This window comes from Ursus arctos, unplaced genomic scaffold (assembly GCF_023065955.2).
Source record: "Ursus arctos isolate Adak ecotype North America unplaced genomic scaffold, UrsArc2.0 scaffold_24, whole genome shotgun sequence".
In the NCBI taxonomy this organism is placed as follows: Eukaryota; Metazoa; Chordata; class Mammalia; order Carnivora; family Ursidae; genus Ursus; species Ursus arctos.
Window position 1 is genome coordinate 9,791,904 of NW_026622919.1, and position 72,089 is coordinate 9,863,992.

A 72,089-nucleotide genomic window follows, 5' to 3' on the forward strand; every position below is an offset into this window, starting at 1 on the left:
TTTATAAGTTGATAATAGGAAGAACCAACCTATCACCTTGCATATAAATATGCAAGAAATGCATGAAAGATTCCAAGATTTAGCAACTATAATCTTTAGAATTGCTTCTCTAATCACTTTTGAAATACTAGACAAAGTGGTAAAGCTCTCTGGGCAAAGTAACCATATACCGACCATGGCAAATCTAACTCTTGGTAAGCAGGCAGAAAAGCAGCCTTGTTTTATGAGGAAATAAAGTCTAGACAAATGAAATCGGGTTTAGGATATCTTTAATTCTGAAAGAAAAGTGAATCACAGTCATCTGTCTAAGCCTGGGGGTGCCTGATCAATCCTTTGCAATCCTGAAGGAGTAGAAGAAGCTCACTAAGTGATATTGGTGTGGGTGACGGAGGGCTCTAGGGAAGCAGGAGTTCATGAAAGAGAGGAAGAACTATCTCTTCATGCTCGAAAATGGTTAGGAATTATAATTTCGTTACTTTCAAGGCGTATGATAGCTAAAAAACTATCTAACAGTCTCAGATAAAGTCTTTATGGGATGTATTTCAATTAATATAAATATTTTATTTGTATCATTATTCATAGCATCATATTGTTGAAGTCTTAAAAATATGATTTCTCAAAACGTGACCCATAGAACCTCTGGTTTAGAATTGCCTGGCACTGGCTGATTAAAATGAAAAGTCAGAGAACTTGTCCCAGATCTATAGAATAAGAATCTCTGGAAGTGATTGCAAATGTGGTCTTTAGTAAGTTCCTTCTGCACACTGAAGTTTAAGGACCCTCTTAGAATGAATGAAAAGAGAGCTTATTGTCTTTTCTCACACCCGCTTATTGTCTTATCTATCTAACCCCCACAAGCACATACAAATACATGTACATATGTCACATCTCATCTATGTTATTACAGTGTCATTCGAATAATTCATTTTTGAAATAAATCGGAATGCCTGGATTTGAATCGTGGCTTTGCTAGTAAATAACAGAATTTAAGGTAACGTAACTGGATATAGTGAAAAAAGAACTTTGCTAGTGTCAGATCAATTTCTCACATAATGTGTACAACTGTAAATATGTATATGAGAAAAAAGAGACAACTCCTATAGTCAACCAGTTTAAACACAAATCTTTGATATGCATTCAGCACCATCCACAATTGGCACACCCTGCCTAGGTACAAGCTTCTTCCCTATTATCTGAACCATATCAAGCTATTTTCTATTCCATGAACATGCCATGGGATTTCAAGCTCTTCCTTCTCTTAAAATATCCGAGAATGTATTTTGGATTCTCATTCATGCTGTATGGTTTCATTCATATATCCCCTCTCCTGAGGCTCTCCCTAATACTCCTGGTAAGTATTAGTTGCACACCATTCTTCTTTCAAGGCATTTTGTTTTTATAACTATAATATGACATGTATTGCATTATGAGTGGGAGTATATATGGTTCCAGTCTCCAGTAGACTATGTATTCCTAGAAGTCAGGAAATACATACATACATATATGTGCGTGTGTGTATAAAATATACATATACTTATATATCTATATAAGTTCTTAGTATGAGAACATATTCTCACCTGTGAGCTGCCCATTAGACTCTCATTCAGTATTGATGAAATTGAATTGGAAATCATTTTTAGTAAGCTACATCACTGAAACATGCTATTTTGCAACAAACCTTTGCAAGCAGAAGGTTGAATGTGTTGTGAAATCTAAGACAAATAAATCACCTTCCTTACCATAAATCGAAGAGACCGCTGAAATAGCTCTGAAGGAAAACTTAGACTTGTTTTGCAAAGGTAGGTTTTGCAGGTCTGAGCTAAATGTTTTTCTTCCTTATGGAGTAAAACTCTTAGAGAGTTTAGAGCAGCTTAGAGCAGTTTTAGAGTAGAAATGGTATCACATCGCACTTAAAATAGATGCCAGACACAGAGGTCTAAATATCTTCCTTCTTATTCGTTCCCATATACTCTTGCCCACCAGTTTCCTTTTAAATTTGTCTGCTGAAAGTAGGAAGTGTTGTGTAAGGGAAAAGGGGACATGGGCACATCATCTCTTAGAGAGTCCTACCGTTGCCAACTGTCATGCCTGAATTACCACTTTGTTCAAATGGATTTTATAATATCTGCCTTAGATAGCATAATAACAATGCATTATTCTGATACTGAAGACCACACTCAGTACACGTTAGATGGCATGAAAAAATTGGAGTGAAAAATCATTGGGAAGATGGCATTGTTCTTTGCATTTGGGGGGGGACAGATACACGTCTGTGTAGTTGGAAGAGCTGCAAGGTATAAATACTACAATTTCTACAGTGAACTTCAAGAGCAACAGGACCCATCCTGTTCTCCAAAGGCCAAGGAGAGTTGTCATGGAGAATAAAGAGCAAATAAAAGCAGTAAGAAATTCAGAAGCGTTTACGCAGGGCCAGTGGGGAAACTTCCGTTTGGGGAAAAAAGAAATAGAGAAATGTCTTCTTCTAAACCATTGGGTAGGGCATTAAAAGTGATGTATCTTTAATTTTTTTCAATGTATGAAAAAATTGGTAATTAGCATTCTCTTAGACATGCTTGGCAGCAGCTGGGTTTTTAAGAACAGCCCAGCCATTTGTACACATTTGTCCACAAAAGCATGCAATTTTTTGAACACACTTGTTATTAGGACCAAGGTCTACTACTAAAATCTCACAGAATATTGTTTTTCCCCATTATGTCATTTAACAGGACTTAAATATTTCATCACAGGAAATGTGTTCGAAAAGAATCTTACAATATTCTGCTTTCCTTCCCTTCTTATAAATTAAACCTGAAGTGTGAACTGTGTTAATCAATTACCAAGAGGGGGCGCACTTGGTACTAGGCTTGAGTCGTAGGCTATGGATGGTGGGTGGGGCTTCAAAATCTTAGCAAAACTAAAATAATATCAGTGTAAATGAGTAAATCAGAAAATGCACACCCATTTTAAATGGGAAAATTACTATTTGCTTCATAAAACGAGTAGTTCCTTCCTTTCATATAAAATTATCTTGATGCTACCCAGTAAAATGCTGTTAATTTGATGATGGTTCCAACAAGTGCCTCTATCTGTCCACAGACTAGATACACTCCCTATCTTTAAAATACCTCTTACTTAAATTTCTATTAATTGAAAGACATTTCCCAGAAATTTGATCTTTAATCAAATGTGTACTCATTGAACTGGGTGCACACAGACATCCAAGAAAAGTGGTTCCATTGAAAACTTCTCTGTCTTTTCGCAGACCGAGTCTACAATGTATTTTCTCCCACTCACATTCAAACTGTGTGAGAATGTCTGTGGGAACATAGGGTGAGAATGGCTGAAGAGTAGCACCTGTGGAAGCAATTAATTCACCCTACAATATTCAGTCGATCGATAGGGCATAAGGACAGTTTTTAAACACCATTATGGTGTCTTTGATTTATGGTGTTTACTGCAAGATCTGAGTTGCTGCCCTGGAAAATGTTTCCTCTATAAAGTATAACTAATAATATATATCAATCTCTCTCTTTTGTACCTTTCATGCTTGTACGCTGTTTAAGTAGACAAAGTGCCTTAATGCGGAATAGTGAAAGATCTCTGAAAAAATCTGTATCAGACTTCACCAGCCAATTTCACTGGATTTGGTAGTTTCTGAATTTGTTGACTTGGCTTCTTACTAAAACATAGACCACAAAGATGATGGCTTAGCGGTGATTAATGAGATGAAAATCACAGATGCTTTTTGTCTGTTTCTTTCTACACCATTTCAAGCCCAGGCCCTTTAAACATGTTTCTGCTTTAAAGGACAAGATATCTTAACCAGGGTGAAGTATGCACAGTTTTTAAATTATTCTTCCTCTGATTCTTAACATGGGAGTTTTCCCCAGTAGAAAGTTAGAGAGGAAGTGAAAGAAGCCGATTATTGTCATCTTTTGATGGGGCCCAATTTAGTATCAACACACACGCACACACACACACACACACACACACACACACCCCGATACCTTGAGAATTATCTCAACACAAAAAGCAATTTAGTTATATTTGAAGACAGCTTATTAGTCTTTACCTCTGAGTTTTTTTCTCTAACACCCAGAACATGTCTCCAAATGATCATAAATAGATTATCTGAAGGGGTCTTGAAAGCATATTAATTAAATGACATATTCCTACATCTTTATTTTTTAAATGGGAAAAATCAGACTTAGCAAATTGAAGTGACTTGCCCTTACATGTTCAGCATAAAAAGATCGTAAATCCAGATCCCCTGAGTACTTCCTTTTATCCAATGGATCTCTCATCATTCAAACAATTTTTAGAATAATTCTTCTGGATTAGTCTCTAGAGCCGTTTCAGAAGACAAATAAGAATTCTGGTTTCATAAGTATGATCTGTAGGCTCTTTTGTTTTGTTCTTCTGCCACAATTGTACTGCTTAACTTTATCCCCTGCTTAGTCATCAAACTTGGCTGTACTCTGACCTCTTTGGAGGCAAGTATCGTATTATATTCCCACAATATTTAGGATAATATCTGTTTCATTATTGAATTGATTATCTATTGATAAAATAGATGCAAAATATATGTAATTTTTTACACATAACCATAAAAGCATAGACTCCGAAATATTCTTGACTGACCTATTTTGAAGTCTCCTCTTGCCAAAACCTTGAAATTCGATCTATATATATTTGTCTTTAGGATATCATTACTATTATTATTGTTATTCATAGATTAATTTTGAGACTCTAAAAACAGCCCATGTTAATGGTATGCTAATCCAACTGTCTAAACAATTAAAAATGTTAATGACTGGACTGGAGTAATTTTTTTCTATTATTGTTATTTCATGCCTGAACTATTCAGTGCTTGGGTTTCTGTTTCTATAAATGGCACAAAAAAGAGTCTTTCTAGCAGACCCTAAAATGACTGTGTGGCTTTCAAAGAATGTTTTCCAATGGAAAGAAAGTGTAAATCTTTCCTGTAGTTGAGTGCTAAAACAGCTTCTTGATCAATGTCAACAGGTGCAGCCAAGACAAATGGTCCTAATCTGTGCCTTTGTAAATATGTGCACCACGAGGGGACAATTTTTCCAATGAATCGAGAAAATGAATATGAATATTTGGTTCAACCATTCAGAGTCCCAGCGTGTAAGCCAGAAAGTCCAAGGGGATCTTCTAGGATACATTTGAAAAATCTAGGTTATATATTCTGGCGGGAAGTACTTATAGAGAACTATGATACCCATTTTTAGAAAATCACTGTGGTTACTTGGGCCAGTGTCAAGGTAACACTTTCCAAAATACTACGACCAGGAAGATTTGCACGTCTCAAAGATATTTGAAGTTGATGGAGTCTGTGGTTACTTAAAGATCAGCTGCTCTTATTGGATTAAGTAGAATTGGCTTATGATTTGGACACTGATTGTAAATGTTCTGAACACACCCTTTCTCTTCACATGATCTACCGTGCCATGATTTCTGACCTTCCCCATCCGAATAATTCTTCCTTGGTATGTTGTTCAGCCTTTTAAAACTGTCACCTACTATTGTATATTATTCTCTGGAGGTTGGTTCACAAGCACAAGATATATTGACAATATGACTATCTATTATTTTTTTTAAAAGATTACTTATTTATTTGACAGAGAGACAGCCAGCGAGAGAGGGAACACAGCAGGGGGAGTGGGAGAGGAAGAAGCAGGTTCCTAGCAGAGGAGCCTGATGTGGGGCTTGATCCCAGAACGCCGGGATCACGCCCTGAGCCGAAGGCAGACGCTCAACGATTGTGCCACCCAGGCGCCCCGACTATCTATTATTAAATGGGGAAACATGTAATTGACATAGAATATGTCAAGCCCTTACTAAAATGTCAGTAAATCTTAGTCATTACTATCATTATTATTATGTGCTCTCCAAAGCTTTTGCTTAGCCTTTGAATCAACCTTGAATAGCCTTGAACAAATGTTTGTTGTCAAATAAAACCTCTAGTGAGTTTTTAGTTTTATTTATTTTTTTTAAAGATTATATTAATTTATTTGTCAGAGAGAGAGCCCAAGCAGGGGCAGTGGCTGGCAGAGGGAGAAGCAGACTCCCCGCTGAGCAGGGAGCCTGATGCGAGACTCAATCCCAGGACCCTGGGATCATGACCTGAGGCCTAAGGCAGACCATTAACTGACTGAGCCACCCAGACATCGCTTTAGCTTTATTTTTGTGCTTGTCTTTTTGTTTTTTGGGTTTTTTCACTTGTTTGTTTTGTTTTCTTTATTTGGTGGTGAGAGGGCAGGATTATTTGTCTTTTTTTTTTTTTAATTTTTTTTTTATTATATTATGTTAGTCACCATACAGTACATCCCTGGTTTTTGATGTAAAGTTCGATGACTCATTAGTTGCATATAACACCCAGTGCACCATGCAATACGTGCCCTCCTTACTACCCATCACCAGCCTATCCCATTCCCCCACCCCCCTCCCCTCTGAAGCCCTCAGTTTGTTTCTCAGAGTCCATAGTCTCTCATGCTTCACTCCCCCCTCTGATTACCCCCCCCTTTCTTTATCCCTTTCTTCTCCTACCGATCTTCCTAGTCTTATGTCTTCTTGAACTATTTTGAAATCAAACTTCTCCTTAATCTGCATTTCAGCAGGTGATTCTTTGGACACGAAATGCAGAATTTTTCATTTGTCATTCCTAACTTGTAAATACAGAGCAAGCAATTCAAATTTTTAAAATTATTTACCATCTTGATTTTACAAAGTACTACATAGGCTTTACTGTAGAGAGTCGTGACATCTTCCAAATGGATAAGCATTTTTTGTGTGTTTTCTTACGGATTCCTCTATAATACTTACCACATAAGTTATATAGTGTACTTTTATGGGCATGTAAGTGATGGGTGGAATAGAAAGGTATAGTGAAAAAATGAACAAAGAGAATGAAGAGAGTTCCCTACAATGAAGTCCTTCGGGTAAGTAACAGTTTCTCAGAACCCTGGATAAAATTTTGAGCAGAGATTTACCATATGAGAAACTGAGATGGCCACATTGTTTTCAAGATACAGGGAGATTTTTTGGTTCTCTTAAAATCAGAGCAAAAGTGTTCAAGACATTCTCCTCTTTGATTTCCCTATGTGCCTTCAAAAGTCTTTTCTTCTTGTCTTTTTCATGAATTTATTATTGAATGCATTCTCTGGGGTAAACTGGATTATTAAGAAATGTTTTCTCCCTATAACAGAGGATGGAGTGCAGCTAGAGCAAATATGAATACTGATCCCCACAAGCAGAAAAATAAAGGAAACACGTTTCAGGGAGTTCAAGGCAAGAGGTCTTGTGCTGTCTGTCAGAAATCACTTTCAGCTGATAGAAACAGAAAACTGAAAAACAGTGGCTTATATAACTTAGGAATTTATTTTTCCCTTACATAGAAGTCTAGAAGAGGCTACCCAGGGATGGTCTGGCAAGCATGTAATGCCATTAAAAATTCGGGGTCCTTCTACCTTCTGCTGTATCATTTCTTGTCCTTTCAAATTGGAGTCCATACCCCAAAAAGGGAAGAGCAAAGGGAAAAAGCAAAAAGAATTTGTCATGGAGTAAGCCCTGTTACAGAGCTTGCTGGAAGCCCTCATTCAAGGGAAGACTTATACTTCAATGGCTAAAGCTTAATCACATGGCCATGTTCATCTGTAAGTGAGGCCTGGAAATGTAGTTTTTAAGATAAGTCATCATCACCTCCAACAAAATGAAGAGATGTAAATAAAAATGTCAGAGGAAAATGGGAGAGAATGTGTCTCTTACACATTACCTGTTTTTAATATTTATCTTAATCATCCCCCTTTATTTTTCCTAGGAACTGCAATTTCCATGAACATGAGAGCTATCGGGGAATCTGCCTGTTGACTTACTTAGTCCTATGCAGCCATATGGGTTAACCTGCTACTGAGTACTGGCCTTTGTCGGACTGTCAAACATTTTCTTTTCTTTCTTCTTCTTCTTCTTCTTTTTTTTTTTCTTGATTTTATTTATTTATTTATTTGAGAGAGAGTATGAGGAGGGGAAGGGGCAGAGGAGGAGGGAGAGGGACAAGCAGACTTGCCCTGAGCAAGGAGCCCACCGAGGGGCTCCATCTCAGGACCCCAAGATCATGACCTGACCTGAAACCAAGAGTTGGACACTTAACTTACTGAGCCACCCAGGCACCCCAAACATTCTTTTAAATTACACTCTAAACTACTTTTCATTTCACAAATATTTGAATCACAAAATAAAAAACAAAAGTCACAAGCACTAGAAGATAATTCCGTAATATGCTGTTCAAGTTTTCCAATCTCTTTCCTCCTGTCCCCAATTTATTCACTAAATTGTCAACTGTATAGGACTACATTTTTTTTCAATTAAAAAATATGCCGAGTAGTAAATTAGCAGATTTTCTCAGTGACAAACAGACAAAGAGAACTCTGCTTGACTTTCATGAACCTATTTTGCCCATATAACACAAATGTCTATAGTTCACTAATTTCGAGTTACGATTTGTTCAACACTTTGGAATCACAAAGGCCAGAGAGTCAAGTTCCACACCCAAAGTACATCTCTCATTTAGAGAGTCCCAGGCTCCTTTTCTAATACTTCCAGATTAGATTTGATTTGCTTGCTACTTGAAGCAGCAGAAAAATCCCATTTGGGGATGTTTCATGATTGGAAATTCTTCCTATATTATAACCAACTGCTGCTCTGTAACTTTTAATCCCTCACCTGGCTTCTATTCTTATACTGGGGTTTTGACTGAACTAACTCACATATTTCCATGATATGAGATCACATAAAAAAATTACCTTTTCGGAGCAAGGGCTATAGCCTATAATATCTGTATTGTTTATATATAGTGGAAGGGTTGTGTATCCTGCACAGAGTTTTAACTTCTCCTCCACTAGCCTTAAACAAAACCAGAAGTCTTTGTTCATGTGGTCAAGTTTCTTGAAACAACATTAAAAGTACTTCCTTATTTGGAATGTCTCAGGCCACAAATACAGTGGAAAATAATAATTAAAATCTAAGTGAGTATTTTCACTTAATAAAAACATCTTCACATCCACTCTCTCAATATTTCAGGCCTACCTATTTCATGACATTTATGATGTGTAAATTGTTCCCTTTATCTGACCTTTTAGACTTAAGATGCCTCCACACAATGGAAAATATGTCTCAGGAAAGTAGACGAATCAAGCTACTTGGCTTTCCTCATCCACCGTATCTCATTTCTATCAACAACTTAACATGAGCCGTAAATTTGGAAACAAGTTGATTCATGTATTGCCTATGTATTTAGGGAAATGTCTTATTTTTTCCAATGATAGTCACTTTTGCTAAATCAAATGACAACAAAAATAGTCTCTCCAGAGTCTCTGAATTCTGTTTTTCGGTGACACGGTGTCCTAACACGTCCCCTGATGGAACCCACCCTCTTTTACTAAGTGAACCGCAGTCACTTAGGTAATGTTCTTAAAGTCTGAATACTAGAACAGATGGTCCAGGCAAGTATGAAGTTCAGCTGCCCATTCCATAACAACTGTACTGCTTTAAATGATTAGGCAGCCAGGAAATGTTTATTGTTTTGGAAAGAGGGTGGGTCAGGATGGGATTTCACTTTCACTCTTTCCTAGAGGAAAATATTCATCCAACAGGTCTTCGTGACATATCAGACCTGCAGTCTCCATTTGCCAACTGTCAAGATATCCGATGGTTAAGGCAACTGGGAAGGGTAGCAAGAAAATAAACGAACTCCCAGCCAAGCAAATGCCAATTATAGTTTGTTTTAAGTGTGCTAGAAAGGATGGCAGGAGGCCAACAGCATGGTGGATGGACAGGGGTTGCTTAAAGGGCACATAGCAAAGGCTATAGCCTGTGGAATTCCAAAATGACATGACTGGCATGGTGACAGATGGAAGGGGGTGGCCAGGCTCTTTTAAAGATGACTTATACTCTGTGCCAATCAAACTATTCTTTCACATATAGTTCAAAGCCTCTGTGTATGATGGGAATTTTGAGACAAGGAGGACGATCTAGTGAAAGTTTTAACATGATTAACATGATCTTAATCAGGAAAGTCACCACGTACTGGTGACTGGCGAGGCTTTGTCAATAGGCAATCCAAACCCATTTGGAGAAGACAAAGAAAAGAGGGGTTTTCTTCAGTGTGACCAATTTCCTGGATCAGAGTGTAGCCGGGGTATAGGGGTGCAGGAGCGTCTGGCTCTGAGGGTCCCAAACAGATGAGGTTTGGCCACTCCTCACTGGCAAAATCCAAAGACAGAGAAATGAGTGGTGGTGAAACAGGAAACGAATTTATTTCAGTGAGGCCAATGCTGGTAGGAAGACAGCAGAATAACATCTCAAAGATGGTCTCCAAAGTGCTGAAAATACTTCCGAGGTTTATCTAAGAAAAATGTGGGGCAAAGGTGGGTGAGTACACACAGGCAGGCGTGAAGGTCAAATCGATCATTGTCTTGGAGTCGATCATGGGGTTTCTTGCTGGCTCAGGGCAATCCTTATGCTTAAGGATACATTAAGTTCAGTTGCGCTCAGGGTCTTCCTCCTGAGCCTAGAGACAAGCTGGAAAGAAGAACCCAACTAGAAAGCTTGAGGTCAAAATGGAGACAGCCAAAGCCCTCTTTTAAGAATAAAATGAACTTACTTCTCACTTCAAATAGCACTTGTATCTGGTTACTCAAGCAATTAAATTTAAGTAGTAAAGATCCAAAGGTTCATACCTGGATAGTCAAAACCTTTTCTTCACTAAAGCGAATGTCAGTGTATTTGGTTATGCGGGGGAGAAAAAATAATTTTTCCTCTATTCTTCTAGTTTCTTGGCTGAGACCCCTTTATAATAAAACAGAGCTTAACAGGGGAAAAACAGATGTTTAATAACATGTATACCTCCTGTATACATGGGAGGTACCCAGAAAAAAATGAGTAACTCAAGAAATGGCCCAAGCCATCACCCGCAGTAACCATCTCCAGGTAAAGACAAAAAAAGATGTTGGTGTGGGAGGTCATGGGGAGACAGGTTTTCAGGCAAAGCACAGTCAACAAGGGTATGGGTGTTATTCAGATTGAAGTCCTTGCCTTCCCCATTGGTAAGAGTTTCTATAGATGTAATCATTCTCCTCTTCCCTGTACAGAGAGGGAGGCACCCTTACGAATGGAGATTTTCCTCATAAATGTAAATTGCTTTTGCAAAAGAAGAACTTCTACTTGGTTTCAGAGCTTCTCTGGTGTTTACTGTTTTTTAAAAATAATCAGCCTAAATAATCCTTATGCTAAAAAGGCATATTTTGGGGTGACAAATTCTGCCCCCTCTTTAGTCAGCATGCTGGAATTATGTGGCTTAAATTGACTCATATATTTGTCTGGATGCACTCCATCAAATGATTTCATTGAAGAATAAAATCCACTTCCTTGGGGGAAGGCAGTTATAGTGTGGGCATGACAGGTAGAGAAATTTGCATTTAGAAATATAAAAAAGAAACAGTCTTTAACTTAATAGCTTTTTAGGTGAATTGTTATGTGGTCAATGTTAGCAGACTTAAAAGGTGGAAGGCTAGCATTAAAGTAGAAATCCAATCATGTGTAGCAGAAATGCACTTTATCAAGCACATTTTATCAAAGTAAATTCTAATGGAATATCCTAGCAAGTTTTCCCCAAAAAGTGAATTTCACTTTCTAAAATATACGCATTCCTGAAATGTGAGTCTTCTAAAATACACTTTCATTAATTAAGCCATTGCACGGTAGCACGGTAGAAAAGTTCATCATGTATTTCTTTATTTTACGTTTTATTGTTTTGAAAAGTTAATCATTTTAAGGTATGTTATAATGTTGTCAGGAAAGCTGAAATGACATGCCTTTAACCTGCTTCCAAGGAAGGAGATCTTTATCTGGCAGCTACTTCAGATTCTATTTCTTTGGTTTCTCAACAATATTCATGTTGATTCATGGATAAAATTAGGATGTGAGATGATGTAAAAATTAATAAAGGGAAACCTCCCAAAAATGGAGTCAGGAGGCCAGCAGGTGGAGCTCTTATGCCCTACCACTCTACATCCATTGCAGACCCAACAGCAAGAGATGGACATTGCAGGTGCATACTACTTTTCTATTCCCACAGGAGGAAGAAAGCCTTTCCTCCTTCCCTGACAACAATCAGCCAATGAGAAACAGTCACACCTGGGTCAATGAGAAGCCATCATGCTTTGAATTCCAAGTTTACACTATAGACTTTTTGCTTATAACAGCCTTCTCAATTCCCCCTTTTCATTTATAGAGGTCCTCTCCTTTGTTCTGTGAACTCGCCTTTTGTTGTGGCTTACTTGTCCTGGCCCGCAATTCTCTGCTATTCCTGAATAAGCCCACTTTTGCTGGTAAAAGAACTGGCAGTTTTATTTTAAGGGTTAACGAGGACTACCTAGATGACTTTACATTGTTAAAAGATAAACTGAGGAATATTTGAAATCCAAAGTGTTCATTTGAGCAAAAATCAGTTTGAATCTGGCACATTCAACCTAGCAGATAGAAAGAAGCTCCAAGGAGCTGTACGAAATTAAAGATTTGATGAGGCAGAAGGAAGTAGGAACAAGGAAGTTATATTAAACAAAAAGCGGGTTGGATATTGCAAAGTTATTTTCCTTTAGGGGATGGTAGGGGCCCATCAGGTAAGATTACCTAACTAGTGCTGATCAGGTGATTCCTAACTGACTGGAGTAAGATTCCATTTCTGGGAGAATCAAAATGATAATTATGTGAAACCTGTTTGTTGACAGGGGGTTTCACATTAGTGACTCCATTTTGGGTCTGTTGTCTTGTTGTTAACAATATACATATTATTTTATTAGGTCAATGCAATATGATTCAATTTTGCCATTCAAAGTATAGATTAACTTCTAAAGAGGTGTGGTTTTTCCCAATGAAATAAGATTAGGGCGCACAAGTATAACCACTCCCCTGAGGAGTTATGCCCACTCAACATTTCTACCCGCGTCTTCTCCAGAATCCTCAGGTCGATGTAGCTGTACAACAGCCAGAGATGCAGGTAGTGGGGCTCTCAACTGGGGTAAACGTGACATAGAATAGATCAGGAGTTTCTCATCCCTGACTACTCAGTGCTCACCATAACCCTCTGGAGAGTTTTAAAGAGTCCGGATGCCTGATGTCTATGCCCAGGCATTTTGACTTAGTTGGTCTTAGATGTGTGGTGGGTATGGTGATTTTGAAAGCTTTCCAGGAGATTCTAATGTGCAATCAGAGTTGGGTATCACTGCTCTAGATTGATCCAGTGATTCTTAAATTTCTCTGGTGATAAGGGTCCCCAAGATGCTTGTTAAAAAGTGTGTCTAATCAGCTACTCGGGTGATTTGATTCGGGTGGTCCTTGAGCCACACTCTGGAAAAAAAAAATCAAAAAACAAAAAGCAAAACTCTTGTTTTACCTTATTTGTGTAAGCCCTGGGCTTGTCATCTGGTAACACCAACTTCAGCTATGTGAGGGTTCACTCAGAGTACATAATTCTTAATTTTGGCAGTTCTCAACATTCATGGAAACAAAAACTTTCACAGAAGCTTCTATACAATTGTGTTGCCACACGCAATGCCAGGGGCAATTCCAAATTCCCATAAGTCAGACACGTCTCCAGCCAAGAAAAAAAAAATCTAAGTAATGCAGTAGATGGCACTCAAAATAGACTAAAGCTCACGCAGCTCCAGGAGGTTTTTTTTTTTTTTTAGATTCTTTTTGTTTTAACGCACAAAATTTTATTTTAAGTATTTATTTGTCTATGACCCCACAATTCTTTCTTCAGGTGTTTATCTAGAGAAATGAAAACATGTATCCCTAAAAAAGACTTGCACAAGAATGTTTACAGCAGTTTTATTTATAATAACTAAATGCTGGAAATAATCTAAATATCTCTCAACAGGTGAATGAACAAATAACATGGAAGGGCACATGGGGACATCTAAGGTCTACACTGCTTATCCACCTTGTACGTTTATTTAGGGAGATTGAGTTAGTACCTGAAATATTACTTTAAGCACTTTGAAATGTAGTATCTTCTGCCCTCATGACATGTACTGAGAGACAAGTAGATATGAGTACACATGGATATTGTGTGTGCGAAGATAAATATTATGTCAGTTTTCGCCTGTGCATACCTTCCATGATAAATCATAATTTCCTCACCAAATACATGTCCTGAGTGAATTCCAATGAAAAATCTTATAAGTAGCAAGACAAAAGAGAAAGAAATAACATTAAGAATTTCAAAAACCTCATTCATGATATAAATTAATTCAATGAGTTGTACAACAAACACATATCCAGACCTTGTTATATTCCAGGCTCAAGATCTGACAGGGCACATAAACAAGGTCCTTGTCCTCAGGGTTTGGGTTCTGGAGGAAGATACATAGAAGTTGACAAGCATTTACAGAGTAGTGTGGTAACTGCTACATTAAAGGAAATACATGAGACTTTGAGAGGTCTGTAATCAGTCTAGGGAGAGGTCAGACATCTAAGGAGGTGACCAAGAAGAGAATTGAATAAAAAAAAAAAAAAAAGGAAACCAAAGAGTTGTGAGGAATCAAAGTCAGCTGAACATGCATGAATATAGAGAAGGTTGGGAAAGGAAAGAAGGGGAGGTGTTCAGAGTAGAGAAAGATGAGGCAAGAGAAGTCAGAAGAGTCAACAATGAAAGGCTGGGTTAGGGATGTTAAAGATTTGGAGGGACGCCATCTTGTCAAAAACAGGAAGCCTTCAGGTACAAGACTTTCACACCTGCTATTTTTATGATCATGTTTGTGTTTAAGAAGGAGCACTCTAGATGCCACCTTTAAGAATATTTCAAGAAACTTAACTAGCTGCAAAGAAGCCTCTCCTGACGCCTGTCACCCTTGTCCCATTTAAGAGCAGTGTTGCAGGATCGTGTACCTTGTACAAGGAGTTTCATGCACCTTGTATGCTCTTGGGTCTGGCTTCTATCACTCAACAATATGTTTTGAGATTCATCCGTGTTGTTGCATGCATGAAAATCCTTCAGTTCTTTTTCTGTATATTATTCTAGTGTGTGTATAGACCACAACTTATCCATTCTATTGTTAATGCATATTTGAGTAGTTTTTCATTTCATAGTTGATTTTCAAAGTTATTCATTTTAGTTCTTGAAATAAAAATTAACCTTGTACCTCATAGCGTCCATAAATCCAAAAGTTTCCTGAAATAATCATGTTAGATTTGGAACAAATCAAGTGTATAATTCTATTTAATCTGAATGAGATATCATAATATTTCTGGCTACAAGTGACCCATATAACTTAATTAAAATTAATAAATTAACTTGGAAATTCTTTGGTGTTCGTGTATAATAAAAATGATATTGAAATGCCTCTTAGGTGCTTAGTAAAACCACCATGATTAATATTACTCACCATATCAAATAATGCTTTCTTCACCATAATTAATGTGGCTACAGTAAATTTTAAATGAGTTATATATAATTTTACACAGAATGATTCATAGATATAATATGTGTCTGTGTGTGTGAGAGAGAGGGAGATTATTGATAATTACTTATGGACACGAAAAAGGTGGTGACACTTCAGTTTTTAAGTTGCCATAGACTTGTCCTGATCATTAAATTTTGATGCTCAAAATACTAACTCCAGTGTGTGAACCTGGTGAGGCTTTTGGTTTTATTTCATGGACATGTTTATTTTCTGCACTGGGAATAGGAGTTCAATTCAAAATTATTTAATGTGAACCTGTTATATGCCAGGATCTGTGGATCTATGCTGGGCAAATGTATGAAAGTAAGGTGTATGTTTTGCTTTTTTACCCATATTCTCCGATCTTCTAAACCCTTCTTCCTTCCTTCCCTCCCTCCTTCCTTTCTTTCTTCCTTCCTCCCTCCCTCCCTCTTTCTTTCTCCCATCCTCTTTCTCCCTGCCTTCCCCTCCTCTTCCCCTTCTTTTCTTTTTTCTTTTCTTCTCCCTCTTTTTTTAAACACAAGAGGAAGATCAGTGTCCCTGAGTGCATATGAAGCTATTGGGGGCTGAAGTTGTTTTATTATGATAATGCCATCATTATCATTTTAAACCTAGAGATTCTTTCATGCCTGAAAGCCAAGGAGAATGGGCAAGTTAAATTGAAGTCTAACTTAAATCAAGTATAACTAACCCCAAAAGATTGCGACCAAAGGTTTTCCTCGTGACTGGGAAATCATGGGCACATCCCTTCCTGTAAGAGAGTCAATCGTGCTGAGTAAATAGAAGGGCCTCCCAACAACACAGAAAATGACACTCACAGGGAAAGACATTTTTCTTTAGAATTTGGTTTTAGAGTTGCCCACTTTAAACTGGAAAATGGCAGGGCTTTCAAGTCACTTTTCAAAGTCATTTTAGAATATTGAAGTGGGGGCAGGAAGGTTCCACTACTTGTATTTATTTCATAGGAGCGTTTACCTGTGTAGTGGCCATTAAAATGAACACAAACCCCAGGATTTGCACAATATAAAATTTTTAATGAAAAGCGTTTGAAATACCTTTTAGTTTGCCTTGAATCTAAATGTGGTCCGATTCAACAATATTGCAGAGTTTGTCAAGAAGTTTCTTTTTGAAACAATCCAGGCACAAATTATAAAACTTTTTCAGATTCCTCATTCTTTAATTCATTCATAAATATTTATAAAATATTAGATTGCTTGTATTATATGGAGATATATAGCTATACATATAATATGCCCCCCAAAACATATTCTTGTAACAAGGTCGCTGGTTTTCTCCTTATATGTCAATTTTAATATTTTTTTTGCAAAAGAGAAAGATATTAGCCAATATCTTCTTAGTAATATATACTTCTTGGTTTTATATATATATATGTATATATATATATACACACATATATACACACATATATATATTAGAGCTGTGACAAAATCTTATATATATAGTAGAAATGTATATAAATATATATTATGTACTTTATAGACACATATAAGTAATACATTATATTATTACATTATATACATTATTATTTATATATTTGTGTATATATTATATATATATATATATATATAATTCTATATAATTCTAATTCTATGGCACCAGGGCCCTTAAAAATCTCTTGCTGAAAGACCCCTAATCTTCATTAAAGTGCCGTTTTATTCCTGGACTCCCGTTTTTGTTTGCTGGTGTTAGTCACAACTATTTGCATTTGATGTAATTTAATGACAGTTTGTCCTGATAATGGTCAGGCTCTTTTTCTGTCTCCCAGAAACAGCACAGAGGGAAAGAGACAAGTTGGTTAAATCCCGGCCAAGCATCATTCAATGTATTACTGTATAATCACCCTTTGAAAGTCTTTGTTTGGTTTAAAGTTTCTTTTAGAAATGCCCCTTCAAGTCACAAAAGGCTTTTCTTTCTTTCTTTTTTCAAGATTGTATTTATTTATTTGAGAGAGAAAGGGAGAGGGAGGGGGTGCAGAGGAAGAGGGAGAAACAGACTCCCCGCTGACCAGGGAGCCCAACTCAGGAGACTTGATCCCAGGACTCTGGGATCATGACCTGAGCCCAAGGCTTAATAAACTGAGCCACCCAAGCGCCTTATAAAAGGCTTTTCTCTCAAAATATCGAGAAGCAGCCGGACTTCAGAGCCATTTCAAGTGAAGTCAGAATTTTAGGACTCTCTGGAGCATTCCCACAATGGAAGGATAAAGGAAACATTCCTGGAGAAAGGTAGAGAAAAACCTGGGAGAAAGTAGACTTTCCAGCCATCTGCGAAGCCGAGGCATGTCTCCTTTCTTGTTCAAGGGCCAGCGCTCTCAACGAAGGAGCAGGGCATCATCAGGGCAGCTCTGGCGAGGGAACCTGCGACCCCGTTTACTCCCGTATTGGGCCCTCGGTGATTTCCCCATTCCATTTTCTTACTTAAACACGAAAAAAAATGTAACCACCAGAGGGCGGAAGACATTACATTTCAAAGCGCTGAAAGTACTAGGCCAGCCGCTAACTCCATCTCCCTGAGCAAACTTGCAAGGGGGATAGACAGTGTGGCCTTTCGATGTCCCCCGTGTGTCCTTCCATGTCGATCACAGATCCTTCCTCTTGTCTCTGAGCCTCCATCAGCCGTATTATTCCCGCCGCTTGCCAAATAGATGACACCATTTTTAACCTTCTATTTTCATCAAATTAAGCCATCCCTTGTCCCTCGGGTCCAGGAAATGGTGAATTATTCAAAAGAACTTTAGGCTGTGTCCCTATGCCTGAGGGCATTTTTCTACCTAAAATGCAGAAACAAACATTGGAAAAGACGCTTTTACCTGCTTATCAGCCCAGTGAATTCCTCCGTGTCTCCCTTTCCTGTTCCTTTATGAACACTCTCACCTCGGGTCCTGTGACTTCACTTTTTTTTCTCTTTACATTGGCTCCTCGCGGCTCTATTGACCTTTTGCCCTTAGTGATGTGCAGGCTCACCAGCCCGCACTGTGACCAGATAAGGATCCATCCTCATCTGTGGTGCCCTGATGCTCAAAAGTGACTCACTTCCCACTTCCACGTGACCTCCTCTAGTCTTTAGCACCTGTGTCTAGGAGATCCGTGTCTTATCTAATGCTTGGCACCACCCTTACTAGGCACGGGACTCTAAATTAAACTTGAACGTGGCATGCAGGGGGCTGTTGGTAGCCTGTCGAACTTGAAACCCTTTGGGTAATGTTGCTATGGCAACTGTGTTTAGGCGGAGGACAAGCCTGAGTCGACCCAAGGCTTCTTGCTCCCCTTCTCCACTACACTTCCGATTCATGAGACCATCCAGGCGGAGGTAAACAGCATCTCCTACATCTCCCATCACCATCATCAAGATTCTGCTCTCACACTGCTTTTCAAGGTGGTTTCTGCCTCTAATACCTTCTTCTGTTTCTAATACATCAGTGCTCTGGAGGAACGTCGTAAAGAAGCTGTTCCCAAATTTGGCAACGTTAGAATCATTTAGAACGCTGTTAGGAAGTAGACACCTGAGCCTAATTCAGGAATCCTGGGAAAGTATTCGGGGCTTGCTATTTTCAATAGATATCCCCAAACTGTTCTCATTTGGTGGGGTAGACACATTCCATTGTTGTTATAATAGCTATACCTGATTATTCCCTGTTCACAGAGGCTCGATTAATGAATCAAAAGCAGGGAGACACCTACAGCTCAAAGAAAGTAGTCCCTGATGCTCTCCACTTAGATGAGTCATGATTGGCCTAAACCAATGTATCAGTTAGGGTAGGGCTAGCTCTGTAACAAGTAGACCCAGAAAACTTCATAAATAAACAAAATCATTTCTCATTGACATAGGAGTCAAAGTGGGTGTGTGTCAGGGGATGTTCTGTGTGGTAATTCATGGACATCTTGCAGCTCTACCATCTCTCCTGGCCTTGGAGTACTTAGCTTCCATCCAGGAGGGACACACACAGGCACACAGAGTGAGAGACAGAGAGAGAGAACAGGGAGGGAAGGGACACCTACACTTACTCCTTCTCATTTCCTTACGGAAGAGACAAGATTACTACCGTGCACATTGTATGGTCAGAATCTGGCCACATGGCTCTGCCTACATTCCAGAGAGGCTTGGAAATGCTGCTTGCTCCTATGGAGGAAGTACTTTCTCAGCAACCATTTTTTTTTTTAAAGATTTTATTTATTTATTTGACAGAGAGACAGCCAGCGAGAGAGGGAACACAAGCAGGGCGAGTGAGAGAGGAAGAAGCAGGATCCCATCAAGCCCGATGTGGGGCTCGATCCCAGGACCCCGGGATCACGCCCTGAGCCGAAGGCAGACGCTTAATGACTGAGCTACCCAGGCGCCCATCTCAGCAACCATTCTAAACTACAAAAGGGAAGCAAAACTCTTTGATACACAGCAGGTCACCGTGGCCATGGCTGGTCACCATAATCTTATTCTCCTTTGCCAAGGGTGTATTGATGGTAGCCATGTGATGAATCCTGCCTAGTGACATATAAGAGGACAGCTTCTGGAAATGCTTTTGTTTTCCTCATAAAGGTTAACATGACTTTTAATCTCTTCTGAACTTCTTCTTTTCTCCTCTCTGGAAGGAAGATGCAATGATAGTGGCACAGCAGTCATCTGGTAACCATGAGGAAATATGGACAAAAGCCAACATGTAAAGGATGTTGAGTAGAAAAAGGGAAAGAGCTTGGTTTTTTACTGTGTTCTTCAACCACTTATTCAGTCTTAAATGTTTTGTTCTAGATGTATTACTACTTTAAAAAGCATATAACCCCAATATCTTCAAGCTACTTGAGTTTTCTAACCCTGGCTGATAGCGGTGCGCAGATCACAATTTGAGAAACACTGATCTAAAGTGTGCCCAACCCCCCAAGCCTTACATGGGAGACACTGTGTGGAAAATGCTACCTGCCTATTCTTCTAATAAACACACAGCACCTGTTCATGTAGATAGCTTACGTGACCTCAGTGACCTAAAAGGACCATCACAGGGATAACAGTTATAAACATCAGTTCTGGGTTCTCGACTAACCTGTCCTGTGTGCTATCCTTTATTTTAGTAATCTACTCTGAAAATCTTGGAAGGGGAAGCTGAATACATTGTCAAGTAATGGCAAGGCTCATGGAAACATCATGAAGTACTTGGTTTGTTGGGAGGGACTCAGGCACAAAATGTTAGCAGTCATGGGGAAAATATTTTCATCACAGAAAATATTTGCCGGTGTTTCTGTCCATTGAGATAACTCTCTCTGGGAGGGGAGTTTTGAGGGGAGAGATAATGCCCGTCTAGTGTGAACTGAATGTGTGTTCCAGTTTCCCCGGGATGGACCAGATCTGGCATTTCCCAGCTTTGCTAACTGCACCCAAATTACACTGTCACCCTGTTTATAACCTTAGAATATGCCATAGGCGTGTAGGGAGGACTCTATCTGTATTTACAGAACCTACTTTCTTTTTTTTATTTTTACTTTTATTTATTTATTTTTTTTATAATGATTTTTTATTATATTATGTTAGTCACCATACAGTACATCCCCGGTTTTCGATGTAAGGCTCGATGATTCATTAGTTGCGTATAACACCCAGTGCACCATGCAATACGTGCCCTCCTTACTACCCATCACCGGTCTATCCCATTCCCCCACCCCCCTCCCCTCTGTAGCCCTCAGTTTGTTTCTCATAGTCCATAGTCTCTCATGTTTCATTCCCCCTTCTGATTACCCCCCCTTTCTTTATCCCTTTCTTCCCCTACTAATCATTCTAGTTCTTATGTTCCATAGATGAGAGAAATCATATGATAGTTGTCTTTCTCTGCTTGACTTATTTCACTTAGCATTATCTCCTCCAGTGCCGTCCATGTTGTAGCAAATGTTGAGAACTCATTCTTTCTGATGGCTGAGTAATATTCCATTGTATATATGGACCACAACTTCTTAATCCAGTCATCTGTTGAAGGGCATCTCGGCTCCTTCCACGATTTAGCTATTGTGGACATTGCTGCTATGAACATTGGGGTGCATATGGCCCTTCTCTTCACTACATTGTTGGTGGAAATGCAAGTTGGTACAGCCACTCTGGAAAACAGTGTGGAGGTCCCTTAAAAAGTTAAAAATTGAGCTACCCTATGATCCAGCCATTGCACTACTGGGTGTTTACCCCAAAGATACAGAACCTACTTTCAAAGATATCACAGTCACATGTTCTTCAGCTCGGAGAATTCTTCCAGCCTCCCACTCACTTAGTGAGGCTAGGGCTTCCCATAATGTCAAAGGGTACCGAGCAAACCATCCGAAGTGCATGGTACACTATACATGGGGCAATTCAAGCTCCAGCCAAAGGGCAAAGAGGCTCATCATTTCAGCACGTCCGAAACCCAATATGTGTCAGCCTAGGCACCACACATGTGGGTAGCCCTACTGCAGGCTTCACATCTTGGTTTCCCCCTCGTCATGTTTTCAGTCAGCCGTCTTGCTCCCAAAAGCTTAATGCATAGTTAGAAATACCTCAGGATCCCATTACTAGGGTCACACAGAGACTTCGAATCACTCAGAGGACCATCTTGTCTGTAATCCCTGGGGCCTCCAGCTCTGAAGGCAACACTTTGAAAGAAGGATTCCCTCAAAGGTGGTTATTTCAGTTGCCTTGCTTAGGGAAACTGAAAGTGGCTAGCACCATTTACATAAAACTAAATAAAGAGTTGTTTTCCTTCCCACCCATAGGGACAGTTTTATAGTTAAAGTTCCCAGAAGGCCAGAATCCCATTGGCTGGCTCTAAGGAAGCAAACTTCCTTGTTTCTTGTTTATCTCGCCAGCCTCCATTTCTCAGTTCCTCATCTACGGACCTTAGGTTCGAGTTCAGCTTTGCCCTTTCGTCAGAAGCTACGTAACCATGGAAAGTCACTGAAACTTAAGGCTCATTTTTCTCTCCAGTAAAACTGGGATCATCCAAGCACTTGTCCCATGAGTGCATAAGGATCGTGTAAATATAATAAATTGGCTGAACTCAGTAGAACACAATTGGGAAAAAACCCTTTTAACACTGTATAGTAGACCTTCCTCATTTCTCTTATATTTATCATTACATCTAGCTTGAAGAACAATATTATAGTTTTAGTTGTTAGAAATTCCCACCCAGGGCAGAAAAAAAAAGCAAGTGACTATATAAATACCCCCCCCAAAAAAAACCACACATACATGCTAAGTCAGGCCTAGCCTGTGATGTGTCGTTATTAAGCAAAACTGTAACCATTCCAATCCTGTTTAACCCAGAGTAACTCCATTTTTAGCTGTTTTACATTTAAACTCCTAGGAAAAATGTCATTTCCATAAATGTTTCTGCAGCTAGAAATATTTGGAATCTAGAGGATTATGTAGCATCACCATAAAACACACCATCTATGCCAGATATTTTTAAGATTGATGAGCCGTTGTAGGAATGTTACAACGAGACCCACTGTAATCCGGGACTGTCCTAGGTGAGCTGAAAATCTGCACCTTTTAGGTTTAAATGAAGATATCAGAGTAATATTCAGCTGTGAATGCTAACAACCCACCCAACCATGGTTAAAAAAAGAAAAAGAAAAATAAAAATTCGTCTGCTTTTCTTTATTAATTTTTAATACCCCCTTGCTTAAATGTTACCTACCCATGGCTGATAATTTGCATACATGATAGTAGGTCCCCAGGCTCCTTCCTGGTCCAAAATGGTTGCTCGTGCTTCATCTGTCAGGTCAATGTTGGAAAGAATAAAGAGGATCTTGCCTTCTCCTTTTAAAGACGTATCGCAGGAATTGCACACAACACTTCTCCTCATATCCCATTAGCCAGATCTAGTTCCTGTTACCACATCTAAGCTATGTGGGAGTGGTTCTCTGGCTATAAAAGAAGGAAAGAAAATGACAGTGGGGGCCAGCATTTTCTGCCATTGCAACATTTAGTATTAGGTATGTGAATGGACCAGATGTCTATCCAACATCACACAATAACGGTTATACCAGAAACTTCAATTTGATTCTGTCATCACTTGCTTTGCAATGTTTGCGCCAACATATTTTGCTACTTTCATGTAATGAGCACTCAGTGGATGGTAACTACTATTGAAATATGCTCCTTTTTGTTGAAGAAGCTTAAAATACTTGCAATGGCGAAACTAAAACAAAAAGTAGAGTGAGGAAGCGCGCGCACACGCACACACACACACACACACACACTATGTACAGAGTGTATGGTGCATCCTAAATGCTCCAGGGATGAGACAACATGTATCCAGACAAGGAAGGCTATTGGAAGACCTTGATCTTTATCTGAAACATACAGATGGTATGCTTTGGTTACAAGGAGGGAAAGGAGCAGGTAATCCAAATGGGGGCAACGACATGAGCAGAGACATAAAAGCAAAGTGAGACCAACGAGAGAAAATAACCAACTCAGAGCACAGTGCTTGTTAAAGAGGAGCAGAGGGGGAGGTGCAAGGATTATGTGGAGACAGCAGATTTTGATTCTCCCACACGTACCTGTTGGCAGAGCTTTTGCATATATCTACATAAATCATGCAACCATTTGTGCTCATTCTGGGCACAGAGATGGAGAAAAATAATTTATCAAACATTGAAATATATGAGAAGATTCTTAATATTTTTGACCAAGGGAACTCTGTGCCCATTATTTCTTTTTGAAGATTTATTTATTTATTTATTTGAGAGAAAGAGAGCGAGCTCATGCAAGTGGGGAAAGGGGCAGAGGAAGAGAGAGAGAGAGAACCCTCAAGCAATCTCCCTGCTGAGCATGGAGCCCCACATAGAGATCAAGGGGCTTGATCTCATGACCCTGAGATCATGACCTGAGACACAATCACCAGTTGACCGCTTAACCAACTGAGCCACCCAGGCACCCCCGTGCCCATTATTACACAAATATGCCCTTGTGTGCAGTAATCTTACACAAATTCTTCAGACAAAACATTCCTAGCTCTTCTTTGGGGAGACTTAAGTCTTCAAAGAAGTGTTCTGAGGTGAGGGAAGAGATGGATAGTGTTTCTGAGATTGAGCTCAGACTCTTCTAGGTCTTTTCCCAGCAGTTTGTCAGATTAAACATGTTTTGTAAAGAAGAACTCAGAATGCGGTTGGAGCTACTGGTTTTGTAGAGGAAGCAAACAGGAATAACTCCCACATTGAATGATAAGAATAGTTCCTTCCATTCTCTCGGTTTCTTCTTGCTCATCTTGCCAAAATCAGGAAGCTCCAAGAAATAAAGACATTTAAAAAACACAAATAGAGATCTCTTTCTTTTTTCTCCCCCCTGCTTCTTTACATTCGAAGTGCAATTGCATCTTTTCTTTACCAAGTAATTGAAATGTTATGCCCATACATGGATAAATCTCAGTTTTTATTTTTTGGTCACTAAAATCCCAAAGCAGAGAATTGAACCCAAATGCTTACAAATTTTGAGGTCATGCTTGTGTCCTCTGTGAATATTTGTCTATATTTGCTCTTGGTTTGTTCAATTCACAAAAGGTGGTCAAGTTCTTTCCTCAATGAATCATACAGTTTCTCAGTTACTTGCCACCAACAAACACAAAAATGAAATGTCAGAGAATCTCAAATAAGAAATTATAATTCTCTGCTGCAGATCAAATGACAGTAGATCATTTGACACATTGCATTCTTCCTGCCATTTAGATCAGCATGGATGATGGCCCAAACTCTCAGTCCTGGCTTAATGAGAATTTTATTAAGAAATATTTTCATTCTTATGTACCTATTTGTTGTACAAGAGGCAATTATAGCAGTTTGCTCCTAAATGCAAAATGGGTAAAGTACAGAATAGTTAAGCATATTACCACTCAGTTTCAAAATCAAGACATTACTTTGACTCCTCTATTCAAAGACAATTATTTTTGCACAAACGTCCTTAACAGGGAGGGATTTAGTAACCAAAATATTATGCACATAGAGGCGGTAAACCCTCAGCATTTTCTTTTACATATTAGGTCAAGATATTTCACTTCCTCCTATTGAGTTGTCACCTAAACCAGCAGTACAGTTTTCTGTTTTAGAAACTAAAAATACGTACGTTTCAAAAAGTGGACCCAGATTTTGTCTTGCATAAGGGGTTCTGAGGCCTTTACTCCAAATAAGCAAACTAAGATGCAAATAATTAATGAATCTTAGCCTGGTGCCAAGCACAATACGTAGGAAATGCTAGGGTGTAATGACCTCCCTAGCAGAGCTTGGCTACCTTCTCACACAGCCATGTTATATGGTAGACTTCCATGAAATGGCAATGCACATCGACTTTGCATATTATTTTGGATCACCCCCCACAAAGCAGCTTCCACGTGATCCTCTGGGGCAATTGCACCACACAGCCTAAAACTGACATTTTTCACTGGATTTGAAAGCACTCAAATTTGGATTGACAGACAAATAGAAAGAGCAGAGCTTGCAAAAGAAAGTGAGATACAAGCATGGAAAGAAAACTGAAGGGGCCACCTGTGTCTTTGGCTTCTAACAGAAAAGTGGGATCTAGGAAGGAGCACTGCCAACAAAAGAGGTGTCTACAAGAATCTGGAGGATGTTACCTACATATGTCTATGTTGGCCACAACTATGGTGTGGTGATAAATATTCCAGCTGATTCCAAACACTAGAGTTCTGACTTCCCTTTGGCTCTGTCTTCACGTCCTTCTGACTTGACTTAATTGATGAGAAAAAAATGATGATTTACCTGGCCTTGACTGTTCGACAAATGAAGACCCTGACAAAGACAGGAGGAGAAGACGTTCTTCTTGGTTGACAGGGGCAGTCAAGTCCTCCACAGAGGAGAAAGAGGCTTACGAACTTCACATTTTTTTCTTGAGTATAATTCCCAGAACACATTCTTGACCATGGCCATTTGCCAGTTCAACAGCTATGTTTGCCACCCAGTTTCTTTTGAATTTACCATAATGTGTTCTGTCAGAGCCAATGCATAAGCTCATTTCTCCCCAATTCTCTTTTGTTTCACAGGAAACTCCCACCAAATACAAATATACTCACAGGATATTAAACATCACTCTTACTTAGCCCAAGATTTCAGAGTCTGAGAGAAACATGGAAAAGGTTGTTTGACTCACTGAATCCAGTGTAGTCAAAGAGCCCTGTGATAGAGGCGGACAAACAGGATGCATACTGAGGATTCTGTTTTTATTTTTTCTCTAACTGAGAATGTATCAATCTGCTGAGGCATTTTAAGGATTTGAATTGCTTTGCCAATATTTATTTGAGATGTGACTAGAAGCTACAAGTTGATTATGAAGCCAGGAAGAGGAGAACAGGAACGTTTATTGAGCTAAATACATTGGCAGCAACTCAACCCACAAGAGGCGGATAAAAATAAGTGAAAATAAACAATTAGTAATGTGTGTCATTTAGCTCACAAAGACAGTATATGCTTTTTTGAGTTGAATATGAAACATGCTATACCTGACTATACACATACCAGCTTAGAAAGGCGAGAGGGCTGAATAGTAGGCACGCTAACAATAATTGTATCGTGGAAAGAAATGACCTTTCAAGCATTCTTTGGGTACAAAGGACCCTGAGATGTCTTCTAGGCATAAGGTCCTATTCTTCCATAAATGATGAGACTGGTATGACTTTAGACATCTTTTGTTTTCATTTTCTGATTTTATTTTATATTATTTATTTTATTTTTTTGTTTCAAGTTTTTATTTAAATTCTAGTTAGTTAACATATAGTGCAATCTTGGTTTCAGGAGTATAATTCAGTGACTCATCACTTACATATAACACCCAGCGCTCATCACAACAAGTGCCCTCCTTAATACACATCACCCTAATTTAGGCCATCCCATGCCCACCTCCCTCCATCAACCCTCAGTTCATTCTTCATAGTTAAGAGTCTCTCATGGTTTGCCTCCCTCTTTTCTTCTCCCTATCCCCACGTTCAGCTGTTTTGTTTCTTAAATCCCATATAGCGGTGAAATCATATAGTATTTGTCTTTCTTCTGACTGACTTGATTTGCTTAGCGTAATACATTCTAGTCCATCCACATCATTGCAAATGGCAAAATTTCATTCTTTTTGATAGCTGAGTAATATTCCACTGTATGTATGTATATATATATATATATATATATATATATATACACACACACACACCACATCTTCTTTGGCCATTTATCAGTCAATGGTTATTTGGGCTCTTTCCATAATTTGGCTATTGTTGCTAATACTACTTTAGACATTTTAAAAACAATAAGCATAAAAGACTCTTCTTTCTATTGTTGTTGTATTTCAAGCTTTATATTACCTTAATAGAATAACAATTTAACAGTAGACCCCAAAGGCACCATGGAAATCTAACTTTGCTGAAAGAAATAGAAGGAGCCCTGAGGAAGGAGACAGAGCTCAAGAGTGATTGGCTAGGTAAATCTCACGCCTTCTGGGAAAAAAGGAGGTCATGATCTTCCTATGTCTGGAATAGGAAGTTGCAGGCAAAAAATGACTCTAGAAGAAATAGCTTCTGCCTTAACCTGATATGTAGATGTCGTTATCCTGATTATTCCCTACTGGGAGTGGCCAGCAATCCCTGTACCAGTGGATGGAAGATTACTCTGGACTTCCGCTGCGAAAGAGAGGAGAAGGCAAAGGGGTCAATGCTCAGAGACAAAGACCCTTTGCTCTTCTTAGCTCCCGCCTGTACTGGTGCTTCAGGTTAATCATAAATCTTTATCACTGTGTTTCTCAAACAAGGGATGTGTGGCCAGGAGTCTTACTGGAACTAGGAGGATCCGATTACTGGAAAGATACAATATGCTAATCAGCGTGTTCTACGAGGTCTGTTAAACATAGCCTAGGGGACAATGCATACATCTCCTAGCTCACAGCGTGTTGTTTGGGCTAAGGAAGCTTCAGGGAAGGCAACTACCCTCAGCATTCCTACAGCAGATTACACAGGCCTTGGCATTCCAAAGGCCAAGCCCTCCTCCAAAACCTGCCCTTGCCCCCAGCGGCCTCCGTGTTACATCCTAACACGCCAGGTATTACGGATGGTTTCATGCTCTACATTAACCCCAACAATTACCTGGGGATGAGGTTTCCATCCAGTTACGCGGGACAGGAAAACATTGAGAAGCTAGAGCACCAGGTGGGGTTTAGCAAAGCAGTGTTTCCTGCAGAGCCTCTGGTGCCCAATGAGAGAAAAGAACCGACTTCGAGGATGGGGTCCTTGTTAAGAAGAACTGGAGGGAGGGGTTCAAGGAATGGGTAGAGGTGAAAAGAAGGCAGACTTGGATTACACGTGTAAAACAAATAAATAAATGTAGACGCAGACCTTTCACCCTTCACAAAAATGAACGCACAATGGTCGTAGACCTAAAGATGAAGCAAACAAACAAACAAACAAAAACCCCTATAAATATCCCAGAAGATATCAGAGGAGAAAATCTAGCTGACTGGGGGTATGGTGATGCCCTTTTAGAGACGATACCAAAGATACCATCCATGAAAGAAATAATTGGTAACCTGGACTCGAGTAAAATTATAAACTTCTGCTCTGCAAATGACACCATGAAGAGAATTAGAAGACAAGCGGCAGGGGTGCCTAGGTGGCACAGCGGTTAAGCATCTGCCTTCGGCTCAGGGCATGATCCCAGCGTTATGGGATCAAGCCCCACATCAGGCTCCTCCGCTATGAGCCTGCTTCTTCCTCTCCCACTCCCCCTGCTTGTGTTCCCTCTCTCGCTGGCTGTCTCTATCTCTGTCGAATAAATAAATAAAATCTTTGAAAAAAAAAAAAGACAAGCGGCAGAGAAAATATTTACAAAAGACACATCTGGTAAAAGACTTTTATTCGAAATATACAATGAACTCTTAAAATTCAACAGCAAGAAAACCAAAAACCTGATTAAGAAATGGGCCAAAGATCACCAAAGAAGATCTACAGATGGCAAATAAGCATATGAAAAGATGTTCCACATCAGATGTCATCAGGGAAATGCTAATTAAAATAATAAGGGCATATGGCTGCGTACCTATTGGAATGGTCAAAACCCAGAACGCTGATAACATCAGTGCTATGAGGATGAGAAGCAGCAAGTACTCTCATATTTTTCTGGTAAAGATACAAAATGGTTCAGACACTTTGAAAACACTTCAGAGATTTCTTACAAAACAATCACGCTCCTGCCATATGATCCAACCATGGCACTCCTTGGGATTTACCAAAAGAGTTGAAAACTTATGCGCACCCAAAAACTTTCATACGGATGTTTGTAGTCGCTTTAGTCAAAATTGCCCAAACTTGGAAGCAAGACATGTGTTCTTCAATAGGTGAGTGGATACATCAACTGTGATACATTCGGAGAATGGAACATTATTCAGTGCTAACAGGAAATGAGCTATGGAGCCATGAAAAGATATGGAAGAACCTTAAATACATATTCCAAGTGAAAAAAGCCAATCTGAGAAGGCTGCATACTGTATGATTTTAGCTGTATGATGTTCTGGAAAAGACAAAACCGTGGAGACAATAAAAGATCCACGGTTGCGGGGGTGGGAGCAGTAGGCAGGATGAAAAGGCAGAGCGCGAGGATTTTTTAGAGCAGTGAAATACTCTGTGTAGTATTATAATGATGCATATATGTTATTATACTTTTGTCCAAAACCCATAAAACGTACAACACTTCGAACGAACCCTCGTTCACTCCTTAAGTTAAACTACAGACTTTGGGTAATTGTGATGTGTCCGTGTGGGGTCCTCCTTGGTGAAAAAAATGTCCCATTTTGGTGAATGAGGTTCATAATCGGGAAGGCTATGCATGCGTGGGGGCAAGGGGTATTTGGGAAATCTGCGTCTTTCTCTCAATTTTGTTGTAAACCTAAAACTGCTCTAAAAAATCATGTCTTTAAAAAAATAAAGAAGAGCATTAGTAATTCTTAGATCTACCAAACTAATGATTATATGAGGTCTCCAGTACAGTATATATTTATACATAAATATGTAAATTAACTGCCTCATTTGCTGCTAGCCTAAAAATCTGTTTGAAAAAAAAATAGGGAATTATGTTATAAGGATTCCAAACTGTATATTACAAGTGTTCTTCCTAGCTGGATGCCCTTTTAAAAAGACAAGTGATAAAACTTCTAGTTTCAGATAGGTTCCAAGGGGTAGTTCTGAGATGACTCCCGAGTTGGTTTATGTTAAAATTGACTGTTTAAACAATTCTTCCTTTGCAGAGAAAGCAAGTAATAAATATAGCCCAAGGGCAGCTTCTTTTTTTTTTCTGCTTACTTAATGCACCATTTTTTTTTAAGATTTTATTTATTTATTTATTTGACAGAGACAGAGACAGCCAGCGAGAGAGGGAACACAAGCAGGGGGAGTGGGAGAGGAAGAAGCAGGCTCACAGCGGAGGAGCCTGATGTGGGGCTCGATCCCATAATACCGGGATCACGCCCTGAGCCGAAGGCAGACGCTTAACCGCTGTGCCACCCAAGCGCCCCAACCATTTTTTAATTAAACAGTTTTAATCCCCAAGATTGACAAACCAACAATTGCATTTTTTCCTTAAGTCATATAATTAGAAGACAGGTTTTAACCAAAGGTTATCATAACACTCTCTTTTTTTTCAAGCTGATATTGGCACTTACGCATTAATACATTTCCACAGAAACAGAGATCTTCTATGTCTGAGTTCTCATCAGATAAAAAATTTCCTGAATTCATCTTTTCTTTAATCAATTCATGAGGTCTGTTGTCTTTTTTTTTTTTTTTTAAGATCTATTTATTTATTTTGGAAGGGTGGGGAGGGGCAGAGAGAGAGAGAGAGGGGGAGAGAAATCTTCACACAGACTCAGGGCTGAGCATGAAGCCCGGCACAGGGCTTGCTGAGAATCGTATGACCTGAGCCCAAACCAAGAGTAGGACACTCAACCGACTGAGCCACCCAGGTGCCCCATGAGGTCTGATACCTTGAGTATTAAGTATCCTTAAGAAAAGCAATGGAAATCTATGGAGGATAAAAGTATGTCAACCACCACTGGACTTTCAGAAAGCTTCATCATCCATAACAGCCTGTTTCTCTAAATGTGTCTGTTTTATTCTGCTTTACCAGTCGTCTTTATCACATATACCTCCTCTCCTCTGGTGATATTTTTTCCAAATGAGTTACTACTCTAGGTAGCAGCATTACACGAAAATGTCGAGAAAAATGACTCCTATTATGTACCTACTAAACAAGCATATTACATACATTATGTAAGCCTCATCAAAAAGGAAAAAAAAAGAGGGGGAAGGGAAGGGAAGGGGAAGGAAAGAAGGAAGGAAGGAAGGAAGGAAGGAAGGAAGGAAGGAAGGAAGGAAGGAAAAGAAAGGAAGAAAGGGAGGAAATCTGCATGATAGATTTTATGTGCAGTTTTACTTTTGAGGAAATCGAACCAAAGATAGTTTTAACAGATTAAGTGATTTTCCCAAGAATACTCAGCAAAAGAGTGATGAAACCAGAATTTGAATCTACGTTTGCCGACCTCCAAAGCCTAAATTTTTCAATCATACTAAATGGTCTTCCATATTTGTAAAATAATTACAACAATATTTCCCTTGGACTGTTGTTAAGATAATAAATTTAGGTGTTTACGAAGTGCCTGCAAGATGGTAGCCGTTCAACAAATGGTATGCCAGTTTTGGTCCCTGGAGGTGCGGGGCTTCTGTATGTAAGAAATACCTAAAAAAGGGGCGCCTGGGTGGCTCAGTCGTTAAGCGTCTGCCTTCAGCTCAGGGCGTGATCCTGGCGTTCTGGGATCGAGCCCCACATTGGGCTCCTATGCTGGGAGCCTGCTTCTTCCTCTCCCACCCCTCCTGCTGGTGTTCCCTCACTCGCTGGCTATCTCTCTCTCTCTCATTGTCAAATAAATAAATAAATAAATCTTAAAAAAAAAAAAAAGAAATACCTAAAAATGTAGAGCTGGCTTTCAGATTGGGTAAGGGGCAATGGCTGGAAAAATAGGGAAGAGCATGGTAGGGGGAAAAAAATTCTATCATCTTAAAGAATTCCAAGATCAGCATACAGATCATTGGTAAGAATATGGGCATTAGGGACGCCTGGGTGGTGCAGTCGTTAAGCGTCTGCCTTCGGCTCAGGGTGTGATCCCAGCGTTCTGGGATAGAGCCCCACATCAGGCTCCTCCACTAGGAGCCTGCTTCTTCCTCTCCCACTCCCCCTGCTTGTGTTCCCTCTCTCGCTGGCTGTCTCTGTCAAATAAATAAATAAAATCTTAAAAAAAAAAAAAAAGAATATGGGCATTAAAGATACTGTTGGTGAACACAGAGAGGGGAAATGAGAAGAGCAATAGACATTCTAGACAATACCTGCATCATCGTAAGTAGACCTTCCGCAGACATATGAATGTGAAATCATGGCTGTTGAGGCTCAGAAGGGAATGAGGACAGAGTATTTGGAAACTGGAGGAAAGACCCTTGTTATCTAGTGACAGAAGGCTTAGCTGGATTTTGTCCTAGGATTAGATAGAATGCTAAACTTGCAAATAATGCAATTAGATATTTATCTGAGGACAATTCCAAAGCAAAGTGTTGAAGGCGCCACCTAGTTTCTTCTTGCTGCTTATAGTAAAATGTGAGAGGAAAGAGAAAAGTTGAAAAAAGAACCATAAAGCCCAAAGGAACCAGAACTTAATGACTTGGGAACTTCTCAGCTTATCCAGATTTCAGACTATGTTAAAATTAGGAGATTCATGGCCAGCTAAGTGTGCTCTGGAAAGAAAGCCAAGGATGTGTCTGTATGGCATTTGGTTGGTGCCTTGAAAAGACCAAAAGGTCAGAATGTTCAATCACATAGAAAGCTCTTAGAAGATATTAGGTGTTTGAATGATGAATTTCATCAGACAGCTCAGTAGAGGCCAGGAATAGAGACGTGTTTATCCAGGGAAGATTTGTGAAGGAGCGTCTTGTCTCATGAAGTGAATTCCCCAGACACAAATGGGAGACCCACGAGGTGTATAGAATGTTACATCAATGGAAACGCAGTAAGCATGGACTCAAAGGCACAATGACAAGGTAAAGTAAAGGAAGGCTATCCCATTCCCCAAATCCTATAGGCAGGAAACAGGCTGATGAAACTGCTTGCCTCAAACACGTGCTATCCTTCGAGAAACAGGAAGGACAAGTCTGAGGGCAGAGCCACAGGTCCAGCGAGAGGATAGATACTCAGTTCACAAGCCTTGAATTCTAATTTGCCCTGCTGAATTTCTGAAATTGCTTGGGACTGATGATTACCTTTTCCTTCTGTTTTATTCCTTTGGATCCGGGATATCTATAACTATCAATTATTGTCCTATACCAGCCTCACCGCTGTATCTTGGGAGCAGATGACCTGTTTTCGACTTTCACAGGCCCAGCAGATGGAGATGGATTTTGTCCCAGGACGGATTAGACCCAGAGCCTCGTCCAGACCTAATTTAGATGATTTGGATGATGAGATTTGGGACTTGGGAGCTGATAAGACTTAGATGAGATTTCGGATTTGAGCTGAGGCTGTAATGGGTTGAGACCTGAGGGGATCTTGGGGTAAGATGAATATCTTGCTTGTGAGGTGGCCACAAAACTTTGGGGACCAGATGGCAAACTGCAGCTGAAGAGGGTTCCTGAAGATGCCATACCCTATTCCCTGGAACCGGGGAATATATTACCTTACAAAGAAAAAGGGACTTTGCAGGTGTGGTTAAGTTAGGATCTTGAGACAGGGAGATTATCCTAGATTATCCAGATGACCCCGATGTAAGAGGTAGGCTGTAGAATCAGAGTGAGAGAAGGTGATGTGGTGACGGAAGCAGATTGAAGTGATTTGCTTTGAATATGGATCACAAACCAGGGAATACAGGGGACTTCTAGAAGCCGGGAGGGTTAAGGAAACACATTCTCCCCTAGAGTCTCTAGAGGAATGCAGCTCTGCAGATACCTTGATGTGAGCCTATAAAGCTCCTTTAGGACTTCTGACCTCCAGAAATATAAGAATAATAAATTTATATTGTTTTGAGCCACTCAATTTGTGGTGATTTGTCACACCAGTAATGGAAAACTATTACAGTATCATAATAATAACTATTGACATTGTGCTTTTTAATGTATACAGTTAGCCACGGTGATAGATAACTGTCTTGTGCACATTATTCAGATCTGTTTCTTAAACAGAAAATACTAAGCACAGGAGGACATTTCATTACAAAGAAGGGTCCTCATTTTGCTTAATGCTGATATGTTATAATGAAGTGAAATATATATTAACTGGACCCAAATGGACGATTTTAAAGATTTAATAGTGGCTATCTAGAACAGGTTTTTACAATATCTTGATCTATATCAGTTCAAACATCTAGACGGTATCATTTTGCCTCCGGAAGCCCCTTTTCTCTTGCGAATTGCAACTCGACCCTACAATTTGCAATCTACAGTCTATCATCTCAAGCTACTACAATAGCAGATGTGCTAACATCTAGAATGTGCAGTAGAATTGAATTTCACATGGGGATTTTTCTTTGGCTTAACGAAATTGATAAAAAAAAAGTGCTAAAATAAATTCTTGAAAGAAATTTATATATGTATTTTTTGGTTGGTCTGAATCTGGGGACCATATGGCTTAATAGTTTGAGCATTCTTTTCCAAACTTTTTAGATGGCACATTCTTATCATTACATATTTTAAGCACAACCCACGGTATATGTAAATTTTTATATTTATATACTATATAAACTTACTATATTATGCATATTGTATATCATATACAAAAACAATTTTTAAAGAACGAAACACCAAAATTGAAATGAACCTCTTTGATATTTTCTCCTTATACCCCAGCAGGTCATTTTATATGCCCACAGAGATGTGCACAGCCAGTACGGAGACTGCTGATGGCAAAGCTTGGGTGGTGAAGGCAGGCAGACCTTGTTTGAGGACCAGCTCCTTCCCTCTAGTCATCACGATCTCTGACATATTAAATTGGTTTGCTGAGTGAATTAATTCACTTAAGCACAGCAGATAGGTAGCCTTGTTCCTGGAAATTAGAAAGAGCTTAACCAACAGTAGGGTAGTCGTTGTGGTTATTATTATGGTATAATACTATTGTATAGATTCTATGTATATTTTTATAGTATAGTATTATTATAGTATTTATAATAGTTGTCCAAAAAAACATATCAGACTTTTTGCTTGGTGTTTCTTCTGGGTTTCAGTCTTGCTTGGGGAAAAAAAAAAAGTGACTTTTTGGTAAGCAAAGAGTTGTCCTTTTTGAGTAATGCCCTCCTTTTTGATTTCCAGGGTCTCTCTCTGCCTACAACGTTGATCTCAGTGGTGTTGCTGTGCTGTGCGCTGTTACTGGTTTGCCCTTGTTGATTGGGTCATGTATGTTTCGTGTTTGCACGTGTGCGGTCATGACAGACTTCTGGAAAACAGAAAAACATTTTCTAATCTATGTACCTTTAGTCCCATCCCTTACATAAGCCAGAAGAGACATGCTTTCTTTTTCTTTTTTTTAAAGATTTTATTTATTTATTCGACAGAGACAGAGACAGCCAGCGAGAGAGGGAACACAGCAGGGGGAGTGGGAGAGGAAGAAGCAGACTCATAGCGGAGGAGCCTGACGTGGGGCTCGATCCCAGAACGCCGGGATCACGCCCTGAGCCGAAGGCAGACGCTTAACCGCTGTGCCACCCAGGCGCCCCGAGAAATGCTTTCGTAATCAAATGTTTTATTACAGAGAGCATTGCCGAAGGGGATAGGATCCCTTCCATTCAGTGAGGGGCACAGTCTCTCATTTCGGAGAAACAGGCTGTGTAAGGAAAACGGATTCTCGGGTTTTCTTCTCCATCTCTCTCCTCCTGGGTTCTTCCCAGCAAACGTGATTAATGCACCCTTTACTAATTGATAAATATTACATTCCCTTATTTTTACTTCACCTACCCTTCTATAATAGTTTGCGATTTTTTTTTTTTTTTAGGTGCTTTTCCAGTTGTGGGAAAAGTCCCGTAAGTGGGTTTAATTGCAGCAGAATGATTTCGTGGGAAGATAGATGTTGGCTTCTTATTCTTGAGTTTAAGAGATTTGTATCCCTTTGTGTTTTGAAACTACCGCTTCCTCCTCTGACCCCCACCCCATCGTGCACACACCCCCACTCAGAGCCATCAGGTGTAAAATTAGAAAGGAAAGAAATAATGCAAGCATGGAAAATATGAGATAACATTTCTAAAAATAATGCTGGTAACAGAAGCAGTCCACTTTGAAACCAATAAGAGGGTGTTAAGTCCTCTCTAGACTGCATTTCTCAATCGTTCTTCATTGGTACTGCCCTCCCGTAGCCGACTAGGACCTCACATTTCTCAATAGCTTTCCTGGGTCACTTACCTACGATTTTAGAAGATTGCCCAACGTTTGATGCCAAGTTTCTTTTTATATCCCAGAGAAGTGCATGTTCCCACCACACTTCCTTCCTTGCTTATTTCCTCCTCTTCCTGTCTTGTTTACTTCTGCCCACTACGCGGGGCCAGCCTTCAGTTAAGTTGTGAAATTTGTAGAATGTTCTTTAGGCTTCTCCAACTTCCAGCACCTCTCTGCAGCAAGCTGATGAGATGTTTTGGAGAATTATTAAGCCCATTCTGTCTACCTCCTAACGATGAAAACTAGGACAGGTGGGAGAGAAGTTATAATTCGAATTAGAATAAGGAAAACTTGCTTAAGAACAAAAGCTGTTTAAGAATAAGATAACTGACTTGGGACAGGACACAAAATCTTATTTTATATATATATATATATATATATATATATATGATTGTATGTAATTGCATATATATTTGATATGTATATACATATATAGATATAAAATTTTACTTGCTACAAAAGTAATACATTCTCATTGTAAGAATTAAAACAAATCAGAGGTGTAGAAAGAAGAAAAAAAAAAAACCATGAACTTACCCTTTTCTGTCCCCTTACGTCCTACTGTTAGTAATTTAGTGGGTATCATCCCATCCTTTTTCTATGCCCTTTCTCTTAGCTTTTTTGGAGGAATTCCTACAAATATGTCTTATTTCAGCAGCTGGAGGGAGCTGTTAAACATAGCTCACCACTCCAGCATTTAAAATCTTCCAATGAATCCCCACTTCCTGCAGAGTAGAAGGCAAAATCCAGGGGGGGGTGGCCTCCCCACTGCAACTCTGACTTCCTCTCCTGCCACCCCTTACTTCCTCCGTGCTAGCCACCCCATTCCCTGTGATCTTGCTTAAACACGCAAGGCATCCTCCAGCCATAGGGCGTCCTGGAAGTCTCTGTTCTCTGCCTGGATTCCTCTTTTCTCTGATAATCATGTGACTAATTCCTTCATGTTCTTTATGTCTCTGCTCAGATATCATCTTCTCCATAACTTTGTGGTCTTCTTACCCTTGTTGATCTGCTTATTTATAGAAAGGGATTCAGGGAGATTAAAACCCTACACCACTGCTGTACCATCCTTCCCAGAAACCTACTGCATGCTTGCTTTTAACTCAACAAATGAGGGAAGTTACACTCATGTAATTTCTGTGGTTAAATTCAGGGGACACCTGGGTGGCTCAGTTGCTTAAGTGTCTGCCTTGGGCTCAGGTCACGATCTCGGGGTCCTGGGATCAAGCCTCGTGTAGGGCTTAGTGGGGAGTCTGCTTGTCCCTCTCCCTCTGCCACTCCCCCTTCTTGCGCTCTCTCTCTCTGTCAAATAAATAAAATCTTAAAAAAAGAAAAAAATCCTCTCTCACAGCATACCCTTTTAAAGTTCTGTTTAACCTTGGGATTTTGTCATTGAATCTTTCACTTGAGAGATCTCTCCTTTCCCCTTTTAACTGGGATTCTTGGGTGCCCTTTTTGCTGCCCAGAAGCCCAGAACTGTGTGTCCTTCTCTAGTCTGGCTAGTTCTGGATTATGCCTTCCTGTTCTCTCACGTCTTATCAAAATCTATTTGGTTCTGTGGGAACTTTTCCCAAAAAGCCTGTTCATTAGGGGGGGAAAAAAGCTGGAAAACCCATGTATCTCCTTAAAGGCATTTTCCTTAAATGGTGGGATTCAGACATTAAATGTAAGCATTTTTCTAGCTTTCTATGAGATGTGTTCTTTTTTTTTTTAATTTTTTTTATTACATTATATTAGTCACCATACAGTACATCCCTGGTTTCTGATGCAAGGTTCGATGATTCATTAGTTCAGTATAACACCCAGTGCACCATGCAATACGTGCCCTCCTTACTACCCATCACCAGCCTATCCCATTCCCCCACCCCCCTCCCCTCTGAAGCCCTCAGTTTGTTTCTCAGAGTCCATAGTCTCCCATGCTTCACTCCCCCTTCTGGGAATCTTTTTTTTTTTTTTAAGATTTTATTTATTTATTTGACAGAGATAGAGACAGCCAGCGAGAGAGGGAACACTCCCCCAAGTAGGGGGAGTGGGAGAGGAAGAAGCAGGCTCATAGCGGAGGAGCCTGATGTGGGGCTTGATCCCATAACGCCGGGATCACGCCCTGAGCCGAAGGCAGACGCTTAACCGCTGTGCCACTCAGGCACCCCCACTCCCCCTTCTGATTACCCCCCTTTGCGTTCTGTACCTAGAAGCCAAGGAATAGAAACCTTCGGTCTTAGAGAATATTTCTGCCTCTCATGACAGTCCAGGGGAATGAAAAAGAATTTAGAGTCCATCACGATTTCTCACATAAAATTTGTATCACTTGAAGTACATGTTGCATCTAGATAGGAAAGGTCGACAAGCAAGATGGCTTTCCAGCCCTTAGCTCTTTTGAAGTAGTTACTCTTTCATCCAGTTCCTAAAAGCAAGAAACTATAGAGTAAAAACATTATGTGCTCCTGATGGCTGCAATGCCAACATCACTGCCATTTCCCAGGAAGGGATACGTCATAAGAACTGGGACACTGATTGGAATTAAATGAGATAATCTTGAAATTGATGATGTCTACTTAAAGTTACATATTGCTGAATTCCTTGTCTGTTCTCTCTGTTTTTAATTAATTGAGTTAATATTTTTTCTTTGCCTTTGGCAGCTCAAAAATAGAGAGGGCAGCGTTTTCTTTGACTCCTAGCATCTTTTTCACTGTTCTTTCTGTTAAGGTTTACATTGGCCTCTGTCACACACCTGTAAATGGACAAATGAAATAAAAGATATAATAATATTGGATTAATATCAGTGATATTTCTAAGGAGAGGCAGTATTATGGGTGGGAAGTGGTTAGAGATTATGCAATTTATAAATTTTTAAAAATTAAGCAATAACATTTAAAATACTTTCCCAATAATAAGATAAAGCTAATAGTCTGATTTCCTAATATCAACTGCATTGTTTTTTAAATGCATCTAATGTCAAATATTCCTGGTATGTTAGTTGGAAGTGAATATGCACTCATTTCACTTCAGGGGATTCTCCAAACATTCCCCCAATATTTGTTTCACTAATATAGTAAGTGTTGACGTCAATACCCTTTCCTTGCTTCCAACTTTATTCACTCCATGATGGTATCAAATAGTTTCCTGGATGAAAGAGAGAATCATAAATATTTTATTGTGGTAGAATCATTATGTCAATTACTTCCTGATCTTCGCTTTGAACTGTTTATTTTTTGTTCTTAATGGGACACGGCTTGAATGACAGTTTTGGATGTTGATATTCTATGTGTTATTTGGAATATTTTACATGTGAATTTAGCCATACTTTGATTTTTGACTTTGACATACTTAACCACACTATATATATGTATTTTTGTTGCATGTTGCAGTATTTTGCTTCTATTACATAGCAAATATTCACTTGTATTAATAGTGATGAATTCTACTTCCATTCTGCATCCACCCTAATGTCCATTGAGCTGACAATTATTTTATAAGTACTATATGCCAAGGTCTGTGCTAGCTAAAAAGACCCCTACCTCCAGAGGCTTATCATTCAGACATGATGTCTCATTCCAAGACATTTTGAGTTCAGTTTTTGGAGAAAAAAGGCTTCTAATATCTTGGCATCTTCTCAACGAGTTGTTCAGCGTAATGAATATACTAGCTTTAACTTTTTAAAAGTCAGTTCGCAACGATTTATAATGATTCAGGGAGAGACAACTTAAAATGCAAATATTAAACACTAGTCAGCATTCATCCCAAATTAATTCTACCATTAGACTCCAACACGAAAGTCCAAGCAGCCAAAGTGGATTAAAAATGCTTGTAAAATATTCATCACACAGTCAGTAGCAAAACTTCCAGATTTATTTTGTAATGTCTCCTTTATTTTCAAGGAAAACAATAAGCAGAATTGAGAGCTTTATTTGAAAGGTGGTACAGTCTTGAAATCATAGTAGTGACTTATTCTACGGTAACCACGGTTCAAACAACGTCCACATGTCCAAGAAGTAAATTGGATTTGTGTATTTTATCTGGTTTTAACTTTGTTGACATAAACTTTCAAATTCGATAATTTCATTAAAGTTTCATTGACAGAAACTCTGCTTGTTAGCAGCTATATCTAAATTAGTGATGTCCTGTTTGACAGAAAACTGGGCTCTTTACTGTTCAAAAGCAAAATATAACTATTTAGAGATTATGCTCCCAGGGATTCTGAGATATCAGTACTATGATATAGTTGTAAGTCAAAGATCCCAGCTCCAATCCACAAAGCTCCAGGGCCCCACAAAGTAACTTTAGAGGTTCTTTAAATAACAAGTGCTAAATCCTACTTTCATAACACTGGCAAGAATTGAAGTTCATGAAAAATGAGTTGTAAAGCTGGTGTGCTTGTCCACTAGCATTTTTCTCTGCCCTTCTAGATTGATTCTCAGCCTTGCTTTCCATGCAGGGAGCTTCACTGTAAGATCTGCAAGGTCTGGGGTCTTTCCCTCTGGTCTCTGGCTGCGCTCTCCCCGTGAGAGTTATCAGCAGAAGCACAGAGTGGTTATGGAGCCCTCTGTCACTTTCTTGTAGGTCTGTCCCTTTTCCACTACGGCTTTTGAGGATGACCCTTCCTCAACATCTGCAACTCTATCTGGGTTCTAGGAACCCAACTTTCTCCTTCTCCTCTCCAGACTTCCAGGCTTTATGTCTGGGCTGGTGGGCCTCAGTAGGCACTTCCGGGCACTTCGCCATCCCTTACTGATTCTGTTAATCTTGCCTTACCTCAGCCAATATTTCCTCCACTGAACTCTCTCCCATTAACCCTTTGAGTTAATTGAGTGTGTTTTCCGTTCCCCGCCAGAGCTCTGCTGATATGCCTGGTTTGGTCTTCCTCCTTGCCATGACCCTATCAGTCGGTCCCTCTACTCAGCACCATTCCTTCTCATCAGTGGTATGGTAACCACCACCACTGCCACAGAAAAAAATCAGTAGCTTACCACAGGCCAGACTGAATGCTCACACATGCTGGGTATTTAATCTGTCTTATGACCTCAATTGTAGACTCACAATCATCCATGAAGTGGCTGCAATTATTATTTCTATTTGCAGGTGATGTTAGTAACCTGGTTGAAGTCTCTCCTCCACAAAGTTGGGAAGCAGAGCTTCAATCCAGGAACATTCACTAGGGAAACTCTACTTTCAACCACTTGACTTTATTTCTTTTCTATAGGTAGCTGCCTGAAGAGTTGGTAGGAGTGCCCAAACAGGGAGCTCTTTATCTGAAAATACCTAAATATTTCCTTTACCTTATCTGAGTCTGAGATTCCTACCTTGAAAGTCTAGACCTCAAGGACTATAATATTCTATCCAAAACACTAATTTTGAAAGAAACAGCATGTCTACCAAGGGCAAGATGTGTTGTCTGTTGGTGGTTTGTAACTTGGAAGCACAGAGTGACCCGTGTAAAGTCTGAAGATACATGCTGTTGGACAACACGCTGTAGGGAAATGAGTATCTCTCACATAAGTCCTGGTGGCCCCAAGAAGACTCAGACCCAAATTGCCATAGGAGCTTAGTGGGAAGAGGGAAGACGGGACAAGAGAAGACCCACCAACAGCAAATCCTCAGGGTTTGGTAGCTTGGTTCTGAAGATACACATCCCCTATTTCACCTGCTTGACGAAGGCTTGGCTTTCTACTTTAAGCTTCCATTCGATCTTCCCAAATATTATTCACAACAGTATTTTAAGCTTAATGAAATGCCATAGCACTACATTCCCCAGAGTAATGGTCTTGTGAGATTTGGATTACCATCCTCAAAAATAACTGTCAGCCTAAGCGTTTTAGAAGATACAACCAAAATAACCAATCTACTACTTGGCTTATATTACTATCATCTTTTAAAGAGGCACCTTACAATTCTCTAGTTTGAATGTAAACTTCCCTTATTAATTTTATGCTTCCAATTTCCATTTATTTTTCTTTCTTTTTTTCTTTTCCTAATTCACTTATTCTCTCCTCTTTAGGATTTTCCTTCCCCGAAGTTCATCTATTATCATCAGTTTTAGGAGTCAGGGCCCCTACCTGTAGAACTCTTCTCCTGTGATAAGAATAATCAGGCAGCGAGCACCTGGACGTCAGGCACTCCAAGGTGAGTAATGCTATCCCTCATTGTGTTCTGAGGCCTTCATGCCCTCCTCTCCTCTCCGGAAACAATGTCTCTCATTCAATTTAAAAAGTCAACATATTAGAATGGAGTCAGACAAAAGCCGAGCTGTGCAATTGTCCGGTTCTAACTAAGGTTTTATGCTGAAGCCTTTGTACCCCTTAGACAAGAGTGCATTTAGTGTTTGAACAACACAAAGTGCCCGTACTAATACCATCTCCAACTGATGTAAACAGACATCGTTGCCCCAAATAGAACTGCCCTTTAAAATAAATATTAGCATGATCCACGTAAGGATTTTTCTTTTCTTTCATTTTTTTTTTTTTTTTTTACCTTTACTATTTAGAACAAAAAACAAAGAGTTGCCTAGATAGTCAGAAAACAGTAGGGCATCTGTTCTTACCAGTTAAGCCATCTCTTCCATCACTTGGAAAGAAAAACACCCATGATAATTTTTAGGACATGTTGTCCTAAATGTTCAAATGAATAAAAAGCTAGGACTGTTGAGTGTGGGGGGAAGTAGAACGGGAGTACCAACCAGAATGGGGAGATCACAATCACGCCATTAGCACCATGTTTTGTGGATAGAATGCTGATAGACTCCTGAGGGAAGGGCGGAGTTGGCAGCTAAGGAAGAGGAGAGGAAAAGGGAGATCCTGTAACAAGCCTTTGTCCCGAATAGTTCCAGCGGCCACCCCATTCTCACTTATCCTCATGTAAAAAACACGGGAGAAAACTCAGACTAATAGACACTCATCTAAGCTTCTTTGAGCTGGAAATGGACAGCGGAAATTTCATAGAACAGTGTTATTTTACGATATTACCTGTCCTTTCATTTATTGAAGAGGCCAAACAGTCTGCTAAATAGTATCTCCCTGGAATTTTAGAGTTTGGATGCTTGTTGTGGAAGCAGGAAACATACAGCCTGATTAAAGTGAAAAAAAGAGAATCTGAACAGACATTAACCAAATTTTGACTCTTATGTCTTACCCAGACAGTTCCATTTTAATCCATTCTGTTCAAACGCTGAAGAATTTTAAAAGATTTTATTTTCTTTGTTGGCCTGGGGGGAGTCCAATTTTCATTGTCTAGAGTAGATGACTTTAGAAATAGTCCCAAGAAATAAAAATGTGTTTAAATTTATTTTTAAAAGGTACTTACACTTCCAGAATTACTTCCAAAACTACACCAGGCTTCCTTCATTTAGCATTTTAAAAGATAGAATGATATTTTAATTTTTGATCTGTTACTACCAGAGCCTTTTAAAAACCAAACACAAGTCATGCCCGCATTTTTATCAACATGCCTCTGCATTTCAACAATCACTGATTTTTCTAACTTTAAGATTTCCCAACACATCCATAAAATACCCTCTCTGGCATGAGTCATGTTATTACTGTGATTCAGGAAGTTCATTGCAGGACTAGCTAACGACACCCAACTTATAAAACGAAATGATATGCTAGCTTAAACAATTGGTGTTAGGAAAAGAGGGCATGATAAGTTTGTCATGTGTAAACAGTAGTCTCAAAGCATAGGTGACCAGTATTTGAAGAGAGTAATCCTTCTGAGAACTATAAAGATGGATGAGAACTGAAACCTTTCCCTCCATCCTTTGGACCATCGTTGTCCTAGATCCTTGAGAAAACTAGATAGTGAATGCTAAGAGGAGATTGATGCTTTATAAGAATATGTAACTTTGGATTGGGAAGTGAGCTTAGAAATTTTTTCGCTTGGAGTCTGTAACAGTCTTGTGCTTTTAAAAATTCAGCTACTAAAAGCTGGGCCGCCTGGGTGGCTCAGGTGGTGAAGCGTCTGCCTTCAGCTCAGGTCATGATCACAGGGTCCTGGGATCGAGCCCCACGTGGGGCACCCTGTTCAGGGAGGGAGTCTGCTTCTCCCTCTCTCTCTGCCCTTCCCCTCAGCTCGTGCTTTCTTCCTCTCTCTCTCTTTCAAATAAATAAATAAAATCTTAACAAAAAAATTCAGCTGCTACAAACGACGCCTGCTGCCAGGATTTTCCCTGTATCCCCTGGTTATTTATCCACCTAATCCCCCCATGCCTTTTTCTCCCTCATTCTAACATGGTGAAGAGAGAACACTCTCTGGGATCTCTTTTATTTTTTATTATTTTTTATTTATTTTTTAAAGATTTATTTTTATTTGAGAGAGAGAGAGAGAGAGAGAAAATGGTGGGAGGGGCACAGGAAGAAGGAGAGAGAGAATCTCAAGCAGACTCCCTGCCGAGCCCCACCCGGGGCTCAATCTCACGACCCTGAGATCCTGACCTGAGCTGAAATCAGGAGTCAGACGCTTAACTGACGGAGCCACCCAGGTGCCCCTGGGATCTCTTTTATAAGGGCACCAGTCTCATTCATGAGAGCTCCAACCTCAGTGCCTAAGAGCTTCCCAAAGTCACCTCCTCCTAATACCAGCACATTGGTGGTGAGCGTTCCAACATACAGATTTTGGGGAATGCAAACATTCAGTCCTTAATATATCTAAAGCATTGGTTCCCACATGCCAGTTCCTGTATCTCTGCTGTCCTGAGGGACTGGTGTCCTTCTAAGAAGAGGGAGTTAAAACACAGGTACACACAGAGGAAAGACCGTGTGAAGACACAAGGAGAAGAGGACCATCTATAAGCCAAGGAGAGAGGACTCGGAGCAAACAGCCCTGCCAACACCCTCTCCTTGGACTTCCAGTCTCCAGAACAGTGAAGAAATACATTTCTGTTGTTGAAGTCACCTAGAGTGTAGCACTTTGTTATGGCAGCCCTAGCAAATGAATATAATTCCTATTTCTAAACCTCTTGCAACGTTATAGCAGTTTTTAAAACTGGACACATCGTATATCTTTAAAGCGATACGCATGCCGTGTACATTCTCAGACTCTCGATGCTTTTCTAATAACAGTGTGACATCGAAAAAAATGACTCAAATGTTTGTGGTCCTTGACATGCAAATATGGATTTTATTCTCTTCAGCGTACTGTAAAAACCAACACACTGCGGATATTTGTAGTAGAATTGTATGGAATCCGTAAGTCAAACCTGATAGAACAAGCATCATTAGAATGTGGACACTTTCTATCAGTGAAGTTTTCTCCTTTTGTTTTCGTCCATCTTAATAGCTAACGATAAGTTTTACAAGTTCTCTGTAACGGGCTTTTGTTAGGTCTGTGCCCACGTATCTTTTGCTTTGCTGAATTATGTCTTTTGTTGTTTTCTTTTTGTTTATCTTAGATATATAGAAGTAAAACTGATTTCTCTATTTGATTGTATGTACAATGAAATACACTTAAGTCTCTTCTCATAATTTCCCTACACGTTTTTTTCTCCCTTATAGCAATGATAGCATCTATTAACGTGGCAGATTTATTTTATTCCCTTCCATTTTTATTCTGTTTGTGTTGTTTTTGTTTTCTTAAGGGTCTAAGTTAGAGCCCCAACTAGAATGTTAAATACAAATGCTCATGTTAATACTGCTTGTTCTGTTGCACATTAAAATAGAAACATTTTTAATGTTTCATTAGTAAGCTCTGTATTTCTTATTGATTTGTTATGTTCTTTTGCATGTTTAAGATGACAACGTCTATTCCTAATTTGAAATCATAATTTCAAAAACATATTTTCTAATGCAAATCATCCACTTATTCCTTGGATAAACCCCGATTGTTTTTGATATTGTCTTTTTCATTTAATGTTACATTATGCATGTTAATTTAAAAAAATTTTTAAATTTATGTTTATATACACGAATGACCTATCTGCCAGATATACGTATGTTTCTCTTCTTGTTTTGCTTACATACAATTTAATGCAAAATAGTTTATATTTCATGATTATAAATCTATTAATAGGTTTCCTTTTGAGATCTGTTTTCGATGTAATGCTTATAATAAAGTCCTCGAATCCAGGATCATGCATCCTAATATGTTATTTTTAAATACTTTGATGGTTTCACGTTTCTTCTCAAGACTTACATCTGTATTATGTATATTAGTGTTTAATAAGAAATGATTATTGGATAGTCTCTCTATTCCCATCAAAGTGCAAGCCATATGATTATGTGTCCTTATATATCTGGGTGTATTAGTTACCTATTCCTGGATAAAAAATTACTTCAAAACTTAGTGGCTTAAAACAACAAATCTCTGCTATCTCAGAGTTTCTCTTGTTCAAGAATTTGAGTGCAGCCGAACTGAGTGATTCTGGCTTGGAGTCTTTAAAGAGGTTGCAGTCAATATGTTACCAGACCTCAATCATTTCAAGGCTTGAACTGAAGTTGGAAGATTTCCTTCCAGGATGGCTCACACAAATTGCTTGCAAGTTGCTTCTGACTATTGGCAAGAAGTCTCAGTTCTTTGTCACATGGACTTTTTCTTTGGGGTTTCTTGGATATCCTCAGAACACAGTAGTTGGCTTCTCCCAAAGCAAGGGATGCAAAAGGGAATAAGACAAAAGCCACACTGTCTTTCATCGCCTAACATCAAAAGTCACATGTATTCAATTCTACAATATCCTATTTTTGCGTAGGTCAGTACTATTCAAGGTTTGAAGGGAAGAATGAGGACATGAATGAATATCAGGAGTCGACGAGTATCTGGGGGCTATCTTGGAGGCTGGCTACCATGTTGGATCTATTATGAGCTATCCATTCCTTACCATTAAACTGAATATACCTTTGGGTACCAAATGTACTAATTAGTTGATTATTTAATAGGATAATGCATCTCAACTTATCCCTCTGTTGTATTTTTTCAAATACTTATTTTCGTAGGTGAATATTCAGAATTATTCTGTCAATTTGAAAACACATGAGGAGAATGTTCGAGTAAGGCATGATTTATGTATAATAAAATTCACATACCTCAAATAGGTGAGGTTACTTAGGGGTGTTGCTCTGATGTATATTAAAATATAGAGAACTGTTTTCCAATCTATAATTAGAGTATGCCTATGTTTTTAAATTGTTTTCTATCTTGTTTCTCAGTAGATTTTTTTTTCATTTGTTAAATGAACATTTGTTACATTTACTCCTAGGTATTTTATGCCTTGCTCCCATTGCGAATGAGATTTTTATTCCCATTAGTTTTCCAAACATTTGTAACTATTCTGCAGAAAAGCTATGATAGCTTTTTCGTGTTTGTAATCGTTGAACATTTGTGCTTCTTGGGTTTTCAACATAGACAGCTCTATCATTTGCAAATTATGATAATCTTATTACCACCATTTTATTTTTAACTTTTGATCAAATGTTAAGTTCTCATAAATTGATTAGTACTTTAGGAACCGTGTTAAATATAAATGTTTACCATTAGCAACTTCCTTGAGCTCTACAATTAAGAGGGAATGATTATAATAGCAAACACTCTGGAGCCCTTATTTTCCCAACAGGCACTTCCCTAAGTACTTTGCATACGTTAACACATTATTCCTGAGCCTAACTTTATGGGATGATCCTCCCGCTTTTACAATGGAGACTGAGAGAAATGCAGTAATTTACTAAGGGTACAGGTAGCAGAAACAGGAATTCAAGCCTTTGTAATCTGATTCCTTTCTTGATTCCCTTAACTCCTGGTCCTCTGAAGGACCAATCTCTGTGGCACTTGAAATCTTTCTCTCTTGTTTTTTAAAGATTTTATTTATTTATTCACGAGAGACAGAGAGAGAGAAAGACAGAGAGAGAGAGAGAGAGGGAGGCAGAAGCAGAGGGAGAAAGAGGCTCCCCCAGTAGCAGGGAGCATGAGGCGAGACTCGATCCCAGGACTCTGCGATCAAGACCTGAGCCAAACGCAGACGCTTAAACAACTGAGCCATCCAGGAAATCTTTAGAGAGGCACACAATTCTGAATTAGAACCGAGTAGACAGTGGTGTAAAGAAGCGAGAACTTAACCCTTGCCTCGTTACAGAGCTGATCCTTATCTCCGAGATGGCATCTTAGATCAAAAACTAAAACTGGAGGGAATCACTGAGACCAACTAGTCCCAGGCAGGTTACAGATGAGGGAAGACAAGGAATCCTCAGGGAAACTGCCTCTCCTAATGTTACCCAGGTACATAATAAAAGCCACCAGCCGATTAAATTCCGGGTAAAAGAAGATGGAATTATAACTCATGCCTTTCTGCTGACATGTAGTTAGACGTTCCTCCCCTGTTCACAGCAGTGATAAATGACCAGCAGGAATCCAGGGCAGAAGGGGAAATGTTTGAATTCACGTTCCTTGGGTTCTTAGACTGGGCATTACTGATACTCCTTGATTTACAAATGATGGCATACTCCCTTTGTGTGAAAAGTAGGGACCGTTTTCAAAGTTTGTCAAGGTTCATTGAATTGTAAGCGACAGATAAGAACAGAAAACAAACCAAAACCAGATAAATGAACACAAAACCTTAAATGCGCCTGAAAAAAAGGCCTGGTTTTCAGAGGGTTCAGTGTTGGTTGTCTTCCTTTTTCACATATATATTTTTTAGATTTTCATCTTTTTAAAAATTGTTGTTATCCTTTTATTTTTTTGAGGAGGGGGAGTTTGACCAGTCCTACTGGCAAGAACATGTTGTTCTTTCATAGACACATGGAAATTCTTATTTTCACTAACTTACTTTTTCTTTCCATGGAAGACTCTCTGGAAACGTAGCATTTGATTTGGAATAGCAGTGAGTGGTGAAAATCCGTTTTTAGCATTTTGCCCATCATTTCCGCAAGGCCAATAGCCTACTCTGGAAAGATGGCACTAGCTATGTCCTCAAGCCGTCCGTATTCCTTAAAATAGTTCTAGGTTACCGGTCTCAGGTTACTCTTCATTCTTACAAGCTGAAAAGGGTTAATGATTTGTCTCTGGTTTCCCGTCGAATCTTTCCAATTCAGTTTCCAGGTGTCCATAACTGACCCTTCACAAACAAAATCCTCCAACAGCTACTGGGCTTCCATAATCTGTTTTCTCTCTTTATTTATAATTTGGATTATAAATTCAGTAAGAAATCTATCACTAATCTCACCAGCAACGAATGGAAAATGGTCCAATGACGCACAGTTTTGAGCTCCTCAGTGCATGAATTAGATCCAGTGCGTCAACTGATTGGAATATTCTGACCTTTTCCCCTTTAAAAAGTATATTAGGGAAAAATAGGTTTGGATGACATTCTGTGTTTAAAATATTCTGCATTAACAATTTAGGCAACTTCTTTGGTAAGGAGAATGGAAAGTTGGCAGGGAACACCAACACATACACTACAAACCATGGCAAAATACCCAAAGTCTATTTTGCACATTGTCTACATATGGACATGCCGTATGTTATAGAGATGGTTTCACGAAATGCCCAACATTAGAGGAAATGGGTGTTTTTTTTAAGTGACAAGTAATAAGTCATTCTCTGCATATATTATGAGAAAGAACATTAGAAATGGATACTGTTGTTTTTGTGTGTGTGAAATGCTGTTTGATCTGTGTAGAACTGCGGTAAATACTCAGTACATTTTCTTTTGGTTAAAAGTTTACTTCTAAATGAACAAAAGTAAACCACAGAATTACAAATTAACTAGAAAATTAGAATTATGTAAGCAATGGATCCTCTCTTTTAACTGTAAAGTCTTTTGAATCACATTGTTTAGTCTTTTAAATATATGTGAATAGTATGTGTATGTGTGTATATATTTTAGCTAATATCTTCATATTTTCAGAAGTAGAGACTTATCTTTGTCTCGGAAAAGAAGTCTGTTAAGCAGCAAATAGAATTAGACAATGTGGGGCATCTGGGTGGCTCAGTTGGTTAAGCATCCGCCTTTGGCTCCGGTCATGATCCCGGGGTCCTGGGATGGAGCCCCGAGTGGGCCTCCCTGCTCACTGGGGAGCCTGTTTCTCCCTCTCCTTCTGCTTGCTTCTCCTTCTCCCTCTGCCTGCCGCTCCCTTTGCTTGTGCCCTCTCTCTGTGTCAAAGAAATAAATAAAATCTTTTAAAAAGAGTAGACAATGTATCATCTTAAATCAGTTACAAATGCATATCTCTGCTTAGGTGTGTGTATGTTTAATCTGTTTGAGACTTAGGTTGTTGGTACATCAAACCCTTAGTAATATTCACTTTGTTTTAATTACCTGTTGGGAGTCATATATTTTCTGAAAAAGATAGCTTTTTTTTTGTTTTGATGTCCTGTTGAAGATGTGATGAAGAATCTCTCTTTATAGACCAATTGTAGGCTCTTGGTATAAAGATACCTTTTGCTAGGCAGTGTGACACAGCAAAACAAATAGTTCCTGTATTACATATACATGTATATTTCATTTTCCAGTGAAATTAATATGCATGTAGCCCTTATTCCTAGTCTGAAATAGTCTGTTACACACCTACATGCAGAGCACATGCAGAGAACACACAGAAATGCAGAGTGCAAAAGAAACACAGAGGCACGGTGAAAATACTTCCCTTTTCCATAAATAAATAAACAAACAAACAAACAAATAAAATGCCATCAGTGTCCCTACTTCTATAAACACCACTGGCAAGGCAAAAGTGCTAACCGCAGAAGCGGCATCAGGTTCCATCATTGGAATGGAGGTGTAGACGGATTTTTTTAGTTTGCATTGTCCATAAATGAAAAAAGCTTTTAATTTCCTAACATAGCATCAGTAAATTAGAAAAGTCAAGTAAGTAGTACATTCCATCTTCTACCTGTACAATATTTTATTTAATATTCCAAGATGCTTTCACCTATGCTGGTTATTGTGTATCTGCTTTCTTAGATAAGTAAAATAGGTATTATCAGCATCCCAGATATGAGGTAGTGGGAGGGACAGAAACATTAAGTAGAGCAATGGAACTGTGGCGGCTGATCATTCTAACAGCCCCGGGGCATTGACAGGGCGGGTAATACCTCTGGTCTTTGGAGAAGAAAACAGAGTTTGTGTGTATGGTCCGGTTGTGTGACCATTAAGTGGCCGGGTTTGGATCTAGTCTTCTTGAGGCCAATCTAAGTTCTGTTTTTTTCAGGGCTTACCTAAATTCTGTTCCATATTTTGGTGAAAGTGTAGAATTTATGTTAGTCAAAGATAAACTGGCTTTTCCTCAGGATCTTTCAGATTCTCAATGTGCAGAAGAAGCTCCAAGAGGGGCACCTGGGTGGCTCAGTTGGTGAAGCGTCTGCCTTTGGCTCGGGTCAGGATCCCAGGGTCCGGGGGATGGAGTGCCATCTCGGGCTCCCCGCTCATAGGGAAGCCTGCTTCTCCCTCTCCCTCTGCTCCCCCCACCCCCAGCTCATGCTTTCTCTCTCTCTCTCAAATAAATAAATACATTCTGAAGTTCTGAGCAGACATACGTCTCAAGGGGACACTGTTGAACCCACTACACCTGCCAAAAATCTTTTTGTTGGAAGGAAAGTTTCATCTACTAAAAATAAAGCTTAAAAATTTTCAGTTTAGAAAGAGGAACAGTAGCAACTTCTTACATTATCATGCAGCAAAACGAAAACAAGAAGGATTCAATGAACCAAATAAAGAAATGGAAGAGACATCGTTGAATATAATTTGATTCCTGTTTTGCATAGAGGTGTAAAGAGAAATGTGAATGCATATGCTTTTTGTTTTCATATAGTTGGATTATGACCTTACACATATTTATATTTGTACCTTGAGCTTCTCACTCAAATATTATGACAGCTTTGCTATGACAATTGATGTAAATCTACAAGGTTTGCTTAATTTTTTTTTTCAGGGTGGCAGGGGCAGAGGGAGAGGGGGAGAGAATCTTAAGTAGGCTCCACACCCAGTGGAGCCCGATGCAGGACTGGATCTCAGGACCCTGAGATCATGACCTGAGCCAAAATCAAGAGTTAGTTGCTTAACTGACTGAGCCCCCCCAAATGTTCTTAATTTTATGGAAGTGCCATGATCTTTATTTTTATGTAGTTATTACTCAGCTCATTTTATTAGTATTGTATAGAAGCAATGTGTATCCAAGTGAGGGCTTGTATAAAATGAAGGATGGCTCCCTCCTCTCCCACCTCCTTCCCGACCGTTTGCTTCAGTCTCTCATTCTCTGCAACCACAGTGTGAGATTCTTTTCCTTCTTCTCTTTTTTTAAATCTCTTGGTGATTAACCCATGACTTCAGGTGGTTTACCTTTACTTCATGATTTTGTGGAATTTTAGCCAGCCGATGTTGGACTAATTTAATATTCTCTTCTGAATGGCAAGATAAAGCACGTCTAACTAATGCCGCTGCAGAAATCTGCTAATTCCAAAGCTGTATGTCACCATTTCAAATGAGACAAAAATCCTTTTTTTTTTGAGACAAAATCCTCTTTGAAAGATACATTTCTAATGTAGACAGAAACAAATCGACCTTACTTGTAACCACCCAAGCAGTTAAAAGCAAGGATAAGCTGTGAATTATACATTTAATGTTGTTGATAAACTTTCTAGATGGGTTTGTGGTGGGGGGTTGTGTGAATGAGAGGAAACAGAATCAAGCTTTTAAAAAACACAGTCCAAGTGCCATTCTCAGATTGTGTTTGGCTTTCTAGAACCTGGATAACAATTACACTGTGGTACACTGTAAGTGCTATCAATCTCAACTCTATTCCAATTTAAACTTTCAGCCAAACATGGCAAAGCATAAATGTAATTGCTTTCCAAGCTTTAAACCTTATCGGGTTGAAATGAAAAAGGGGGAGGAAAAAGTCTTTTTAATTTTGTTTTATATACACCAGGAGGAAAATAGAAATCTTTCATCTGAAGTCGTTCTGACATTCTGACAATGTATAAAGTGAGGTCTTCAGATGCACGACGGGAGTCCTTTTCGGTAAATTGAGGGTTTACACATGTTCAAATGGCCGAGAGTCTCAGCAATTCTCTTGGTCACTTGGACTTTCATTGTACAAAGATGACAGAAACCAAGCTTCTCCCTATGCTTAAAGAACTTAGGCAGCTGAATTTCCTCGAAGTGTCTAGATTTCCTTTCCCTCTTTCTTTTTTCTTTCTTTCTTTTTCTTCCTTTCTTTTTTTTTTTTTTAACACCAACCACAGCAGAAGCTTTTCACGGCCATTACAATCTCTTTATTTGGACCATCCTGGGGGAGAAGCTTCACGTCTTGAGAATGTCTAGTCTGGATAGATTTAAAAGGGAGAAAGAGAGAAGTCAGGGCAGGATGCTCCCCATTGCTCAGGTGAAGGAGGTTACTCTCAGATTAAAAACAGTAAGAGCAATGACAACTTAATATTGCAGAACACAGTGCTTTATGACCAATATTTTAAATAAAGCTTTTCCACTATATTTATTTTCCTGCCCAATAACATATGTGTGGCTGTATAGCTCTGTTCTTTGTCTTAATTTAGTTTCCTCCTATGATTTCTTCCGCTACTTTAACGGTTAAGAATTTCATGTCAAGAAGAACTACCCAGGTCCTAGAAATACGTGAGCATTTTTCACGGATTTGCCATGGAGTTGGCCAAATCACAACTTTGAGCTTTGAATGTAAATGTTTCCTGTTCGCTGCAATGCAAATTATTTTTGTCTTTAGAGGATATACATTTCTGTAGGTAAAATTCTCTTTGGAACTGCTTTTAACATCTTCCTGAGTTCCTAATTAATTAATAGGTTGAAGAAAATCTTTGATAGTGTTTATGGTATGGAAGTCACAGTTTTGAGTTTTGGAAAACATTTGTACTTTGACAGTTGTCCCTCAAGGAGGCTCCAAATGTCTTGAGGATTAGAAGTTATTTTATAAACAGTCAATCCCAAGACCTGCGCAAATCATACAAAATTGAACTTCTTACTTATCGTTGGGACTCAGCAATTCTTGTCTTTCAAGGAAATGGTAGTCTAACAGAGGTTATATTTGGAAGCAATGCAAATCTTAATTTCAAGTCTCCAGGGAAAATGGAAAAGGGAAGGGAATGCCTTCCTAATGCATAGCTAAACTTTTAAATATCATCTATTTTTTTAAAGATTTTTTTTTACCCATTCATTTGAGAGAGAGAAAGCAAGAGAGCATGAGTGGGTGGGGGGGGGGGGTAGGGGCAGAGGGAGAGGGGGAAGAAGACTCCCAGCTGAGTGCGGGGAGTGCAACACGGGGCTGGATCCCAGGACCCTGAGATCATGACCTGAGCCAAAGGCAAGTGCTTCATCAACTGAGCCACCTGGGTTTCCCTCATCTATTTTTCTATCTCTGCCACAGGGGTAAGATTTCTGCCCCATATTCCAGACTGGGGACCCCTGCTAATACACTCAATACCATGACTGCATAGAAGTTTCTAGAAACTACCATTGCCCCTCACCATGAATCAGCATGAGTGCTGCTGAGAACACCAACTCCCATCCTACCTGGGAAAGCCATTATCTCCTGGAATTTGCAACAGGACTTCCTGGGAATGCTGTTACTTTGCTCCCCAAGAGGACAGGGAACTACTCAATTTCCACTGGGGTCCTGTTGTCCCACAGCCAGCCAGACCTGTCAAAATGCACTATACCTGGAATGGAATGTGCACCATTGAACGAGAGGAGAAGGTAGGGGTTCTGCACTGGCATATCTGGCTCCCAGTGCCTCTCCTCACACCTGACAGTGCTCCCTCCCGAGGTCAAGCACTGCACACCTGTATGGTATTTACAACCAGCTCAGGTGTCTAAAGTTGCCAGCCTCCCTTTCCTCGAGACCAGATGGGCATATTCTCGTTTCTTCTGGTAAGATGATTTGGCTGCTGTCTTTATTCCCTCCACTGACCTAGGGGCCATTATAGCACACATAGGAGCGCTTATTAAATTCACCCAACAAGTCCTAAATAGTGGTTGACAAAGCCTGTCCTTACTGAACACTGAAACATCTCTAATGGGAAAAGCTGTCCTCCTAAATGGAATAGCCTTGGACATTATTATTGCCTCTCCAAGAGTTACCTGTGCCAATGCGTTCAGACCTGATGAGTTTGCTAAGGTATCATCTTTATTAAATCACATGAGGTCACAAGCGAACACCCTGAGGGATCTGACCCTCAGCTGAGGGGACTTAATAAATCAGTGGCTTGGATTATAGGGCTCTTGGCGGGGGAAAAAGAAAAAAAGGAAAAAAAAGGTACTTATTTTGGGACTCATTCTCTTAAGCTGTGTTTTCTTTTGCCCATGCCTCTAAGTTTACTGTGGCCTCTGCCTCCAATGTTGCCAGACCGCCACCAAATGGGCTACCTCGTGTTAACAAAACTCCCTGCTGATTGCTCGGGGCACACTGTGGAAGCGGGGTGCATCAGAGATTCTCGGAGCCAGTCACCAGGAGTGTTGAAGGAGGTCACGGAGAGGACATGACCGCAGGGTGACCGGGAGCTGGGTTGGGGCCAGCTGGGTTCCTCACCCCTCCCTGTCCTTGAAATGTACAATGTATATTCCGCTTCCCCCCCGCCCCCCTCCCCCCCCCACCCCGTGACAACAGTGGGAACCATTTCTAAGGGCACAGCCTTGAGAGAGACAGTATGCATGATGGAAGCCCTTTAAGGCCTCTGTAGAAACGTTTCGGATGGTGGTGTGGACATCTACACCTCCAGCAGCACCGGAGACCAGCCTGGTAAGTAAAGTCCCCTTGCTGCTTAAAACCGCCACCTGCCCGTCTGCAGTGGCCTGCCCCTGTCTTCTGTCTCTCCCGGCCCTCCCTCCGTGCGCCGGGCCAGTCTGTGAACCAACATTTTGTCTGCTTGCCTCCTCCTCCTCCTCCTCCCTTCTCTGGGTCAAGCCTGGGGAACGGTAGCCGGGCAGTTTAGAATTCAAGAACCAGCCCTACGATCCCACCTTCTAGACCCAGCTCGCAAACTTAGAACAACATTAAAACAACAAAGGCTAGACCAGGGTCGAGACGCAATCTCTCAGAGATAAACCATTTCATGGATTTGACTGCTCTGCTATTCGTCATTTTCTGGGGTTGTGCTTATAAGGTAGTGGCACTATGACCCCGTAACCACGTCCGTTTTGCAATGAGAGAGCTTTGCCTTTACGAGAGCTGCTTAACTGTCCTCTGCCTCAGTTTCCTCTTTGGTAAAGAGGGGATGATGATGGCGATCATGTAGGGTCAGGAGGATTTAATCAGCGGATGTGTTAAGTGCACTCGATGCGTCGCACTCTGAGGGGGCGGGGTGGTTTAGGGCCCTTCGACTAATCAAGAGCAGACAGGAATATATTTTATTTAAATTACCTTCTAACATTAACTCTCTGCCTATCTGACTCTACGAGGCATCTTCCACCTTCATTGGGATAGGATTACTGACTCCGCAATAAAACCCTGGAGGATTTTCTCCTTATCTCTGGCTCTTCATGAGTCCTACATTTTGGCTTTGGTTCTTTAATTTATATTTTAAATAAACATAGTTTCAGTCACGTTGTCCCTCACATTTCAAATGGTATTAACTTCTCTGCCAGTACTTGGCTATTTCTCTGCTCCTTGCACCGTGCTCCCAGAAACCTTTGTGCTTCCTTGAATCAAGCAGATATCATGTTTATTACCATTGCTTTGTTGCTTTCTCAATAAGCTTTGCTGTGGTTTTCTAGGGTGGGGACTTTGTTTGCTCATCTTTTTGTCTGTCTGAGGCCTTAGTAAAATATCTGTGGTGTAGCACGTACTCAGTGAATGTTTGCAGATTGAATATATAGAGGAAAAAGTGGATTAATGTGTTGTGAATCAACAGGATGTCTATTCTTTAGCTCCTATGAAAATTTCACCCTTTCTACCCTCTCTCTGGTATCTCGGAGTTTCACCCAGTGAATGGAGCCCTTCCTTGATTATCCCAGGCTTGGGAATATTTTTTTTTCTAAAAATTGCTCCAGGATTAGAATCTGGCTACTATTACTGCTACTTCCCCTTCTCCTCCTTCTCCCCCTCCTCCTCTATTATTATTATTAATTATTATTTAATAATTATCTGTTTTGAATTGCTACTAAGTCTTGAGGGTAAGGACAATATGATACAATTCAGTACCGCCTTCAAGTCCTCACCCAGGATGAGACTCATGTTAGACACTTAGGAAATTCAAGCTTGGGGAAGGAAGGCTGTTGTCACTTATCCCAGAAATTCATCGAGGGGCAAGGAGCCTCCCTGAAACTGAGAAGGCAAGAACCCGAGGAACCTCTGGGGAGTTTGTGGTCCAATGAACCTGTTTGGGCTTCAGAACAGACAGATGAGTGGCTGGCCAGCTCTATGGCCATTTTGAGTGTCCACGTTGGAGGCAACGATGACTATAATTAACTAGATTCTTAGAAGAGACAGAGGAAGAGGAACAGGAAAACACTGCAGAAGCAGGGGAAGCAGGGACATGCTGGAGCTGAGTGCAGCTGGGAACAGGCAGGAGATGTAAGGCAGACACTGGGAAGCAAGTGACTGGGGATGGAAGCAGATGTGTACGGAGCCTCACTGAATGGGAAAGAAAAGTGACCATTGGCCATAGCAATGTGTGTTTTGCAGCATTGTCGCACTTTTGAAAACATTTGTTATTATGAACAAATAAATGATGTAAAAACACAATGACACCCAGGGATAAAGGTTGGGAAGGAGTCTCGCAGCAGCTTGCTGGGTCTCTTTTCCTTCCTTGGGTTTTGATTGTTTTGCTTTCAACCAAGGAATAAAAGAGAATAGCAGGCAAGTTTCCAAGGGTTTGGAACATTGTAGGACACCCCCATTACGATTAATTGCAATATACTTTCTATATTTCTTTTTTAAGAGAAGTGTTGGATTAGGAAATGTACAGTCTCATCAACCAAAGACAGAATGCTGGCTACCATTCGGACCTCACAGGATATTTTTGGAAAAAAATCCTGGAATGGTGAATGGAAAAAGGACAATCTCAGAGCAAGGCCCACCATTGAAAAGCAATCCACAGGCACGTTTGATTCTGAAATCCCATCTCAGGTCTTTAAACTTGGAGAAAATGTATTTTCTTTTCCTCTCGGACTGCGTCAATCATTTGTAAGACATCAGAAATTAATTAACCTTTTTATTTTCAAATTTTTCTGAAATTATGAAAAGAGAACTGAATAGAATAACAACAGTCCTGATATCTGGCAGAAGATAAAACATGACTTTAAAAGCCCTAAGATCCTTAAAAAAACTGCCAACATTAAAACAAAGCCTAGACAAGGGTCGAGACACAATCTCTCGGAGATAAACAATTTCATGGATTTGACTGCTCTACTATTCATCATTTTCTTGGGTTGTGCTTATAAAGTAATGATACTACGATCCCATAACCATGTCAGCTTTGCAACAAGATATGATTCTTTTAGAAAACAGTTAAAAATGAAGTCGTTCCATGTTTCAGAACTTTATTTGGCACAAACGACATGTGCAAGTCCTTTGAATTTTACCAATTATTTCATGTTTCAGTATATTTATTACTGAGTACCCATCAGTGCTATTGATACCTAATTGGAGTAGGCTTGTAGACATGTGTTCCTTCCAACCATTACAAGATTTCTCGTGCATCGATGCTGATTTCATTGGATTTGGTTAGAAATGTGAAGTTTCAACATCATTGCCATCGTGATTATAATTACTTTCTTTAAAAAGTTGAGGGTAACTCATTATAAAAAGAACATTTGTGAAATAACTTTGAGAAAGCTGAAGTCATTCCTTTGGGTCCCACTTGGGATGTTTCTTTTTTGAGATGCTGGCTGTAAGGGTATATTCTTTGGTTGTTATTATTCTGTTTATTTATTTGCACTTTAATATACAAGGAGGCTGAGGTCCAGTGACCTCTTCACCCACTCTTAAAATAGCTTCTTTATATTGCTTTCAAAGTGAGAAACGATAGGAATAATATAATGGGAAAAGGATGTGATATGGGGACAGACAGACCTGGAAGCAAAGCCCAGTTCTGTCTTTTAACAACTATGTCACCTCTCTGAACCCTTTGTTTGTTCACCCATGAAATTGCGATATTAAGACTGACCCTGCCTGTGATGTTTCAAGAGTTTAAAACAATGTAGGTAGGTCTTTAGTAAATATTGGCTAGTATGAAACAGTATCTCATTTGTTTTGCTCTAACAGTTGACTGATTAGGTAGACCTGCTGTCCCATATGACTCCATTACGATTATGCCCTATCTAGGACCTCCCTGCAGACAAAAATCATACATGAAGTCATCAAACATTCTTTTCTTACAGATGGATTTCCTCTGGAGATGTATGGATATGCCCCTCTCCACACTGGTAACTTCAACTGCCGGTAGAAGAAAGGTAGGTCTCATTTTATTAAAATAATAAAAATAATGTAATCTAGAAACAATTTATGCTTCCCCATCCCCTCTGTCCCCAGAAAAGATGAAAACTGTTGACAAACTGGCGGTATTGTTCACAAATCATGGTTGTGGGGAGGGGGAACTCTCCAGAAGACATTTTCCAAACAGTGGAATTACTTTTATTATTTTCAAAATGAAACGCAAGATCTGCAATTATTCCAGCAAAGTTTTTTTGGATAGAAATATTGAATCCATTAATTGAATGGACAGTTTTGACTTTTGCATAAACCTGATGAAAACTTATGTTGTGTGCTTGAATTTTCAAGTAGAAAATGAGGCAAAGGGATCATTTATATCTAAACCTGCATTGTACATAAGCAAACCTCAGTAAGAAGAACTATATGTATCTGAAGTAATATAATTTAATGCATTTTCTAGCATATATTATATGGTTCTTAAAAAATCTAAGTATTGTAAATTGCCCAGCATCTATAAATACCTATAGGATTATTACAAAGAAATATCAACCTTCTCCCCCCTCAATTTAATAATTGGTATCAGATGTCACCCTCATCAAACAAACGATCTCTGTGTCTCTTTTTTTTTTTGATCTTTTAATCATTGAAACAAGAATGAAAGTACACTCGCCTCTCTAATTCATGTTGCTCTGTAATGTTCATAGACCCGTATATCGCCATTTTAAAGCAATTGATTCAGGGATCTGTCTTTGTTCTAGTACTGTGCTGTTTTGATTACTACAGCTTTACAGTGTATCTTGAAATCTGGAAACATGTTAACTCCAGCTTTGTTCTTCTTTCTCAAGGTTGCTTTGGCTACTGTGGCTTGTTTGTGGTTGCATACAAATTTTAGTATTATTTGCTCTGCTTCTGTGAAAAATGCTGTTGGTATTTTGATAGGGATCGCATCTAATCTGTAGATTGCTTTGGGTAGTATGGACACTGGAACGATATTAATTCTTCCATTTCACGACCATGAGATATCTTTCCATTTGTGTTGCTCTCAATTTCTCTCATCAGTGTTTTATAATTTTAAGAGTATAAGTCTTTCACCTCCTGGTTAAATCTATTCCTAGGTATTTTATTCTTTTTGGTGCAATTGTGAATGGAATTGTTTTCTTAAGTTTTCTTTCTGCTACTCTGTTATTAGTGTCTGGAACCATAACTGATGGCTGGGTATTAACTTTGTATCAGGCAACTTTACTGAATTCATTTAGCACTTCTAATTTTTTGGTGGAGTCCATAGGGTTTTCTATGTATAGTATCATGCTATCTGCAAATAGTGACAGTGTAATTCTTAGAATTGGTACAGCCTATTGAACGCCCCCCCCCAAACTAAGATATTACAGCTGGAAAAAATTAGAAGCAACCGAATTGCAGGGAGATGCCTGGGAATCCTTTAAGTGAAATGTGTTCCCTCATAAACAAAAGAGGTAAATTATTTTGTTGGGTAAATGAAAAGTGTCTTTTAAACTCATGTTGCCCAAAACACATAAATTGGTTTACCTAGTCATTTTGCTTAACATAGATTTTTTTTTTTAAATGAGAAGTAATTTGAAAGCCTGAAGCAGACCTTCTATTTAACTATTTTTCAAATGTGGTCCAGAAGAAGAGAAATCAAAGGATGATTGTACCATGGTTAAATGAAAAACATGCATTAAAGAAAGGTAATGGAGGAGAAGAGTAAGTTCATTACAGCATACAATTTATTTGAACATGTCTTTCTGAGTTTATGACTCTATGAATGGTGCAAATGGGAAGCGTTACCATTTGAAGTGTCCATGCTAGTTCTCAGTCTAAAGGGACCTGTTCCCTGGGGGACTCTTTTCTTGTACACAGATTTGTGTGTTCTCTCTCATTAGGCCACCACGTATTGTGTTTTAGTATAGCTGATGTTCTTACCGTGTGTCCAAAGTACACGGTACAAAAATCCAGATCTCCACTGTGAATCTGAATCTCTCCGTTGTCTCAGATTCAGCATCTTTGGCTTAAATCCCTTACTTTATTTATTTATTTATTTATTTTTTAAAGATTTTATTTATTTATTCGACAGAGATAGAGACAGCCAGCGAGAGAGGGAACACAAGCAGGGGGAGTGGGAGAGGAAGAAGCAGGCTCATAGCGGAGGAGCCTGATGTGGGGCTCGATCCCATAACGCCGGGATCACGCCCTGAGCCGAAGGCAGACGCTTAACCGCTGTGCCACCCAGGCGCCCCTAAATCCCTTACTTTAAAATGGAAATAATCATGTATCCATAAGACCCAGGGCCTACTCAAAAGAAAAATCATACTCTTCAGTGCCACAGACCAGGACCATCCCTGAGAAAGCCACCCCCCATCACTGTCTCAAAGGATTCTTTTTTTAATCCGTTATGTTTCTCCTTCCTAACATTAGGATGTGTTTCTCATTTTGCTCTATGGACACTACTATTTTATAAGATTTTTCCCCTTCTAAATTCTGTACACATGATAGTCATTCTCCTTGAATACTGAGGACATTTTCTTGGAGTCATTTATAGAGAGACAAATACTTCCTCCCAGGCTCTTCATATTGACTGCACTCCATGATAATGCCTTTTAAGCAATTGAATGGAAGGACTCCTAGATGTAATGGGGAAGGCAAAAAGGAAATTCACCACGGGTGGAAAAGAAAATGAACCACCAGAGACAAGATAAATGTGTACAATCAATATAATATGGTACTCCAGGGTATGAGAGAGTCACTGTCCCTAATGGCTACAGAATATGGTAAAGCCATAAAAATAACATAAAATAAAATAGTGCACTATTCTCAGTTGCCACTCTCCCAAATGTTGCCATAAACCTAGCAGGACCACCGGAAAAAATGAACAGACATTTCCATGATGCACAGACCACCAAAGAGGCTCAGAGAGCTATGATTTAATTGTAGTTTTCTGGTTTATCTTTAAAAGCAGTCTGCATGGGAATGTAAAGTAAAAACCAATTTCAATTTCCAAGAGAATCTTAAAACTACACATAATTTATAAACTCACACAAAGGGCTATGTATACTACTTATTGAGGCCCAGACTGACTGTTATTAAGGAATTATACAATTATTAGGAAATAATTATAACATTATTACTAAGTAATTATTAAGCTGTCATTAAGGAATAATGATAAAATTCATGAGTCTGAGGGATAATTACCTTTTTTTTTTTAGAAATTACAGTTTCCAAATATAATGTGTATATGAATTTTTAAACTTCTTAAATTGTGAAATATAATGAACAGATAAATAGTGCATAGATGTAAAATAATGTCATATTCAGTTGAATGAAGTGTAATAAAAAGAACACCTGGGTTATTTATACCTGAGTCAAGAAATAGCATGTTCCTATGTCCCAAAAGCTCTTCTCTATCATAGACTGCTCCCTCTCCCCAAATGGCAACCACTTTCCCAAATTTTTTATAGCTTTATGGAGGTATAGTTGACTGAACATATTTAAAGTCTGCAATTTGATAAATTTTGCTATATTTAGATGCTTATAAGCAATTATCATAATAAAGACAATGAACATATATGTGAGCCCCCTAATTTTTCTTGTACCCTTTTATAATTCTTCTTCTTACATCTTCTATCCCATCCCCATCACTGGGTATTCAGTCATCTTTTTTCTGTCCGTATATTTTAGTTGGAATTTCCTAGAATTTTCCATTGATGGAATCATACAGTTGTAATCTTTGTCTTGCTGTTTTCATTCCTCACATTTGTATTGATACTCAAACATGTTGTGGCATTTATTAATAGCTCATTGTTTTATATCACTGAGTAATAGTCCATCATAAATATAATGTTATAGATATATGTTATAATATAATAATATATAATTATATAATATAGTAATAATCATAGAATTATATACATTATATATTAAATCATAGAATTATATACATTATATATTATCTTATAATAACATATTGTAATAGAACATTATGTATATAGAACAATTATTTTATCCATTTGCCTGTTGATGGACAAATGCATTTTCGTCAGTTTGGGATCATTACACATAAGGGTATATCAACCTTCTGCAAACATTCCTGTACATGTTTTTATATGGGTACGTGTTTTTCCTTGGTAAATACCAAGGAGTGAAAGGCTGGGTTATACTGTAGATTTATTTTTAAATGTTTAGATAACTGCCAAATGATTTTTCCAAAGTAGTTCTATCTGCTTACATTCCTACCAGCAGTGTATGGGAGTTTCAATTATTCCACAGCATTGTCAAAACTGCATACGGTCAGTCTTTGGATTTTAGCAATTCTACTAAGTGTGGAGTCCTATTCCATTGCATTTTTAAAATTTATTTTCTGAATAACTAATAATGTTGAGCAGATTTTCATGTATCTATTCCTTATCTGGGTATCTTCTTTCGTAAGGCACCTGTTAAATACTTTCCCCTTTAAAAAAAAAATCTGTTGTTTGCTCTTATATTTTTGAGTTTCAAAAATTCTTGATATACAAGTTCTTCATGAGACATATGATTTGCAAAAATCTTCTGCCAGTCTGTGGTCACTTTATTCTCTTCACAATGTCTTATGAAGGACAGAGATTTTTAATTTTGACTAATTAAAACGATTTATCAATTGTTTTGATGGCTCATGCTTTCTGTGTTGAGTCTAAGAAATTTTTACATAGTGAATTATAACAAAGGTTTTTTTTTAGGTATTCTTTAAGGAATGTTACGGTTTTACATTTTTACATTTAGGTCCAGATCCACTTTCTGTTTATTTTTGTATATGGCACAAGCATGGCTCAAAGTTCCTTTTTTTTCCATATGGGCATCCAATTGTTCCAACAGTATTTATAGAGAATTTTAAATAGCCCTCACTCAATAACTTCTAAAACGCCTAGGGAGGCAATTAGTAAACATATAGAGGATATATGTAGGTAATATACTTTGAATCAAAATAACATAGTGTGGGTGACAGAGAATTGTTGTGGTTTTTAACATTTCAGAAGTGAGGAAGAGATAGACTGGGAAATTTTATCCTTTGTTTCCTTTCCAACAGTTCTGGGCCCAATGGAAATCTGTTTTCCTCCCTAGTGTAATGCCTAGGAAATCATTCTGTCTCAATATCCTGAGTGCCCAATTGCCTATTATCAGCATGATAAAGGTTGTGAATTCTTGGAAACAGTCAAATGTAATATTTCACTATGTAATTAATTTCTGGTGGGAGTTTTCCACCAGATGTTGACAATATTTCAAATGATGCATTCAAAATATTTGGGACAAATACAAACCTTTTCTCCCAATCAAGAAAAATTATATATATATTATATTATATTAATATTAAAAATTATATTATGGCCAGTATTATGGCCATATTATTATTTTTATATGGCCAGTAGTTTACCTGGGAAGAATTGCTATTTCAGGCAAAATTCGGGATTCTAGGCTACTTATGGAGGTCCAAGATGTCAATGACGATATTAATAAATTGCCTTTGAAAGACTATCACTAATAACTATTTTAAGCCTTTATGTGTCAAGAACTGTAATTTTTTATGTTGCAAATGCTCCATCTAGAAAGCAGTGAGGTTAAAATTGAATATAGCGTGCAAGGAAAAAGAGAAGTAGAAAATGAGGCTGTTATCTAACCCTAAAATTCTTTAACCACATTAAGCTAAATAGTTATTTTCTCCACTTTGAAAATCATATGTTGTTATGTAACAGAAAAGTGTAGGTTTATATCTATTAATTTAGCTTTTCTGAGAGATCAGACTGAAGCCAGAATTGTCAAATGTGCATGCAGGCGTGTGCGCGCACACACACACACACACAGACACACACACACACACAAGCTTAATAAAATAGGTTCTAATACAGGCACATTGAACAGGTAAATCCCTGACTGTATCTTGTTCAACATGTACAAAAACTAGGATATGTCTGCAAGACATTCACCTTGAAAACCCTAAGAATATAAACTGTAATCCATGTTGGGTGCCATTTCCTACCCAATTAATGCTTGTTCCCTATCTTGTTACCATGAAAGCTTCATAGCTAGTTCACAAGATGTACCCTTGGTAAATCTTGATTTTAAAAGATTATGGTTAGCTCCTGTGGAATACAACCCACTATTTATGACCCGACTGATGTTACCGTGTAAGTTAACTGGAATGTAAATGGCTTGGATTTACCTAATCAAGAAACATCAAAGGGCTTTTTCTACTTTCGACATTCATGATTGACTGTACTAAAAATCATACTCTAACAAATTCATCTCTTAAAAACACAAAAAGTGAAACATTTTCTCTCACACAGTAGCCATTTTAATCCTGTATCCGTTATCTGTTTGCATTCGTTGGCTTAAACGTCTAATGCGAAGGAATGTTATTCCAGAAGAAAATAGTTTTAGAAATAATTACATGTAGAGAAACTGTTCATTTTCAAACCGAACATAAATGACTCAGAGTCAATTATGATCTACACTGCTTCAAAAAAACTGAAATAGAATCTTAATAATGAAAAGAACTAGAGCTAGGGCAAGAGGCTCGTGGTTTAATGAGATTGTACTTGCGGTGCTCAGAGCCTTGCGGACCCAGGCTCTCATTCCTGGCACTCACTCTAGATGCTGGGAGTATCCCTGCTGACACAGATGAGTCCCTCCCTAGGATTGTCTTTGGCTGAAGAGAGTTTATGCCTCGTCCCTGGGGACAGCCTATGTTCAGTGACTTGTCTGTGCATCAGGTCTCGCTCCCTTGCCTTGACTTGAGGCGTCTTGTACAGACCGTTCCAGCTGCAAAGCTTCCCTTGGGATTGGCTGAAGCCCTTGATGCTCCTGCTTCTCCCTCAGTCCTTCTCCCCTTTCTCCTTACAGGTGATGGTCTCAAGAACTCTCCCCAGGAAGTCTGTTGTATACACATCTCCACATAGGAGTCTCTTTTGGGGGTGGGGGGGCTGACTTACAATATGTGGGTATAGGACACAGGTAGCACCTTCTCATGAACAAACTTGGCTCACTTTCCTTCCGAGATCACCAGGAGTGTTTTTTTTTTTGTCACACAGCATTAGTCTTAATTAGTACAGAAAAATTCTATGTGCAGTCATTTTCCACATTAGATTTACATTCAACTTTAAGAATCATGAAGAATTATGGGGCGCCTGGGTGGCACAGTGGTTAAGCGTCTGCCTTCGGCTCAGGGCGTGATCCCGGCGTTATGGGATCGAGCCCCACATCAGGCTCCTCCGCTGGGAGCCTGCTTCTTCCTCTCCCACTCCCCCTGCTTGTGTTCCCTCTCTCGCTGGCTGTCTCTATCTCTGTCGAATAAATAAATAAAATCTTTAAAAAAAAAAAAAAAGAATCATGAGGAATTTTATGAGTGCAAGTGAAACCAGGAGAATCATTAGATCACCTTGGTTAATAGGCAAATGAGAAGGTGGAGAATTAGAACTGGTAATTTCGAAGTTCGTGTAATCATAGAATTGTTGTTTTGTAATCGGGCCACGTTCAAATCACTTCCTCTGATTTTTCTTCTGCTTACTAATCTTGTGTAGACCTGAACTTCTATACAGTTATAAACTGCAAATAATGTGGAAATGCTCTCAATTTCATAAGGGCATACTTCTCTAATATAATTTTCTAGAGATTAAAAAGAAGTGTGTATTGATGCTTTGGAGTCAGAGAAACCTTTAAGAAAAAATGAAGCAAATTGTAATTTTCAAAGTTTAATTTTGATTTTCCATTAGCATCAACAACATATGTAACAACATTAAGTCATCCAAGCAACCCTGGTATTATTTTGCATGAAATCAGAAATATTTTAAACATTTCCAATCACCACCAGAAAAACAGTATGTCATCATACACAAGTTCGATGGAAATGTTATACATACTCACGTTTTTAAATTAAACATATACTCATGTTTAAATGAAAGCATCTGAGAATCATAGGGCCTGTAATATGAGATACACTGGTTAAATACAATGGTATATTGCAGCTGACTTGCACTGGCTCATGAGAACCAATTGTGAGCCTCTATTTCCAGCTTCGCGTTCAGTGACAGCATGTTGCTAGCCTAAAATTGGCCATTGTGAGAGTATTTACATAGAGGAAATCTGTAAAAACTACACATGAGGGCTTTGTTTATGTTTTTCTGGTTGTTAAACTGTTACCAGGACCCCACAATCTGTAGATCAGATGATGGGCTCAAAATTTAAAAATCCAAATATAAAAATGGAAAGTATTTCAAATAATTTATAAATATTAATTAAAGAAGAAAGTGGGAGATCAGGAGTTTTCCAATGAGCTCTTATTTGATTTTTATATTCTGGGAAAAAGATAGATCTAGATTTGTGCCTAATTATGGCACCCTTATATATTTTTATAACACATGCTGCAAATCATCATTACAATGTTATAATTAAGAACCTTTTTGATTAGCTAATTCAGTATTTCAAAGAGTAGCTTTTTCTCAGAAAAAAACATTGTGCGTTTTCTCTAAAGATGAAAAACAGAATAAAAGTGTAAGGTTTTGGGGTGCCTGGGTGGCTCAGTCATTAAGCATCTGCCTTCGGCTCAGGGTGTGATCCCAGGGTCCTGGGATCGAGCCCCGCATCGGGCTCCCTGCTCCGCCGGGAGCCTGCTTCTTCCTCTCCCACTCCCCCTGCTTGTGTTCCCTCTCTTGCTGGCTGTCTCTCTCTCTGTCAAATAAATAAATAAAATCTTAAAAAAAAAAAGTGTAAAGTTTTGTGGAGATTCAACAGAAAAAAAGGAAGGTTTTTTACTTTCTGCCTTTATTTGTAATTAACCAATCCTCCAGCAGTTTATGCTTTATTGGAAGTAAGTTTGACAAGTAGTATTGAGAGAAGATTACAGCAACGCTTATAATACATTTGACATATGATATCACAAGGTTAGTAACATTTAAAAATACCTCCTTCAGGAATATCTTGCAAAATTCCTTATCCTAACATTTCCTTTAGCCCTCCACTATCAGAGATTAAAAATTATAATTTGGTTGTATGCTTGTTTGACATTTAAAAATCATGTGGCTTTGAAAAGATTTTTTTTTTAAAGATTTTATTTATTTATTTATTTGACAGAGAGACAGCCAGTGAGAGAGGGAACACAAGCAGGGGGAGTGGGAGAGGAAGAAGCAGGCTCCCAGCGGAGGAGCCTGATGTGGGGCTCAATCCCAGGACTCTGGGATCACGCCCTGAGCAGAAGGCAGACGCTTAACCTCTGTGCCACCCAGGCGCCCCCAAAAGATTTTTGATTTAGATCTCTGTTACAACGTTTTGAGCTAGGATTGATCCCCAAGTCAGGAAGAATTAATAAAGGAAAAAACATTTCTTTTCTGCCCTTATAAAGAAATTATTATACTTAGCCAGCAAATGATCAAAAATAATTGAGCATCAAAAGGATATCTGAAAAAAAAATAGGTATAAGGATCTGATTTTTTTATAAGAATATGAGTTCTAGTTTTCTTTCCTTTTTTCCTTTTTTCTTTCTTTCTTTTTCTTCCTTCCTTCCTCTTTCTTTCTTTCTTTCTTTCTTTCTTTCTTTCTTCCTTCCTTCCTTCCTTCCTTCCTTCCTTCCTTCCTTCCTTTCTTCCTTCCTTCCTTCCTTCCTTCCTTCCTCTTTCTTTCTTTCTTTCTTTCTTTCTTTCTTTCTTTCTTTCTTTCTTTCTTTCTTTCTTTCTTTCTTTCTCTTCCTTTGGTCTGAATTGCCTCTGTATTTTTTTCTCTGGATACCTTTAATTTGTTTGTTTGGTGTCTTTAGACTGGAAATTCCTATTCAGAATTCTGGTAACCCTCTGGCGTGACTCTAGAAAACCCTTTGGAATTCCATAACATACATGTGATATACAAGATACATGTTAGCTAATGGGTTTGCATGTGGCGTGATCAGACCGTGGCTGGCCTTTTAGTTAGAAGTCCTCTGTGCAAGAAAATCACACCTCTCAGGTTTTAAAGCAAATGATCCTTTAATCTTCTGTTTGTTGAGATGGGGTTCTATTCTATATTCCAGGTGGAGGAACTGGGAAGGAGTTTGAGAGACTGTATTAGTTTTTGATGCTGCCTAACAAATTACCACAAACCCAGGGGCTTAAAACAACACTCTTTTATGATCTCTCAGTTTCTGTAAGTCAGAGGTGCTGGTAGGACTCATCTGGGTCTTCTGCTCCAGGTCCTCCGCTCGCAGGCAGAAATCCAAGGTTGTGGTCTTATCACAGGCTCAACTGAAGGTAGATCTACTTGGAGGATCCCTCCAATTGTTGGGAGAATTCTTTTCCTTGTTGTTTCAGAACTGGGGTTTCCCTGTCTTGCTAGAGGCTGCCTTCCATTCACAGGAAGACCACTCACAGTTGTTCGCTGCATGGGTTTCTTCAACATGGCTAGCTACTTTATGACAATTTGCTTCTTCAAGGCCAGTGAGTGGGGGTCTCTATAGCTCCAGTCTGCTAAGACTGAGTTTTATATAATGTAACATAATTATGGGAGTAACATTCCATCTCATTCCATAGTCTATTGGCTGAAGTGACTCAGAGATCCCATTCACACTACAATGGTATGAATCTATTAGACAAGACTTACTGGGGGTGGTAGGTGTCCTTTAGGGTTTGTCTACCAAAGAGACCATGGTTCATATGTATTGGTTCTCTGTTTTTGAATTTGTGTCTCTGGACCAGATTTAATTTCCTCAAATAAGAATCTCCAAGGAAGAGAATGAGAGGCAGTCATTGGATACTGAGGGCTCTGAGAGTCCAAACTGTATTAAATTCAACTACTTTTTGTATACTCAGCACTCCATCTTACCCCAGCTCCGGGTAGTATCCATAGTCTGTAGCCTAACTCTTGTGAGGTTTTTAGGGCCAGTTGGAACACTTCCTTATCAAATTCCCATCAGACTCAGGTTGCAAATTCTTACTATCTGCCGAGTCTGTTCTTTTCCTGAATCTCCGAGTCTGCAGATTTCTTAAACTCTGTTGAAATTTCTGAATTGCATTTGAGTCCTCTCCAATTTTTTTTGTCTTTGTGGGTTTTCTCCTTCTTTTTATGTTAACGTTATTGTTATCTTAATGAGGCATGGGGAGGAGAAGAAATCTGCCATATTTAACTCACTGTTTCTCCTTAAGATGTTGGATTTTGCCTTTCCCGATGCTGTCCCTGCTTTCTCTTGTATCTGCATCATCCCAGGGGAGGATAAGACCAGGGAGGTTGCTGTTTTCCCATGTCACATGAAGCATCTTTTGAGATTTCTTGCATCAGAAAATTTAGAAAGAAAAGAAGATACAAAGATTAACTAATGACAATAGTTAGATACAGAATCTCTTAGGGCCCAGAACAGTCATGGTCAGAGCAGGTATCCTCAGGAAGGATCTCATGGGGAACCTCAAAGCCTGCAACACCCGTGCGCCTAAAAACCCACTTTTTAGCCAGAGAGGTGGCCTTGGCCTCTGGCCTCCCTTAGGCCATTCATTAATTAGTACACAAGAGAAAGTGCCTTGGCATATTTCACAAGGATAGGCTATATAGTCTTTACAAACTCAGCACATGGGACAGCAACAACGTGGCACTGTAGCCATCTGAGTCCACTGGTTACCCAGTCCGAGAGGAAGGGCAGGATTGCATTTTCATTGTATCTCAGTGTTTCTGCTCCAAAGCACTAATGACCAAATGCATTAGCTCCTACGGACACATTTTCTCCCCCAAAAAACATTATAACTTGATAAAGAAAATGAATTTGATACAGAGAATGAAAAATCTAATAAGAGCAAA